General features: G+C 44.4%; 1 protein-coding gene across 1 annotated transcript; it reads left to right on the forward strand.

Annotated features, from left to right (window-relative positions):
* The first annotated feature begins 8638 nt into the window (after positions 1–8638).
* On the forward strand, positions 8639–51798 carry LOC129351767 (protein EFR3 homolog A-like). The gene is given in 28 exon segments (XM_055020670.1): positions 8639–8716; positions 8791–8861; positions 13104–13180; positions 14139–14178; positions 14181–14265; positions 14348–14498; positions 19949–20070; positions 22936–23085; positions 24476–24477; positions 29522–29660; positions 33273–33351; positions 34112–34247; positions 38295–38462; positions 38538–38652; positions 39574–39625; positions 40559–40740; positions 40802–40877; positions 42885–43046; positions 43488–43619; positions 43731–43798; positions 44222–44349; positions 44895–44945; positions 47224–47303; positions 47413–47464; positions 47809–47912; positions 48008–48032; positions 48035–48056; positions 48671–51798. Coding segments are annotated over 28 exon segments (2637 nt in total). The 5' UTR covers positions 8639–8654; the 3' UTR covers positions 48777–51798.
* Positions 51799–71666: the final 19868 nt, after the last annotated feature.

Below are 71666 nucleotides of genomic sequence, written 5' to 3' on the forward strand. Positions count from 1 at the left end.
ATAAAAACATTTTGCTGAAAAGTTATTTTGTTAGTTTTGTCTGATTTCAAGTCTACAGAAATATTTTCTCTAGAAACCAGACAATAAAAATACTTGGTAGTTTTTACAATGTAGCTAATCTTAATCTTTTCGATGATTGGATTATTTTCCTACTCAGTTACCTACCAACATGGCTGCCAGTTGTTAAAACCTGCCTTCAAAATAAAAGCACAGATTTCAAATGGTTGAAGTCAAAACATTACAATCAGTTTTGTGTAGTTCTGTGTGTAGCCTTCTGGTCCTGATTAATTTCCTGAGTCTTTCGTCTCATAATGAAGATTAAATCCCAACAGATTAATAATCTCTGGCTGCTCAGAAACACGCAGAGCTGAATTTAAACTTCATGAACATCTGCGTTGCGTCGCTCTGAGGCGAAGACGTGGAGACCTGCCGTGCCTCTCCTGAGGAACGGAGTGGGAGCTTTTACCTTTCAGATGGAGTCAGGAGGCCGGGTTTGTTCGGCCGGGTTTGTTCGGCCCGGTTTGTTCGGCCGGGTTTGTTCGGCCCGGTTTGTTCGGCCGGGTTTGTTCGGCCCGGTTTGTTCGGCCGGGTTTGTTCGGCCGGGTTTGTTCTGTCGGGTTTGTTCTGTCGGGTTTGTTCTGTCGGGTTTGTTCGGTCGGGTTTGTTCGGCCGGGTTTGTTCGGCTGGGTTTGTTCTGTCGGGTTTGTTCGGCCGGGTTTGTTCTGTCGGGTTTGTTCGGCCGGGTTTGTTCGGCTGGGTTTGTTCTGTCGGGTTTGTTCGGTCGGGTTTGTTAGGCCGGGTTTGTTCTGTCGGGTTTGTTCGGTCGGTTTGTTAGGCCCGGTTTGTTCGGCCCGGTTTGTTCTGTCGGGTTTGTTCGGCCGGGTTTGTTCTGTCGGGTTTGTTCGGCTGGGTTTGTTCTGCCGGGTTTGTTTGGCTCGGTTTGTTCGGCCCGGTTTGTTCGGCCGGGTTTGTTTGGCTCGGTTTGTTCGGCCGGGTTTGTTCGGGCCGGGTTTGTTCGGCCGGGTTTGTTCTGTCGGGTTTGTTCGGCCGGGTTTGTTCGGCCGGGTTTGTTCTGTCGGGTTTGTTCGGCCGGGTTTGTTCGGCCGGGTTTGTTCTGTCGGGTTTGTTCGTCGGGTTTGTTCGGCCGGGTTTGTTAGGCCGGGTTTGTTCTGTCGGGTTTGTTCGGTCGGGTTTGTTAGGCCCGGTTTGTTCGGCCCGGTTTGTTCTGTCGGGTTTGTTCGCCGGGTTTGTTCTGTCGGGTTTGTTCGGTCGGGTTTGTTAGGCCGGGTTTGTTAGGCCCGGTTTGTTCGGCCGGGTTTGTTCGGCCCGGTTTGTTCGGCCGGGTTTGTTCTGTCGGGTTTGTTCGGCCGGGTTTGTTCGGGGTTTGTTCTGTCGGGTTTGTTCGGCCGGGTTTGTTCTGTCGGGTTTGTTCGGCCGGGTTTGTTCGGCTGGGTTTGTTCTGTCGGGTTTGTTCGGTCGGGTTTGTTAGGCCGGGTTTGTTCTGTCGGGTTTGTTCGGTCGGGTTTGTTAGGCCCGGTTTGTTCTGTCGGGTTTGTTCGGCCGGGTTTGTTCTGTCGGGTTTGTTCGGTCGGGTTGTTAGGCCCGGTTTGTTCGGCTCGGTTTGTTCGGCCGGGTTTGTTAGGCCCGGTTTGTTCGGCCCGGTTTGTTCTGTCGGGTTTGTTCGGCTGGGTTTGTTCGGCCGGGTTTGTTCGGCCGGGTTTGTTCGGCCGGGTTTGTTCGGCTCGGTTTGTTCGGCCGGGTTTGTTCGGCTCGGTTTGTTCGGCTCGGTTTGTTCGGCCGGGTTTGTTCGGCTGGGTTTGTTCGGCTCGGTTTGTTCGGCCGGGTTTGTTCTGTCGGGTTTGTTCGGCTGGGTTTGTTTGGCTCGGTTTGTTCGGCTCGGTTTGTTCGGCCCGGTTTGTTCGGCCGGGTTTGTTTGGCTGCAGTGCGGCGCCATCATGTGAGGAGACGGCTGACATTTACACCCCCACGTTTCAGCTAAATGGCTGAGTTTCTGAAGCCTGTCGGTCTGACCTGTTGACATTTTCTCAGGGAAAATCCAAAGTTGTGCTTCGCCGCTCTGTGGTCAGGCTTTGCTTCCTGGTAAGGAGGCGTTTTCAGGACGGCTGTGATGAACATTTAACTGCATGTTCTGGATGTTTAGAGATGAAAAGCCTTCGCTGAGGATGAATCTCTTTTCCTTGTAGAGAACGGTTGACTCCATGTCAGCCGTCAGTTCTGCTGTTTGTCCTCTTAGGGCGTCGCTGGATGAAAGTATGAGACGCTGACCTCAAACACAGACCTGACCTCAAACACAGACCTGACCTCAAACACAGACCTGACCTCAAACACAGACCTGACCTCAAACACAGGCCTGACCTCAAACAGACCTGACCTCAAACACAGACCTGACCTCAAACACAGACCTGACCTCAAACACAGGCCTGACCTCTGTGCTCCGTCTCGGTTATTTGCAGCTGGGATCAAAACTCTTTAGCGATGCACATGATGTCACTGAAAGTCTGTGATTCTGCAGAGGAATCTGATACCGAAGACTAAAGAGAAATCCTCCAACCGCTAAAATCTGACGCCTCCATTTTAGTTTCCGTTTGGTGAAGACAGAAGTTGCTCTCAGTGTCTTCAGAGATTTTTGTGTCGTTTCCTTCAGTGGCTCCGGTGCAGCGCCCCCACAGGCCGGGAGGGGAACAGGCTGCTCAGAGGGTTTGGTTGGTTTTACTCGGTGTCGATGGAACAAATGTTACAACTTTGGTTTCTGCATGAAGTTCAAGACATTAGAAAAGTGGTGCCAAGTTTAGTTTTTTTGTTAAATCCTCCTGACTGACGCCTGAAGAAGGAAACATAAATCCTCTTTACTCCTCTTAGGATCAACAGACTGAACCTCCTGCAGCTCAGTGCTGCTTTCTGTGGTCATTCAGAAGAGACATTGGAGTTAAGGAAACCGTTGCTCCTGCGTTGGAGTCCCACAGGTCCAGATCTGGAGTCGATTCTCTTTACTATAAAAGTTGAAATCTTGGATTTGTGGTCGGGAAACTCTGGGGTGGTTCAGGACAAGTTGACTCTAAAGATGAGGCAAACGGATCCGATCAGTCAGGATTAGACCTCCATGTCGACCCTTTCTAACCTGATACAAGCTAACGGAGCTTTTTCTCTCCAGTGACTGATGTGTAAATTCACCATAAAGCAATCTTTGCTTTTTATTCTTCTTGCTTTGTAAAAAGCATTGGCTGCAAATCTGAGGGGCTGCTGGTCCAAAAGGTTTATGATAAATGACGAGTCTGGTTTACATTCTTGTTATGTGACATTGATTCAGTGAAATCAACTAAATGAAAGCGATATTGCCAACAGTCTGGTTTTGACCGGCTTACAGTAGTTGGTGCCCGCCTGGCGTCATGGCGGCGCTTCCTGGAGATGTCTCATGCTGAGGGTCAACATGTCGGAGTTTAGGAAGCTGAAATCTCCCTCAGTCTGCAGATTGAGCTACTTTATCTGGATTCCACAACCTCAAACCCAACAGAAACGCTTTGTAAAATATTCAAACTCTTCAGCTGCAGGTTGTGTCCAGTCAGGTGAACTGACAGGATCCCAGCAAACAAACCCTCCCTGCTCATCAGGGTTTGTTTCCTGTGTTTTCCTCTCAGAGGAATAATTAGAGCGTTTAGGAGCTTCGGCTGCACACGCCGGTCTCTGCAGAGCTGCCGCCGTCGGCGAGGGGAAACACAAACACCGCAAGGTCAGCGATGACTGCCGGTGTCTGAGGCAGGAGGGGGGAGAGAGAGGGAGAGAGGCTGGAGACGGAGGAGAGACGGAGGAGAGACGGAGGAGAGGAGGTCCGCCTGGGAGGCCGTTCGCTGCTTCACCTCCAACAAGATGGATTCACAGAGCTATGAGTCCGGTAGGAGGCCGCTTCTTAATTTCTGCCTCTGGTAGACAGAGATGGAGGCCGAAGGGTCAGTGGACGAGCCGCTCTGCCCGCCATCGATCTACTCCTCCACTGAGGCCCGTTAGCCAATCAGCAAGCTGGTTCCGCCTGACTGGCGCACCTTGAGACCAATCAGAGAGGCGCGGAGGCCAGGTAGCCGTAGCGAGGAGAGACGAGCCGCTGATTGATGGTGATGATGATGATGGTCTAACTGCTGTTTCATGGCCTCCCGTCTGACTGAGGATTAACTCTAAAGGTTAAGCAGGAGAAAAACATGGCGTCTCCGTTTTGTTGCTCTGAGAAAAGCAGTTTAAACTTTTAGAAAGGATCGATTTAGTCCCGTCTCTAAACCCAGTGGTTTACGTTTACAGTGAGATCATCCGAACTTATCCATGTCTGGATGTTTTCAGAGGAATAAATGTGGAAACGTTTGTCTGGTAAATGAGTTGGATCTGCTGACGTAACTCATTATTTATATTTCAGTCCCATTTGGCCTGTTGGTGCTTTAATGCCTTAATGGTTTGATTTTATGTTTTTCTTTAGCTGATGAGAATTTCAAGGCTTTCTGGTCTTAAAAACGTGACGAATCTGTTCTGATATTTTCCATTTATATGTGAGGAAAGTATTTCTCCCTACAGGTTCTTGAGTTTTTATGTGTAAAAGTTTCAGATCATGAACCAGAGGAATAAATACATTAGTCATTTCTATCCAGAGAGGAGTTATTCAACCAGCCAGGTTCCAATAGTAAGTCCCTTTGAGATCCTGTAGCGTTATAAAAACAAATTCTTCGGATCGGTTTCACAGAAATTTGTGTTCAGTTGAACTGGCACAAATCAGCCGTTTGGAACATGCCAAACCCACAGGGGGCAGTATAGTGCAGAGCCACACATCAACCAATCAGACTGCTTCAAAGCGGCTCCTGCTTCCTGCTGCAAAGTAAACATGGCGCCGGGAAGTTCAGATGGACGTTTGAGTTACGTTTAAATACCGAATATAAAGTTAGTAAAACAGCAGAAAGTGTTTGTTGGGAATCGGCAGGCGGATCGTTCAGCTTGTAAACAATAATTTCATTTATTATGAAATCACTCCACAGTTTTTTGTTTCCAATAGTGAATGTGATGTGGCAGAAGACGACGTCTGTAAGGGAGCAAGTGGTTTTTCCCAGGTGTGTTTGGAGCGCTGCTCCTCCTGGCGTTGATGTTTGCAGGCCAACCTGAGCATGAAGGACGGCGCCGCTGTTTGGACGCCGTCCTTCAGCTGCAGCCTGACAGATGTTTGATTGGCAGCGCGGCTGAAAACACAGGAGGTCATCTGATGCCTTTCACGCTTAATTAAGTCCCTCCCATCCGTCCCCTTAGCTCACCGAGAGTCAGACGGACAGATTTCCTTCTGTCTTTGGGAGACGGGCGTGTTATTCCCAAACCAAAGCTGGGTTACATGCCTGCAGAGGGAAGAACAAATAACTTATTTTTAGGATGGAAACAAAACTTGGATGTTATTTGTGCCAGAATCCTGGTTTAAAGTTAAATTGAAGAGAAGTTTGGTAGCTTTCCACATTAAATTGCTGTAAACTGAGACAACGCCGCTTCCCAGAATCCTCGGCTCCTGGAGTCGATTTTCCAGGATGAACTTTGCAATCACTCAGTGTGTCCCGCTCATTTCATGCAGTCTGGTCTGAATTCAGCAGCTTGACGCTTCCTCAGCAGTTTCCTCTGCAGGTTTATTATGGGATGGCTTTGTTTGACGGACCGATCCAGTCCGTCTTCCTCTGACCGTTTCTGCCTCACTGCGACTAGCAGACCCAGAAAGATGACTTGTGATTTAAACTCATTGATGTGATCAAAACTTAGAACAAAATTACAAACGGATGTGCCGTTGCCATGGAAGCAGAGATGTTTTTGTCCTGATTTTCTCCGTTTTGTCTTTACAAGACGGCAGGAGATGCATTTTTATTAGTTTGTAACAAAATGGGAAAATTCAGCCCCTCACATCAGATTCTGCTCAGAGGGAAACAGATTTTTCTCTGATTCTCAAAGGAGAAATCAGAAGAAAACATGTTTTATGTTATTTATCCAACATCGTTTTGTTTTGAATATTAGTTCAGATCTGCATTTAGGTACATTTTTATGTTTCACGGAAAATCCATAATGTAAGAGAGGAGTCTCCTTGAATAAGTTTTGATTTGATGTGTTGCATTCTGATTGGTTATAATTGAGTGGAAGGAAAAACTCCAGAAAGCACCAGAATGTTTCTGATGAATAAATATTTTTTTCTCTAAAGGCTGCAGCCGTGATTACGTTAGTTATCAGTTATTCTGATGTAACTGGAGGAAAAATGATCTTCCAGTGAAAAGTTGATCACAAATGATCTGCAGATGAAAAAGCTCAACCCTTTGATCTGTCAGTGGTTAATAATTGGATGCAAATGGAGATTATTGATTATTTTACAGAATCTGAAGCAGGTGAATCTGGAGCTGCTGCAGGAGGAGCTCAGATTACAGACTGAAGATTTTTTCACCTTAATTGTTTATTTTGTACCGTTTTGGCTTAATTAATGGTGTGAGTCCATGAATTTGCATCGTTAGCAAATTATAGATCAATATTCTCCAGTTTAATTTACTAAATTAGTCGACAGTTGTTTAATAATCAGTTTGATCATTTCAGACGTTTGTTGGTTCTGCACCAGAACATGAGGATCATTTTAAAGGTTTATGTCGCTTCATCTCGTCAGGTTAGCCGCCGTTCTCCCCCCTCCCCCACCAGTTTCTGGTTGTGCTTCGGTTTATCTCCTGTCGGTCTTCAGGGTTTGTTGACCAGATCTCATTATTTCGGCTGCAGAGACTCACTGGATGGAGGGATGGAGGAGGGAGAAGTGACTTTAAATTGGTCTCATTTGTCTCTCTGCAGCCAGCCGTCCTTCCCTCCGTCTCCTGGCTCCCCGTGGGCCTCTTTTCATCCTGCCCTCCTCCTCATCCCTCCATCCATCTCCTCCTCCCTTCACCAGTTGCTCTGCCCTCATGGTGGCTGTAATTTGCCGGTCGATGGATGGCCGCTGTCGCCCCGCCTGGCTCAGCGAACGGACCGCGGCGCCTGGCTTTAGAGCGTCTGAAGGGCCGGATATCGCCGGGATCGTTATGAACCCGACCTCCCTGATCCGGAGCAGCAGAACCTGCTGGTTCTGAAGCTTCTTTACTGACCTGAGCAATAGACATTATGAATCCAGGGAACCTGCAGAGAGGAGTTATGGTTAGAAAGTTTTTTGTTTTTCCTCTTTTTAAAGGGACAGTATCAGATATTATCCAGCCACACAGAGCCATTTTATAACATTATCAAGTTATTACATTAGCTTAAACTGTTACATAAAAAAATGTGACGTGATTCAATGCCTTGAAATTGGGTCTCTGTCCCTTTAAGAAGCTCTTTCTGAAGCTCCGCCTCCAGGAAGTGATCATTAATCTTTTAGCGATGTGTTTACCAGCGCTGCTCTGAGCGCTAGCTCCTGTTTGGAGCTCAGCAGCTCCACCAGAGGTTTGCTAATCGCTGCTAGCGAGTTTGGAGGAGCCGAGGGGAGGAGCTGCGCCTCGAAGGCGGGGCTAGGGCCACCCAGGCATCCATGGAGATTATAGGACTTCTCAAACATGCATTACTTGCTTCTTTCATCAACTTTTTGTTTTAGAAATGATCTGTTAGATTAGTGGGTGTTTTGTATTTCAGTTGGAGGAACTCGGTCGCGCTGTGTGATAACGGCACAAGTCAGTGAACAGCTTTCAGGTTGAAGTTGGTGAAAGTTTCAGAAGCGGTTGGTGTTTGCAGAAACGTGGGGTCAGGATGAGCAGCAGCAGATTTATGCTCCATCGTCTCCGTTTGCCTCAAGTGAAAACGGGAGCAGCCATTCCAGCCGAGCCGCCGGATCCATAACCGTTATTCATCCCTTCATTCGTTTGGCTTATTAACTCGCAGCTGTTTCAGATTTATTTGTGTGGACTGAATAATATAAACTCTCTCTGCCTATAAACGCTGTGACCTGTCACCTTCGTCTTAATAAAGCAGCGGGATGAGATGAGATGGTGGTGATGATGATGATGATGGTGATGATGATGGTGATGGACTGAGGCAGATTTTGGAGCCTGTTGTTTCTCTAAAGAAACGATCTCAGCTTTCATAATGTCACCAGTGGAACCAGCTGATCTCTTCCTGTTTGGATTTGTCCCACGGAAATCGTCGATCTTCATGGACGACCTGAAGTCTCCTCTCCGCCCACCGAGCCGAGCACAGAGAGGCTGTTTGGTTTCTCTGGTCCTGTTGGAGGTATTAACCAGCAGGAGGGGACCACGTTTTTAATCTTTTAGATTATGTGCCTCTGGTGGTTTGGGCTTAGATTAAAGCGCCTGGCTCCGCTGGGGGAGCTTTGCTCCAATGCTGTGCTCCAGTGTTTGTTTAAAACCGGTTTCTACCAGGAACAAGCAGCAAGTGGTTTTACTCTGGATGTGAGGAGGTTTCAGAGTTTTAGTCATTGTTTTGTTCTGGCGGTAAACCTGAAAAAATCCAAGTCAGACTCCAAAGGTTGGAGAATCAAAACCTGACAAAGAGAAATTCTATTTTTTCACATAGTTTGTTTGGCTGTAAACATCAAAAACTCCCAATTAACAAATTCCTCTCGACTGTTTAAGATGGAGACGTTTTTGTCCTGGTTGTTGCCAATCACCGCTAAGCTGGACATGATCCCAGATCCTGTCCTGAAGACAAACATAACTTCAGGATGTGGAAACGTCACCAGGAGGTGAGGAGCTCGTTTTAAAACATGGATGGTGCTGAGCAGAAATCCAACATCTCCTGAACATGACACGTCTACAGCAAAGGCACCAATCGCCACGATTCGATTCAAAGCCAGGCTTCTTGCATCTACTGGACATTTGGATTAAAAGGTGACGTTTTGCTGTGGAGATTTGGCTACATGTTTTAATTTTGGATGTAAAAGTTAATAAACTCTACAGGTTGAGACCAGGTGCGTTTCCAGCACTGATTAAATAAAATTAACCTTCAGTAATTATTATTTACATACATAAAGGAAAAACATCTCAGTTGCTTAAAACTACTTTAAAACTTCGGTTCTAAGTAGTTCAGTCTGGTTAATTTTTTGCAGATTTTTCAGAGGTCAGGAATTAAAACTGAAGCTTTGTTACAGTCAAAACTCAAAAAGTTTGGACCCTGATCAGTCAGATATGAACGTTTGTCATCATTTGTTTATGGTTTGCATCTGATTTGCGTGGAAATCGGCCGCACTGCGTTGAGCCGAAGCCTCTCCGGTTCCAGAGTTTCCCTTCACCTCGTGTTGGATCACATTTTCCTGTGAACAACGCGGCCGGTAACCCGAGCCGCCGCGGCCGGGCCGGCACCACCGAGCAGAGGCTCGTCTTCCGCCTCGCCCAGCGAGGTAACTCCAGGTGATCCGAGTCACACGGGCCACGGCTCGAGCCGATTGGCTGAGCCTGCCGTCCGTCACGCAGGTGAAGCCGGACCGGCAGCAAAGTCTGAAGGTGTGGCAGATAGACACATGGTCTCACCTGGGGAGGTAGAAACCAGGATCTGCATGGTTTTAGATGTTTACCGTCTTCTGAAGATCTGCAGCAGAGTTACTGTCACCGTCTGCCTGAGGAGTGAAACCTTTTCCCATCATGTCGTCTCTCTGCGACGTTTTGAGGAGATACAGGCAGGTTCCTCAAACCGAGGCGGACGGAGCGTTCAACTACAACCGGGCCTCAAACAGGCGAGGATTCCTGAACGCCGGTAGGTCCATTAACCTTCAGGCAACGCACAAATTTCACTGAGGTCCTGGAAGGTTGGCGTCGTGTCGGGCGTCGTGTCGGGCGTTTCTCGGCGTCGCCTGCATCAGATGATTAAGTCATGAAGGAGGAGCTGGTTCATGTGTTCAGGGTCCTGAAGGTCACTTGGTTGAACCCAGAGTTAAAGCTTCAGATCAAGATACTTCTGCTCAACAGAAATGCTTTAAACAAAACTATGAAGAGTTCAAAATGTTCTGAATTGTCTTTGTTCAGTCAGTGAACACAACCTGCTGCCTTCAGCATCGCCTTCGTTTCACCTCAGAAAGATTCACGGTTCGTGAATGAAAAGTCTCAACATTCAGCCCATCTGGTCTCCGGCTGGTGACCGGATGAATGACGAAGAGGTCGTCTGGGTTTCAGCATGTTGGAACTTACTTTACATTTTGCAGCGCTGCAGGTATTGCATCTCCGTCCTGCTGCGTTGACTGATGACAGATTCGATCGGCTGTAATCGTTTCCCTCGGCCGGCTGGATGAATCTGGTCGCTGTAATCCATCAGTCTTCTGCTGCGCGTCGGGATTATGCCGTCCTCTCCTCGCAGATTCGTCAGCGGACACTAAACCTGATGCATTGCCTCGGTTACCGTATCGAAGGCATGAAGCTCGTTTTCTGCTGCTGGCGAAACAAACAACCGAATCCAGTCGTTGTTGTCATTCAGCTCCCAGTTACAGTCGAAGGTCAGATTTTCATCATAAACGCCGAACGATTCAGATTACTGACGGTAATGTTGGCCTGAAAAATGTGATGTACTTTTTAAAAATCCTTGTAAATTTTCCACTAACATTTTCCAGTAGATACAAGCTCCTAACTCTTGTATCTAGTAAATTATATTAATCACACAACTAAAGATTCTTGAATAATTAGACCAATTTTACTCTTGTCTTGTTTCATGTACTCGATCAAAATACATAAAATCGACAAACGTTTTTCTCAAAAGATTAATAACATTCAAGTATTAAGTAAATGTTTTACCGTGTTTTGTTTTTCAGATGATTTATTTAAAAATGTTTTAAATCCAACTGAATTGTTTTTAATTTTACCAGATAATGTAATTAACATACCACTTTCCAAATAAATTGGAATAAATTTTTACACATAAAATAACAAAATGGTAGAAGTCAAACGTTTGTACCAGAAACAAAGTTTCTCTTAATTATCCTTTACAAAAAAATCCTTCAGACTGGAAGGACTGGATTCTTTAAACCAACCAGTTCAAATAAATTTTACCAGTTCAAATGGACTCGACCAGTGTTGCCAGGGAAACGGATCAGATATAAAATAAATGATCCCAGAATCTCGTTGATCAATGAAAACGTTGACTTTTAGAGCTGCATCTTGACGGTGCTTTAGGCCAGCTTGACGGTGCTTTAGGCTAGCTTGACGGTGCGCTAGGCTAGCTTGACGGTGCGCTAGGCCAGCTTGACGGTGCGCTAGGCCAGCTTGACGGTGCGCTAGGCCAGCTTGACGGTGCGCTAGGCCAGCTTGACGGTGCGCTAGGCCAGCTTGACGGTGCGCTAGGCCAGCTTGACGGTGCGCTAGGCCAGCTTGACGGTGCGCTAGGCCAGCTTGACGGTGCGCTAGGCTAGCTTGACGGTGCGCTAGGCCAGCTTGAAGCTGCGCTAGGCCAGCTTGACGGTGCGCTAGGCTAGCTTGACGCTGCGCTAGGCTAGCTTGACGGTGCGCTAGGCCAGCTTGACGCTGCGCTAGGCCAGCTTGACGCTGCGCTAGGCCAGCTTGACGGTGCGCTAGGCCAGCTTGACGGTGCGCTAGGCTAGCTTGACGGTGCGCTAGGCTAGCTTGACGGTGCGCTAGGCTAGCTTGACGGTGCGCTAGGCCAGCTTGACGGTGCGCTAGGCCAGCTTGACGGTGCGCTAGGCCAGCTTGACGGTGCGCTAGGCCAGCTTGACGGTGCGCTAGGCCAGCTTGAAGCTGCGCTAGGCCAGCTTGACGGTGCGCTAGGCTAGCTTGACGCTGCGCTAGGCTAGCTTGACGGTGCGCTAGGCTAGCTTGACGGTGCGCTAGGCCAGCTTGACGGTGCGCTAGGCCAGCTTGACGGTGCGCTAGGCCAGCTTGACGGTGCGCTAGGCTAGCTTGACGCTGCGCTAGGCCGGCTTGAAGCTGCGCTAGGCCAGCTTGACGGTGCGCTAGGCCAGCTTGAAGCTGCGCTAGGCCAGCTTGACGGTGCGCTAGGCCAGCTTGACGGTGCGCTAGGCCAGCTTGCCATTAGCGCCTGCAGAGCAGTAAAACCTCCCAGATTTTCCGATTTCCTCTGCTGGAGCCTCATCATGTCTGACAGAAATTCTCTGTTTCAGGTCAAACACAATAAATAAACTTCATGAATGTTCAACATTTCTTTCTGCTTCAGCCTTTTGAAGTCCAGACTTTTACTTCCTGCTGAAATCCCGTCGGTGTTGATGTGGCATTGCCGCCGGCTGCTGCCAGTCATGACCAAGCTCTGCTCTGGCGGTTCTGCCTGAACGGTGTTTTATGAAGTCGTCTTTAACGAAGCGTTTCTGGAGCAGTAAGTCGCTGAGTGCCTGCTGGGAAGCGAAGCAGAGGGATTCTTTTCTCCCGCCTGGCAGCAGAAATCCGTTTCTTCCTTTTTGGTATTCGCGTCGCGACTTCAGCCGTCTCGGGTTCAATCGATTCATCTGTTGAGCTGAGCTCACCTCATCGAGCCGCTGTTGACCTTTGACACTTTGAAGAGAGGAGGAATCGCTGCACAAATTTATTTTGTTTTAAAAGTTTCTGGATCTTTGATTTGAGAAAACATTTTCAGGAATGAAAATCTTTAAAACATCCATGGAAATATTTAAATTTTTTCCCCATTCCTTTTTCTGCTCAACCATCTTTATTTATTCCATTTTTCTCTTTTAATTTACGTCATTTATTTTGCCTTATTGTTCCCTTAAAGCCCAATAATTTACATTTATTTTACAATTGCAAAATGTGTTTCCTTATTGATTTATTTATTGATTTACTGAATTTAATCAGTAACCTTGTGGTAATTATGATCCATCTGATCTGCAGATGGATCATAATAAGCTATATTATGGCAGAACGTCTGTGGGTTCTGCCTCGGCCTCCGGTCGACCCGCCGTCGACCCGATCCTCGCCGTGACTCTGACTCATCGCTGCTTTTTGACTCACTGAACTCGTTCGTGTTGGGAGTCGGGTGGCGGCCGCTGCAGACGAAGTCGGGCTGATGTGTGGATGAGTCATGATGGGCTGGCGGATCCAGAACCGGTTTTGGTTCTGCAGGTTTTTAAACTGCAGCAGGTTCTGTTGGTTCTGATCCAGCATGTCTGTTTGTCTCGTTTCCAGGAGTGTGTGGCTGCTGCGGGCCCCTGAGGCCCCGCTACAAGCGTCTGGTGGACAACATCTTCCCAGAGGATCCCAAAGTGAGTCCAACAAGGTTCTGCACTGGGTGTCCAACTGAGGCCCGCGGGCCGGCTGAGGCCCTTAAAGTGATTCTGTTAGGGCCCCGACCACAAGTTAAATCTGGTGAAAATGTTTGGCCAACAAAATGGAAAACCGTTGGATTTTTAATAATTTGCAGATTTTATAAAAATTTGCAGCTAAAAAAGAAAAAAAAATCACAGTTAACAAATGTTTGCTTTGTAATGAATTTTGTCAGTAGTTTTATTTTTCAGCTTTTGTCCATCAGGGCAAAAAGTTTGGACATTTCTGTTTTGAAGCTGCAGTGTAACTTTTATCAAACATATTTTTAAAAATATTTTTGTTGAAACTGTCGTCATGTTAAGAGACTGATAATCTGAGAAAAGATCGAGCTTCTCTGCCTATGCCAATTAGAGAGAACCAATCAGAGCCAGGAGGCGGTTCTTAGTGCTGTCAATCATTCCCCAAGCTAGCAGTCTGTCATTAATGCTAAGGCTAGTTAGCATAGCCACCGATGACATTTGATGAACAACTTTCCTGAATTGTTGTTTCTGCTCCACTAGCGCGTTTAGCAGGGTGTTGATTGACAGCGCTCAGCCCCTCCTCCTGGCTCTGATTGGTTGTTTCTGGTGCAGATGGGAAGATCAGCTCAGGAAGCAGGAGGTCGATGTTTTCACAGATTATCCTCATACTGTCTGCACATGGCCACAGATTTAACAAATATGTAAAGAACATGTGGTTTTATAAGTCAGGTACTGCAGCTTTAAGGTTTTAATCTGTTTTATTCTGAATTACAGGTAAAGTTTAGGTTTAATTATCACATTTAAAAGCTAATGAAATATCAAGCGGTAGATCTGAGCGTCGTCGGCGTATAAATGAGCAGGAAGTTAAACTCTGAGGCTCTGGGAGGAATGTTTTGCCGTCTGGACCGACCGTTTTCTCCGCTCTGCTTCCTGCCAGGATGGCCTCAGTAAGTCGGACATGGAGAAGCTGACGTTCTACGCGTGTCGGCGCCGGAGAAGCTGGACCGGATCGGGGCGTACCTCGCCGACCGGCTGAGCAGAGACGTGGTGCGGCATCGCTACGGGTGAGGAGTCGGTCCAAACGAGCCAGGCCAGAACCTGCGGTCTGGGTCTGATGGCAGCCATCTTGCCTGTTGCGGGTTGCAGGTACGTGGTGATCGCCATGGAGGCGCTGGACCAGCTGCTGATGGCGTGCCACTCCCAGAGCATCAAGCCCTTCGTGGAGAGTTTTCTGCACATGGTGGCCAAGCTGCTGGAGTCCAGAGAACCGGACCTGCAGGTTCTGGGAACAAACTCGGTAAGCAGCGCCACCATCGGGTCACACACAGGTTGTCACTGCTCTGGAGTGACGGAAACTCAATTTCTTTCTCCTTTAAATCTCCTGTAGAAACCAGTGAAGCTTCAATACAATAAATGGCTTTATGGAAAATTAATGTGCCAAATGTTGCATCCAAAAATAAAAAAATAAGAATTTTCAAGTTATTGTTTTAATTTTCCATTTTGTTTTCAATTTATTGCTTTTATTTTTTCATTAATTGAGAAAAAGAAATTATAAATAAGACAAAACTGGATGAATCAAAGTAAAAAGTAGAAATATTAGAGGCAAAATTCAAAGTAGGATTTAAGAGTGACAGTAAAATACGGCATGCAGAATATTGAAAACCTAATAAAATGTGACAGTAAATACTATTTTTTATGAAATGCATGAAATAAGAATGAGAAACATTAATAATTAAATAAAAAGGGAAAATTAAATTTGAAGAAAAATGGAAAAATCCAATAGAGTCAATGTTAAATTAATACTATTGAAAATGATCTGATTTTTTACTTTTTAGGTGAAATATTAGCCATTTATTTCTCTCTTGCCAGTTTTGGCAGGATTAGTCCTCCATATCCTGACCAGGAGCAGCAGAGACTAAAACATGGAGGACGGTTTATAGATCAGAACCACCTGATGATGATCCATCAATCTGGAGGTTTTTAGGAGAGGCAGCGATGCCGCAGCAGCAGCAGCGATGCCGCAGCAGCAGCAGCGATGCCGCAGCAGCAGCAGCGATGCCGCAGCAGCATCTGGAATGACCTTACAGACGTTCCTGCTCTTCATGCTGCAGAAATCGAACTGCTGCTGGCGGTAAAAAAAACAAGCAGGCTGTGAAGTGAAGCTTCATTTTTAACTGTTTGTTAGCAGATATTAAAATCTCCTGAGTTTTTTTTTTCGTCCCTGGATCAGGAGAAGCGAGGCTGCTTTTGCTATAATTGCACTTTAATGTTTGCCTCCATGTGCTGCGCAATAAATCCCAGAAAATATGAGCTCATAATCCACAAAGTTAGCTATTAAACTGAAACTTATTACCGTATTTTTACGAAATGGGCTGAATCTGTCAGTGGGCTGCAGCCCAGACGCTGGTGGAGGTTTAAGAGCTGATTCTGCTCTCGTTGTGGCCCAATAACACACAGAGGAAATCGTCCTAACGCTGCTTCCAGATCTGTTTCCTCCAAGTCCTCTGAAGGTGAAACAGAAGTAGTTTCCTCGGTTCTGTCATCCTGGCTATTGTTGGCGCTCCATCTGAGCCGCGGGTTCAGATGGACCTGCATTATTTATGTGTGGTATTTATTCTGTGACAGAGGAGAACCGATGCAGAACCGCGGCAGTTAGATTTTCCCATGGTGGTCGCAACACATCTGCTTCACTTTGCTCTGGTGGTTCAGGAAGGCTGCGCTGCTTCCAGTCCATCATCACCAGTTTAGTTGATTTAGTTTTTCTAAACATTGTTTTTGTTGCTGCGATCTCAGATTTGTCAAAGAAGAACCAAAAACACAGAAACAGAAAAAAACTGAAACGACGCCATCCTAACAGAAATATCTTATCAGCTGCGTTTCCATTACAAATATCTGCTGATGATTAAAAAAACCAATTTCCCATTTGCTATGTTTCCATTAAATAAGAAATTAAATTATCTCTTGTGAATAAACTTGTTTGGAGAATAAGTCATTAAAAATGACAGACATAAACAATTACATGAGATGCATTCTTGATTCAGCCATAGCACTCATCATCCATCAGCCAATCACAGGAGACCGTCAGGCGTTGGAGCATCAAGCCCCGCCTACTTTGAGCGGCTACATAAAATCTGGTCGGTGATTTTCCAGGAAAGCTTTGGATTCATCACGTTGGAATAAAACGAACTTTTTTTGAGCTGAGATTTCATGAGAGCTCTGAAAAAAACTAAACAAAACCATCGTCCTCTGACCACTTCCTGTCGTCGTCTTCGATGTTTCCAGCAGTAGTAACATCCGGCTGTTGATCATGTGACTCATATGATGCGAAAAGTGTCTCCATTGCAGTTTTGTGAAATAAATTTTGATGCAGCTGAAAAACCGTCCTTATGCGAACCCAAAAGCGTTTCATCAAGAAAACGTGTTTTTTTAAAATGCTGCGTTTCCGTTGAGCAAATTTATTATTTTGACTCCAATTTGCACAATTCCATAGTTAATGGAAACGCAGCTACAGTTGGGTTTGCTGCTAAGTGGATGAAGGTTCAGGTTTACCTTCAAGCTTCAGAAATCAGAAATGTTCCTGTCGATGTTGCGGCACCCACACTGCGTGTGGGCGCCGTGCAAAAAGGGCGCCAGATCCATTTGTGTAAATGATGTGATGCATCATTCACATGCAAGATGATGATGTTTAACTTTTCTTTGGATGCAATTTGATCACATTTGTTTATTCTTTTATTCTCTTTACACATTTTGGCTTCTTTAAAAGGTAAAATGAGAGAAAGATCCGGATCTGTTCTGCACGTCTGCTGCTGTTTCACTGCTTTATATAGAAAACATTTTATGACCAGTTGAACTGTTTCGAACAAGGCTCCTTACATTTCAATCTGTGCTGCAAATCTGTTGTTTTTAAAGTTTTTCTATGAGAAGGTGACCCAGGAGAGGGAAAACAAGTCGTGGTGGGAGGAGGTGATAAATCACTCCACAGGCAGCAGAACAATGATTCTTATTAAAACCCAAACATCTATCTTTGCTGTACTCCTACCAGCTTATGTCCAGGGCTCTTATGTCCAGCTTCACATGCATTTTGTCGTTTCCTGCATCTTCTGTCATCTGTCTCTGTTAATGAGTCCAATGTTCAGCGAGTTAATAACCTGGACGTGATGTTTCATACCTAATTTATCAACGTTGGTTGACAAATTAGGTATAAAACATTTGATCTTTAAGATTTTGCTCCAAAAATTCCCACAATAAAATCAGAGTTCTGGTTTTCTGTCCATAATTAATCCCTAAATTACAGAAATTCAGATTTTAAGCACCGCAGTGACTCTGTAACATGAACTCCTGACTAAAGTCCATTTGTTTCCTTCTGTTGGCTCCGTCCTCCTGCGGTTTCACACGTTTCCACTCAGATGGTCAGCAAAGTGTCGGCTCCATCATCGCAGCTATTATTAAACCACAGAAATCACTTTGTTTCTGATGTTTCAGAACTAAACTCTGTTAAACTGTTATTAATGTACGAAAAAATTGATTCCTAATTTTTTAGTATGTAAAGAATCACTTTAGCATCACTGCAATTTACAAATGTATACATAAAAGCAGTAACACAACTATAAATCAGGATCATTGTTAAAAACATAATTTTACTTTATTTGGTAAAATTAACTTCTACAGTAACGCCTTGAACATTAAAATATGAAAATCGCTTCACTTATGGAAAAATTAATAATTAGATTGAAAGTGTTGAAATGCCTGAACGTTACTGCAACTTGCAGCATTTTTACTGGAATATTACCTGAACCGGGTGGGTAATTATACAGGAGCTCCTCCCCCCAAGACAGTCAGGCTCCTCCCCCCAAACGGTCGGGCTCCTCCCCGCAAACGGTCGGGCTCCTCCCCCAAGACAGTCAGGCTCCTCCCCCAAAACGGTCGGGCTCCTCCCCCAAAACGGTCGGGCTCCTCCCCCCAAACGGTCGGGCTCCTCCCCGCAAACGGTCGGGCTCCTCCCCCAAAACAGTCAGGCTCCTCCCCCAAGACGGTCGGGCTCCTCCCCTCAAACGGTCGGGCTCCTCCCCGCAAACGGTCGGGCTCCTCCCCCAAAACAGTCAGGCTCCTCCCCCAAGACGGTCGGGCTCCTCCCCCAAAACGGTCAGGCTCCTTCCCCCAAGACAGTCAGGCTCCTCCCGCAAACGGTCGGGCTCCTCCCCCCAAAGCGGTCGGGCTCCTCCCCCCAAAACGGTCGGGCTCCTCCCCCCAAAACGGCCAGGCTTCTCCCCCAAAGCGGTCAGGCTTCTCCCCCAAAACGGTCGGGCTCCTCCCCCCAAAACAGTCAGGCTCCTCCCCCAAGACGGTCGGGCTCCTCCCCCCAAAGCGGTCGGGCTCCTCCCCCAAAACAGTCAGGCTCCTCCCCCAAGACGGTCGGGCTCCTTCCCCCAAGACGGTCGGGCTCCTTCCCCCAAGACGGTCGGGTTCCTCCCCGCAAACGGTCAGGCTCCTCCCCCAAAACAGTCAGGCTCCTCCCCCAAGACGGTCGGGCTCCTCCCCGCAAACGGTCGGGCTCCTCCCCGCAAACGGTCGGGCTCCTCCCCCAAAACAGTCAGGCTCCTCCCCAAGACGGTCGGGCTCCTCCCCCCAAAACGGCGAGGCTTCTCCCCCAAAACGGCCAGGCTTCTCCCCCAAAACGGTCGGGCTCCTCCCCCCAAAACGGTCGGGCTCCTCCCCCCAAAGCGGTCGGGCTCCTCCCCTGAAATGCTCAGGCGTCTTGCATCAGAACTTGCAGGTCCACGTGCCAGATAGATGGCGGAGGGGTTGTTTCAGGTCCTGATGTGATGAAAATGGGTAAACTTTTATCGTTTGCTTGTTTGAAAGCTCGATTTTCTCTGCCTGAGAACACGACCAGATTAAAGCGTCCCTGTTGCTGATAGTCGGCGCCGCGGATCGAGGAAAGCTGATTTCCTGCGGAGATAATTCTGAGTTTGAGTGAAAATGTCAAGAGACTCGTTTTAAAATCCTCCATAATTGGCAACTAATCTTTTTCTCAAATATTTTTCATGTTTTTCACAACTAAAATCCATATTAATGTCTGAGATGAAGAGGACAAACTCCCCCTGTAGGACATAAAAAGCCTCACATAATTAGTTCCTGTTTCATCTTTTCATCATTTCTTTCATTTTCAGGTTTTTTGAAGCAATTTTAGGAGTAAAAAAATTCAGATGTCTTTATTTATGTCTCCTGCCTGCGAGTCGACTGTCAGACCAGCTGATGGGAACATCGCAGGCTGATAATGGTTGGTTTCTCTGTCATGGCTAAAATGGATGCTGCTTCATTATACCAATTAACTTGCATAATAAAGTTAAAACCAGCCCATTTCACTCGACGGCCTTAATGCCTTCTCATTTCAGCCGGGAGGAAACAGAATCAGAGGTTAAACTGCTCTGCCATCCAGCAGCCTGAATTATCCTCACTGCTGCTGTTCAGCCACAATCACCTCTTAGCAGAAGAATCATTAGCGAGAGGACGCCTTTTGCTCTGACTGTAACGTTTTCACTGCTGGTGGAGCGTCAGCGAGTCGCTGCTTCCACCAGCCGTTATGGTTTGAGGAGCTGGAGCTGCTGCCGGGTCGTAGCGCCACAAAACGGGTCTGAAAACGAAACGCGCAGGTTGCGGTCTCAGTATTTTTACAATGAATGGACCTGGTTCTGCTGCGGTCGGACCTGGTTCTGATTCTCTTTCCCTGCTGTTTGGCTGTTGCAGTTTGTGAAGTTTGCCAACATCGAGGAGGACACGCCTTCCTACCATCGCCGCTACGACTTCTTCGTCTCCCAGTTCAGCGCCATGTGCCACTCGACTCACGAAGACCCGGAGACCAGAACCAGGTGAGTCCAGAACCAGACCAGAACCAGGTGAGTCCAGAACCAGACCAGAACCAGTTGAGTCAAGAACCAGACCAGAACCAGGTGAGACCAGAACCAGTTGAGTCCAGAACCAGACCAGAACCAGGAGAGTCCAAAACCAGATCAGAACCAGGTGAGTCCAAAACCAGGTGAGTCCAGAACCAGGTGAGTCCAGAACCAGGTGAGTCCAGAACCAGACCAGAACCAGGTGAGTCCAGAACCAGGTGAGACAAGAACCAGGTGAGTCCAGAACCAGGTGAGCTGAACTTTGGCTCCAACTGACTCGACTTCAGAGGGATTCACCTTGTTTTTATTTTTCTTACTGTGTAAAAATTAAAGCCTAACAAAATAACTTGTGTTGTTCCACATGGTTGATTATTAGGCCTTCTGATGTTTATTATTCAATAATTCAGTTATTTACTAACAGTATAATGTGAGTTTGTCAGACTGGTGGACGCTGGACCCCCCTGGGTTGGGTTCATGTTTCTGAGTCAGTCAGGGTTCAGTTTGAGTCGAAGCTTCATGTTCAGGGATGAAGGAGCGACAGATTAAAACCTTGTGATCCGTATTTCACCTGCCGCTGTGTAAACAGCGTTATAGTGAGAATCAGACCAGACAAGAGCTAAAGTCACATGGCGTCACATCCTCTGAAAACTGCCATAAAGAAATAAATTCACTGTGATCTCAGTGTTTAAGCATAAATAAGACACAAATTGTCTCTTCTTCTGTTTTGAGCTTCGTTCTCTCCGTCGGTAATCAGCTGATTCTCGGCTGCAAGGCTGAGCTGAACATCCAGACGTGTTGAAACCGGATTTCTGACGGAGGAAACGGGTCGCGCTGCCGCTAATCTGAATCCAGCACGGGAGAATAATTAGTCATCTTCAGAGGCGAGGGAAGGTTATTTAGAGAAGTGAGGATTAAAACCCGAGGAAAAACATTCAAAGAAACCAAACATGCCTTTTAGAGAAACGTTAATCCTCAAATAAAAGAGCCAGGCAGAGTCTGCATGCAGACCCAACATTTGGACATTTGGACGGTTTGGTTCCCCAGGGAAACTGAACACGGGATTCTTATCGCTGCTGAACAGAAACAAAAACTGGGCAAAAACCTTTCATCTCAGAAAAGACGAAATCAAGTTGAAGATTCTTTGAGTAACATTCGTTTACTGGTTCTGATCCGGACGAGTCCAGACAGTCAGAGAATCGACTAATCAACTGATTAATACGACTAATAATCATAAACCTGCTAAGGAAACAGTTTGATCGTCACACGAGTCACACGAACAGCAACCGGATGTTACTGCAGGCAGAAACTGTGAAGAAGACGACAGGAAGTGGCAGCATCATGCAAGACATGATGTTTAATGAGTCAGAGTGAAAAAACTTTTAATTGCATTTCTTATTTAATGTAAGTGTTTTTGGCATCAGGAGAATATTAACAGCCTGTGAGATGACTAAACGCTTAGTTTTAGTCTTGAACAATAAAGAACTTTATGTCTATATTGATCATTTATATCAGTATCACCTTTACAGAGAGATTAGAAGAAAACTGAACTTGTTCACTAGTGAATTGTAACTGCAGAAGGTTTGAAGCACCAGTTCAAACCTTCACCTTCCTGTTTCCTGTTTTGGGTAAATATTCCTGCAGCTTCTCTCTGTTTCCCTCATTGAGCAAAGAACAGGAAACAGAAACGTTTCAGGGAAGTGTTGGGCTTCCAGACTAAATATTATTTTATCATCATGTGTTTATATCAACCTAAAGTGACACCATGAACCTGCTTTCTTCAGTGTGACTGAATTAAATCAAATGGAGGTTTTGTTGCTCCTGATCACAGGGAGCTAAAATGGCGGCTGCGCCGGGCGGCTGCTGGCCTCCGCAGAGAGACGCCGTCTGGCGCTAATAAAGATGAGCAGTGGTTGAAAACAATACCTGAAGCCTCTTCTGTCTCATTTACTGAGCGAGAAGCCTGCCGCCTTCAGAGCTGCTCGCTTTATTCGCGCCAGCTGGGACCCAGAGTGGAGGAAACGCTCGGGCGTAAAAATGGACTTTTGTTTCCATGTGTCTGGATGAGGAGGCGGCTGCTGCTTGGGTTTGACTCCATGAGCAGCAGGTTTTGTCCTCCTGCTGCCGACCTCGTCTTCGGTTTAATTGCTCTGAGAGTTTTGTGTCCAGAGCTGAAAGCTAACCTGGTTTCATGGGGTTTTGACTAGGCCAGACTTCTGAGAAACTGTGGGAAAGAGTCTCACTTTGTGTTGGAGCCAATTTGATGCAGCAAATCATTTTAGAAGTTTTTAAACTCATAAGTATTTATATCAAAGGTTATCTGGAGCCACTTTCCTGCATATTCCAGTTTAAATCAAGTTCAGAGGCAATTCAATAAAAACGATTCAGGGAACAAATATCAACTGAAACCAAGTTAAAGGAAAGCTTGCATTAATGCACAGCAGGTTAAGAAAAACCTCATTTATCCTGAAGTGGAAGTTTAAATAAATATCAGAGCATCTTGACTTGAATAAAACAAAGAAGCTGCAGATCAAAACACAATAAAATGAAAAATGTGAAGCTGTTTAAAATGTTCAGTGTCATTAGTGGGAACCTTCCTGCTGATCTATCAGCTCTTCTGCTAACTGCTAAACTTAGAGCTTCTTTAAATTCCACTTTAATTCAGTTCAAATTTAACTTCCAGTTTATTTAGATTCCTCTCAATATTTCCAGTAAATTCCAGTTAAATGGAAAATGTTCATTCTCTGTCAAACTGAATGTGTTTGAAATCATTTTAGTGAAAATAAATGTGGTGTCAGTTTAGTGGCGTTTATCCGATGTGAGCGGCGTCTGCGTGTGTTTCAGGATCCGAGTCGCTGGGATCAGAGGTCTTCAGGGAGTCGTGAGGAAAACTGTGAACGACGAGCTGCAGGCCATCATCTGGGAGCCTCAGCACATGGACAAACTGATTCCCTCCATGCTGTTCAACATGCAGGACGCCGAGGACCTGGACAGGTACGCCGCGCCGCAGCAGCCAGCGCCAGGCTGCCGCCAGGCTGCACTGATGTGCTGCAGCATTGCGCTGCCGCCGCCAGGCTGCACTGATGTGCTGCAGCATTGCGCTGCCGCCGCCAGGCTGCACTGATGTGCTGCAGCACTAATGTGCTGCAGCACATCAGTGCATTATAGACCAACATAACAGAAACTAATCGGCCAAAGAAGTGAAATGATTGTAATTATTGATGAAAATTTAATATTACAAGTTTAATTTATTGTGCAGGAATAATTTTATATTTGTGTTTTTAATTGGAGAGAAAAACTCAGGACTTTCAGTTTGGGGATTTGGATCCATTTAACTGTTTACTTTTACATTTTACTTTAAAAAGTTACAACTTCTCAAAAATAACAGCAAAACTTTTTAACTCAAACATCAAATCCTTCTGATTTCTGTCCATATTGTTGATATTTTTCTGCAGTTACATAGAAAATGTATTTTTATTCCATTTCTTTCATGGAAAGTTTCCAAGGTGGAGAAATTCCCAGAATGTTTCAGGCTTTTGTCTCAGACAGAATTCAGATTAAACAGTTTCTGTTTGTCTTTAGAAATAATGAGAATCGTTAAATAATAACCACTTTATTCCTTGTTTCTGTGGATTCTGAGATAATAAAGGCAGATTCAGTAAATTTGCAGATCGGCGCCGTCTGTTTAGGTTCTTTTCTCCTCCTGGATCTCGTCGCCTCACCTTCCCGTCTTCTCGCTGTCGTTTCATCCGTACGGTTTCCATGTGAACAAAAAGCTATTTTTGGATCCACTCCTGCTGCCGTTTTCTTTCTTCTGCTGACTTTCCTTTCTGAAGAGGCTCAGCTGTGGCGCCGGCGCCCCGACTGGAGCGGCTCGGCACTAGGGTTCTGCTCTGCAGGTGGAGAATACCGAGCCTTCGCGTGTCGTCAGTATCTTCACCCGCTGAAGATAAACGACCATAAACGTTTAGATCAGCTCATGGTTAGAGGAACCCTCAGGGTGTGTGTGTGTGTGTGTGTGTGTGTGTGTGTGTGTGTGTGTGTGTGTCTGTGTGTGTGTGTGTCTGTGTGTGTGTGTGTGTGTGTGTGTGTGTGTGTGTGTGTGTGTGTGTGTGCGCTGCTGCAGGAGGCAGTCACTGGTTCTGTTCTGGTTCTGTTCAGCTCCGTCTGTCCTGTCCGTGTTTCTAACCGTTTTCCTGCAGAAACTCTGGACTCTAAATCCGTCCATTCAAATATATGAATATGTATTTTGGGTGTGAATGACTTGACCTTTGACCTGAACAGTGTTTCCAAGTTTAATAATCTGAATCTCTTAAATTAATTTGAGTCTTGCTGCAGTTTTTTCCTCTCTGGTTCATTTGCTGCTGCAGAAATGATGCTGAAGCCGTTCTGTACTTTTTCCTCCTTGAACAAACGACTTCCTGGTTTCTGTTGGTTTCCCCTCCGACCGGCGGCGAGTCTCTGATGGACGGCGCCGCTCAAGGCCGCTGTGTTTCTCTTAATTGCCTCTCGGTGAGGCGGACGTGTCCGGCCTGCAGAGGGAGGGAGGCCGAGGCTCCGCCGGTGTTCACGGTTCCACCCTGACAGAAATGGAGGCGATAAAATGCCTCCGACCTCCAGCTGCTCAGACGGTTCATATCTGATGAAACCCAAACAGCCGCTGAATACAAACCGGACAAAAGGAGTCAGGAGGGTCATGGAGTCATTTAGAGCCGCCGTCTTTCAGAGATGACTGGACATGAAAAATAACTTTATTTGCTGTGACATGTTGGAGCAGCTCGGTTTCTGATTGGTTCTGCTCTTGGTTCTGATCGGTTCTGATTAGTTCTGATCGGTTCTGATTGGTTCTGCTCTTGGTTCTGCTCTTGGTTCTGCTCTTGGTTCTGCTCTTGGTTCTCATCGGTTCTGATTGGTTCTGATCGGTTCTGATTGGTTCTGCTCTTGGTTCTGATCGGTTCTGATCGGTTCTGCTCTTGGTTCTGCTCTTGGTTCTGATCGGTTCTGCTCTTGGTTCTGCTCTTGGTTCTGATCGGTTCTGCTCTTGGTTCTGATCGGTTCTGATTGGTTCTGATTGGTTCTGATCGGTTCTGATTGGTTCTGATCGGTTCTGATTGGTTCTGCTCTTGGTTCTGCTCTTGGTTCTGATCGGTTCTGCTCTTGGTTCTGCTCTTGGTTCTGATCGGTTCTGCTCTTGGTTCTGCTCTTGGTTCTGATCGGTTCTGCTCTTGGTTCTGATCGGTTCTGATTGGTTCTGATCGGTTCTGATTAGTTCTGCTCTTGGTTCTGATTGGTTCTGCTCTTGGTTCTGATTGGTTCTGCTCTTTTTCCTCAATATGAACCATATTTTTTTAATTTGGACACAAATTCTGACTACAAAGTCTTTTTTTTTTTTTTTAATCCGGCAACAGAAAACCTCATTTTATTCCGTCTGTTCTGCCCAATTTATTAAACCACAACAATCCACCTCCAATTACAGCAGGAGGTTTCATTTTTGTCTATCATTTCCCCACTTCTAACAAGCAATAAGCATTTAATTTCCCCTGAACTGCTGCCGTGTGCTGACAGTAATTGCATCGTTTCCCTCCGGAGACGCGGCCGCCTGGAGTCCACCTCGCTCCCGGCGACGTGATTTACGATTTATCCCCTCAACAAGTGGCTGCGGCTGCTTCAAGGCGCAGGATTTCTGTTCTGAGGGAAATGGAAGAACTCTGAGGGTTTCGCTCCCAACAGAGCAATGGTTGGACGGAAAGGAGAGATTTACACACGAATCAGGATTTCAGCTGAAATAATGACATGAAAATCGAAGTTTGATGCCTCAGTTATGGAGCGGAGGCGAGAATATCGAGAGAAAAACCGAGATCCAGGATGCAAGCAGCAGAAATTGGTTTCCTTCACTGGCACAGAGAGTGAAGCTAAAAAGCTAGCTGCGCTAACCCCAGAGCATTAACCACACAGTTCAGCTGATGTTATGTTGCTATGCTAACATTATAGTTAGCATAAACTAACTCTTAAGTACTTTACTAATACAGTATTTAGCAGAAGCCAATGCTAAAGTCAACACAGTATTTAGCAGAAGCTAATGCTAAAGTCAACACAGTATTTAGCAGTACCTAAAGCTAAAGTCAACACAGTATTTAGCAGAAGCTAATGCTAAAGTGACCACAGGATTTAGCAGAAGGTAATGCTAAAGTCAACACAGTATTTAGCAGAACCTAATGCTAAAGTCAACACAGTATTTAGCAGAACCTAATGCTAAAGTCAACACAGTATTTAGCAGAAGCTAATGCTAAAGTCAACACAGTATTTTGCAGAAGCTAATGCTAAAGTCAATACAGTATTTAGCAGAAGCTAATGCTAAAGTCAACACAGTATTTTGCAGAAGCTAATGCTAAAATCAACACAGTATTTCGCAGAAGCTAATGCTAAAGTCAACACAGTATTTTGCAGAAACTAATGCTAAAGTCAACACAGTATTTTGCAGAAACTAATGCTAAAGTCAACACAGTATTTAGCAGAAGCTAATGCTAAAGTCAACACAGTATTTAGCAGAAGCTAATGCTAAAGTCAACACAGTATTTAGCCGAAGCTAATGCTAAAGTCAACACAGTATTTAGCAGAAGCTAATGCTAAAGTGACCACAGTATTTAGCAGAAGGTAATGCTAAAGTCAACACAGTATTTAGCAGAACCTAATGCTAAAGTCAACACAGTATTTAGCAGAAGCTAATGCTAAAGTCAACACAGTATTTAGCAGAAGCTAATGCTAAAGTCAACACAGTATTTAGCAGAAGCTAATGCTAAAGTCAACACAGTATTTAGCAGAAGCTAATGCTAAAGTCAACACAGTATTTTGCAGAAACTAATGCTAAAGTGACCACAGTATTTTGCAGAAACTAATGCTAAAGTCAACACAGTATTTAGCAGAAGCTAATGCTAAAGTGACCACAGTATTTAGCAGAAGCTAATGCTAAAGTCAACACAGTATTTAGCAGAACCTAATGCTAAAGTCAACACAGTATTTAGCAGAAGCTAATGCTAAAGTCCACACAGTATTTAGCAGAAGCTATTGCTAAAGTGACCACAGTATTTAGCAGAAGCTAATGCTAAAGTGACCACAGTATTTAGCAGAAGCTAATGCTAAAGTGACCACAGTATTTAGCAGAAGCTAATGCTAAAGTGACCACAGTATTTAGCAGAAGCTAATGCTAAAGTGACCACAGTATTTAGCAGAAGCTAATGCTAAAGTCAACACAGTATTTAGCAGAAGCTAATGCTAAAGTCAACACAGTATTTAGCAGAAGCTAATGCTAAAGTCAACACAGTATTTAGCAGAAGCTAATGCTAAAGTCAACACAGTATTTAGCAGAAGCTAATGCTAAAGTCAACACAGTATTTAGCAGAAGCTAATGCTAAAGTCAACACAGTATTTAGCAGAAGCTAATGCTAAAGTCAACACAGTATTTAGCAGAAGCTAATGCTAAAGTCAACACAGTATTTAGCAGAACCTAATGCTAAAGTCAACACAGTATTTAGCAGAACCTAATGCTAAAGTCAACACAGTATTTAGCAGAAGCTAATGCTAAAGTCAACACAGTATTTAGCAGAAGCTAATGCTAAAGTCAACACAGTATTTTGCAGAAGCTAATGCTAAAGTCAACACAGTATTTCGCAGAAGCTAATGCTAAAGTCAACACAGTATTTCGCAGAAACTAATGCTAAAGTCAACACAGTATTTTGCAGAAACTAATGCTAAAGTCAACACAGTATTTAGCAGAAGCTAAAGCTAAAGTCAACACAGTATTTAGCAGAAGCTAATGCTAAAGTCAACACAGTATTTAGCAGAAGCTAATGCTAAAGTCAACACAGTATTTAGCAGAAGCTAATGCTAAAGTGACCACAGTATTTAGCAGAAGGTAATGCTAAAGTCAACACAGTATTTAGCAGAACCTAATGCTAAAGTCAACACAGTATTTAGCAGAAGCTAATGCTAAAGTGACCACAGTATTTAGCAGAAGGTAATGCTAAAGTCAACACAGTATTTTGCAGAAACTAATGCTAAAGTCAACACAGTATTTAGCAGAAGCTAATGCTAAAGTCAACACAGTATTTAGCAGAAGCTAATGCTAAAGTCAACACAGTATTTAGCAGAAGCTAATGCTAAAGTCAACACAGTATTTTGCAGAAGCTAATGCTAAAGTGACCACAGTATTTAGCAGAAGGTAATGCTAAAGTCAACACAGTATTTAGCAGAACCTAATGCTAAAGTCAACACAGTATTTAGCAGAAGCTAATGCTAAAGTCAACACAGTATTTAGCAGAAGCTAATGCTAAAGTCAACACAGTATTTAGCAGAAGCTAATGCTAAAGTCAACACAGTATTTTGCAGAAGCTAATGCTAAAGTCAACACAGTATTTCGCAGAAGCTAATGCTAAAGTCAACACAGTATTTAGCAGAAGCTAATGCTAAAGTGACCACAGTATTTAGCAGAAGGTAATGCTAAAGTCAACACAGTATTTAGCAGAACCTAATGCTAATGTCAACACAGTATTTAGCAGAAGCTAATGCTAAAGTCCACACAGTATTTAGCAGAAGCTATTGCTAAAGTGACCACAGTATTTAGCAGAAGCTAATGCTAAAGTGACCACAGTATTTAGCAGAAGCTAATGCTAAAGTCAACACAGTATTTAGCAGAAGCTAATGCTAAAGTCAACACAGTATTTAGCAGAAGCTAATGCTAAAGTCAACACAGTATTTAGCAGAAGCTAATGCTAAAGTCAACACAGTATTTAGCAGAAGCTAATGCTAAAGTCAACACAGTATTTAGCAGAAGCTAATGCTAAAGTCAACACAGTATTTAGCAGAAGCTAATGCTAAAGTCAACACAGTATTTAGCAGAAGCTAATGTGTGCAGCAGCATCATCCTCAGTTTGACGTCTCTGATGATGAAGGGCCTGTGTGAACTCCGACAGCTCAGATTTCACACTTCAGCTCTGAATGTCACCTTGCAGTGAACTGACCTTTGACCTTCCCGTCAGACTTCTCGGTGCCATTACGGAGATGTGAACTGTGACCTTGACGGTGCTGGCTCCTGATTGGCTGTTGGTCGTCAGCTTCTCTATTATTCATCCCGGTTGTTTCCTTCTGATGAAACTTTCATTTAATCTCAGCTTCTCTCTTTCCATCCCTCCTCTTCTTACTTCCTGGAAGTTTGTCTTCTCAGCCTCTGTGTTGTTATGAAATATTGATTGTTGCGCGGCGCGGCTTGTTGCGTTGCGCGGCTCGTTGCGCGGCGCGGCTTGTTTCTACGTGATGTTGCCGTTTCCAGACGTGTTGCCTGTTTTTCCAGCTGCTCTGCTGAGCCGACAGCTCCTGTTGCTCCTGGCGAGGCCTTTCCGTTTCCCACGTTCGTCTGCTCTGCTTCCCTCCGCAGGTCGGGGCATCCCAGCACGCCGTCCGTCGGGTCAGGAGGGCGAGGAGAACCCGGCGGTTCTGGCCGAGAACTGCTTCAGGGAGCTGCTGGGCCGAGCCGCGTACGGAAACATGAAGAACGCCGTCCGGCCCGTGTTGGTGTGAGTACAACCTGTAGATCTTTCCTTCTTAAAGCAGCATTTCAATGAGGCTGAGCTCCGAACTTTGACTAGGCCACCTCGATTCTTTTCGTATTGAGCCGTTCTGTTGTAGATTAGCATGGCTGGTAGATTTACAAAATATTGGAGGCTAAGAAAAAGCCGTCACTGCAGGGAGTGAGTCTTAATGTGATGAGAATAAAATCTTACAGGTGTGAATTTATCCTCATGTTATTATTACTCTTTGTAATTTACAGCTTCTGTTATTACGGCTTTTTTTTCACATTATTTTGACTTAATTTTTAAATTATAACTATATTCATGTTATGACTTTATTCTGGTGATATTACAAGTTTATTCTCGCATTATGTCTTTATTCCTGAATTATTAAGATTATTTTCCATTTCTGAACTGCAATCGACTGCAGACCGCTCCAAAAGCAGGAAGGTTTACAGCGCAGGGCATTCTGGGTAAATGCTACCAAAACAAACATGCTAGCCTAGCGCTAGCAGGAGAAATGAAAAACACTGAAGTGTTTTTCCTCCAATCGCTAAAATCTGACGCCTCCATTTTTGTTTCTACACCATGAAGGAAGCTGCGCTCAGCGTCTTTAGAGGTTTGTGTGTCGTTTCCTTCAGTGGTTTCTGGTGCAGCGCCCCCTCGGGCCAGGAGGGGAACAGGTTGGTTTGACTCAGAGCCACAGCAGCTGGAGGTGGAGCAGATGATGGAGTTCTGGTTCCTTATTGATCGGAGTTTACTGGACTGTCAGCTGTGAAATGACCACCATGTTGTATTCTTGTGGAGCGCTGTGCGGTCAGAGATCTTCTCTCCTGCTCCAGTAAATGTCTCCTTCCTCCCTGGAGAACATCAGAACCAGATCCGCATCGTGTGAACCTGCCGTTATACTGCTGAGCATCAAGTGTCAGACTGAAGGTGATCAGTTATTAAGTGGATCTGACCGGCTGCTGCTTCCACAAAAAACTGGAAAAACCCAAATCTTTCGCAAAAAAGGCTCCATGTTGCTCCTTAGTGGCTTTATTGAATATTTCCATGCTCATGCAGCCTGGAGTGACACGTTTTCCCTAAATATGTAACTCATGCTTGCAAATTAATTCAAGAACCTTTTACTGCTGCTATTACAGTTTTATAAGACTCTGACGCCTCAGAAACACCGGCGTCAGTTTAAAGTTTAAAAGCTTTTCTTCTTCCTGTCTGCTTTTCTGACCTGGGAGGCTTATCGTTTATTTATCACTGGTAAAAGATCTACATTTCTTAAAGACAGGCAAGGAAACAGAGGAACAGCTTAAACGTCAGGATGTCTTCTTCATGGTTCTGTAGATTATTGGGTCAGGAGGTTGAACAACAGCGGACCGGACACACCCCTGAGGAACTCCTCTACCTGTCGATACAAACTCTATCCTTTTCCATCCACTCATATTTATCTTCAGTTTGAGTGGAAAGAATGAAATATTCACTGAAGTTCATCATTTAAAGGATGTAGCAAAAACAGTGGAGGAACAAAAAGTTTAGTCATCCATCCTAAATACTTTCTTTCCCTTCTGCCTCCTAATTAGAGCAATTTTTATTTATCCTTCTCTTGTTTTGATATTCAAGTTTTTTCTCAGTTCAAGCAAAGAAAAATTAAACGATTTTCTGTTAAGATGAGCAGGTTTGGAACAGAAATTATGTTTTAAACCATTTTCTCTGAATCACAAAACATTTGAAGATTTAAAGAAAACTACAAGCTAAAAATGAACCTTTATGGCTTTAAATGGGAAAAGAAAGATCAGTTACACCATAAATTGTAAATAAAGTAAATTTGTGCGTGCGTGTGTGTGTGTGTCGGGGTCTTTAGTTCATAATCTGTCAGATAATCCAGCGGATGAAGCTACAAATTGGTCATTAATTCGGTTCCTGCAGGCCTTTGTTTCACCTCCTGACGTTTCCCATCCATTCTGTTGACACTCAGTCACTTTTATGACACTTGATGCAGGAGGTCTGCACACACACACACACACACAGGCACACAGGCACATGCAGACACACACACACACACACACAGTGACAGAGAGCAGCAGTGTGTCTTTCTCACACTGACACTTTATTACTGTAAGTGTTTCTGAGTCCAGGCCAGAGGTTCAGTTTCACATCTGGCTCCAGGTCAGGTTGGTGCGCTGCGCCCCCTGCAGGCGGGCCAGAGCGTTGCAACCTGTTAGTGTAGTGCAGGCTGAGGATGAATCTGATCTCAGACAAAAACTCTGATTTTTTTTTTAAAGCGCGGTGCAGTTTTGGGAGCTACGGGAGCCTGTAGGGGAAGGAGCTGCTGGTACAGACTCTCTCTCTCTCCCACCCACCGTCACTCTCTCTCTTGCTCTCTTTCTCTCCGTTTCTCTCTCTCGCTCCGTTTCTCTCTCTCTCCCCCCTCAGATTAAACGTTGACGTGTTGCTGCGGCGGAGACGCTGCGTGAATATTAAACGCCTTTGTGAGCGTTGCGGCGTGGCGAATACTCGTGTATTAAGGCGCCTCCGTGTCTCAGACCCGTTTGTCCTCCTGCAGAACTCTGCAGGCAGCAACAGGGGGGGGAGGGGCGAGCATCTTCAGACTATAAATAGCAGGATTGGGGTTAACGGGGAGGAGGGGTTCGGGGTTTGGATTGACGTCATGAACTGTTCTCCTCCAAGCTGCTTCCTCTCCTCCATCTTTTGTTGCCTTTTCTCTTCTTGGTGCTTCGTCTTTTCTCTCTTTCTTTATCCCTTCTTTTCTTCTTCTTCCTCTTCTTCTTTTTCACTCCAACACCTGATTCCTTCTCTCCCTGTTTGTAGCATTTTTATCGTTTTTGGGTTCAAACTGATTCAGTGATTTTATTTTTCTCAAAAGCAACGCAGCCTGGTTTCCTTCATATCTTCCTATTGTTAATAAGGAATCTGGTTCTGGTTCTGATCCGGTTAGAGACCATGAACCTGCAGTGGATCAGCCACCAGCAGAGCCGACCCTCAAACCTCTGAACACGTTGGTCTAATTGCTAGTGAAAAAAATCTGAAAATGTTTGAAATGAGACAAAAGCTTTTCAAAAAGACGTCAGATTTTGTTTTGACTCCTTAATTCCCAAAGTTTGAAAGATTGTTTCACTTTTTGTTTTTGTAAATCAGTCGTTACTGACATAGTTTAGCTTTTTTTCCCACAAAAAACCTCTAAGGTGAAAACTGACGATAAATAATTAAAAATATTTAAATTCCTGCTGCTAACTTCTTGTTGTGTCTATTCTCTGTGGGATTGACTTTGACTAGGCCTCACCTTGTCTTCAGTCCATTTCTGTGGATTCGTTGGGTTGTTTTACATTCATTTCACCTTTGACCCCCACAGCATAATGCTGCCATCACCATGCTTCACAGCAGTGGCGTCTTCATCATACAGCATCTTGTTAAATTGACAAAAAAATAAATGAAATGTTACCAAAAAGGTAACAATTCTTCTTCTGCACTTTTGATTTTAACCAATAAGGACGTGAATAATTGACTAAATATGAAGAACCTTCATATGATTTTCTTTTATTGTTTCATTTTTGTGCAGGAAATTTGATTCAAATCGGTTTTGTTTCTGCTTTTGGTTCTCAGTCACCTGGACAATCATCACCTGTGGGACCCGAATGAGTTCGCCGTGTCCTGCTTCAGGATCATCATGTTCTCCATCCAGGTAACATTTACTTCAATATTTAACCTTTCAATTATTGATGCAGGATCCAGAAAGACTTTTTTTCTTTTTATGATATTTTTTGAAAATCTTTTCATGCAGAAGAAACAAACGAAGTTTTCAGTCCGGCTGTGTGAGCGTAGCGTTAGCCGCCCGCCGCTAGCCGGTTCACGTCAGGTTGAAGTTGGTCTGCCTGACACACAGGGGGAGCTGCTGAGCAGTCGTGGAGCTTTGATTTTATTTTGTAGCTGTTCAGACTCTGAGGAGGAATCTGCTTGTTTGGAAATAAAATCTGTCCTGAACCGTCGCCACCTTCATGTTTCCTCATTCTGGGATAAAACTCAGCTTATTGGACTTCAGAGGAGATTGAGCCTGAATAAAAATCACTTTCTCCGGTTCTGCAATGTTTACAGGACGCAGCAAGAGAAACTCAAATTATCAATCATTTAATATTTAAAATTTACATAATGCCAAAAATATCAATTTGAGTGAAAGATTTTATATTTTAAAGATCAAAATGAAAAATTCACATAACAAAAAACAAAATCAGGCAAAAGGAGAACATTAGAAATCAGTCTGTTTCAATAAAACTGCAGGTATGTGTCTGGTTTTCATTCAGTCAGTAGAAAATCCAGAAATTTTACTGAAGAGTAGAAACTGCAGCACTGTGAAAGTTTCCTCCACTAACGCTGCAGAAAACTGCTCTCTCTATTTCAGTTCTTCATTCATTTTGATATTTTTTGTTTTTCTCGGACCGATCCAGGCTCAGCACTCGCACCACGTGATCCAGCAGGTTCTGACCCACCTGGACGGGAACAACAGGAGCACTCCGCGGGTCAGAGCCGGCATCGTCCAGGTTCTGCTGGAGACGGTGGCCATTGCTGCAAAAGGATCTGTGGGTGAGTCTGAAAGGCGTCACGGTTCACATCCGGTGTTAATAGAACTGCCAGTTCTGCAGAGAAAAGGTCCGATAAGCCTCTTCGCTGCAGTCCGCTGGAGAAGAAAATGGAAAATTAGTCGGGTTTCTTAAAGAACATTTCTTATTGTTAGGTCTCTAAATAAATGGTTGGTTGATCAAGAGTGAAACTCAAATGAAGCATTTACTTTCTTCAAAAAGACTATTATAGATAATAAAGATAAAGCTAAAAACAAAACATTTGCTTTTATGCTAATTTTGTACAAAAGGAAAAAATCAAAAATTTAATTTTTGTTCCCCTCAGAATCGAACTGCTCCCCTTTTTTCTGTTAAATTATGTTATAATTAAATTGTTTTCTGAAGCATGAAGGTTAGACCTTGAGAACAGCAGCAGAAACGAATTAGGATTTTAGTTCACCATGAAAAAATGTTTCTGTTGTTAAATGAAGGTGAAAATCTCCCACCAGAGGAAATAATTAAAAACGTTCATTAATTCAGAAAAAACCTGTAACTTGTTTCTTCTTCCATGTTTTGGGAAAATAAAAACGAAACTCCTTGTGGACAGGAATGATCCAAGAGTGCAAAGGAAGCGATGTGTTCAACTTTGAAAGCGAAAGCCCGACTCCTCACAATCTGTGGCTCGGTACAGTAAACGCACTGCAGTTAAAATGTCTGCAGCTTTTCCCCTCGACTCGCCGACATCAACAAGCATCGTGGGAAAATGAGCTTCAGCAACACATCCACAGCTGTTGGAGACAAAACTGAAGACACAAAGAGGTTTTTCCATTTTAGCAGATCCAGTCAGAACTGTCTGTGTGCAAAAACAGAAGCTCAGCTAACTAGCAAGCTAACATGTTACATAACAGGCAAACTGGGAATTCAGCTGATTGTTGGGCTAACATGCAAGCTAAAACCCAGTTAGCAGCCGAGCTACGCACAAAACTAAAGACCCAAGTGAAAATATGCGCTAACAAGCTAGGACTTAAGCTAACAGTTGAGCTTAAAGCTAAATTAGAGATAAAAACTGAGTGAAGAATGAAACCAACAACCAAACTAATAGATCATTTTTATCTGAGCTAAGGAGCAAGAAAACATCTCAGCTGCACTGCAAAATAACAGTGAAGCTTTTAGCTAAACTAAACTTTGCTAACATTTTATCTAAACTAAAATGTAGCTAACAGCTGACCTAACATGTGAGCTTGGAGGTGAGCTAGCAGCTTAATGCTCAGCTAACAACAAGTCAAACCACAGTTGGAGCTAGCAACTTAGCAGAAAATCAAAACAGGAGCTAAACGCTAACCTTACAGATGAACAATGACGCAAGCTAGATCAGCTAAGAAATGAGCTAACTGCTAATAATGTAGCTAACAGTCAAGCTAGCGTCTAAATGCAGACATCAGTGACTGATAAATATTCCTCAGTAATTAATTTTCTGCTAAACATTTAGATATGAGGCAGAAACAGTAACATTACCTGTGCAACATGTCAAAGTTTTAGTTCTTTATTTAGTTTATTTCCAACGCCACTAATTAGCATGATTAGCTTCATGTTTGCTCCATTTCTTTCTGACTAATTTTTTCTAAACTGACTTAATGAATCAAAGACTGTTTTGTTCCTATTTCTCAAGTTTCTTGTCTTCAGTTTTGTTCAGTTATTTTACTTCAGACATAAATTCAAGCAACAGTGGATATTTTTAAATATTTCATATGAATGAAGCCTAAATGTGCGTTTTGGATGCATGTTGATGCCGGGTTCATGTAAAAAAGCTCCAGTAATCCCAGAGTAGTTTTAGGAAAACGGAGAGTGACCAGAAGATGCGACGCTCTAATCAAACACGGCGTCTCATTTTTATATTTCAGATTGAAATACTGTTAGAAAATACCAAAAATACCAAAGCAGGACCATGAATTGTGTTCATCTGATGTTCTCAAAGTGAACGTTGTTCTGTTGGATTCTTCTGGTCGCTCCTCGTTGTGAAACGGAGCCGGAGTGTCGGGAAGCTGCAGGTTAGCCGTGTTGTGATGGTGTAGCTCATAGTGGTGCGTAGAGCAGAAAGATGATGTGTTAAAGTAGATTAAACTCTGATTTCACAAAACCAGGTTAATGTCACATCTTCTCCCCTCAGGTCAGAAGTTTTATTTGCTGAGGAAGAATCCGTCTGTCCATTTTAAATTCTGCAGGCTTTGTAAATAATGTTTTTTAGAGGTTTGGGGCCCCAGGGGGCCACAGGCAGCCGGGTGGACCAGTCAGCACTGACCGATAATCTGAGGTGTTGCTTTCTGTGACAGAATAAATTAGGCCTGCCGTCACTTTGAGCTGCACTTTTCTGCAGGTGTCTGCTCATCCTGGAGCTAATTTTAGTTTCAGAAAAAACTGAATCACCTTTCAATCCCAGAACCAAAAAACTGCTGCTGCTCATCTGAACCAAACATTTTCTAATTAATCTGGGATGAAGCTGGATTATTTTAACAGAATCACATTCATTTATTATACATTTTCTGCCATAGTTGGTTATCACAGTGTTAGAAAATCCCAGAGAATCATCCAAATGGATGATGGATGCTTTATTTTTATACAATTTTAAAAGAAAACTCCTTCATAATTTGGATTTTGGATCAGAAACATCATTCAGAGCTTAAATGTGTCACTGAAAATGGGATTTTATGTGACTGAATCTCTTGTCAGTTAATATTGCTGCTTTTGTTTGGCTGGACAAATTGTGGCAGGTTGTTAAAACTTTGCCTGATTTTCACAACATTCAGCTGGTTTTTAGAAAGAGGAAATTAATTATTTATTTATTTTGCCATTTTATGTCAAAAGCACAAAGTTTTAATAGAAATGTTGAGTTATTCTACTTTTATTATTAATTTATTTATTTTGAATTAAACTGGACTCTGTCGAGCCCGGCGTCATCATTGGTTGATCACTGATTGATCACTTATTGATTACTGATTGGTCATTGGTTGATCACTGGTTGATCAAGTGATTATTGTAAAACAGAAATCCAAGACCTGGTCTGGTTTTTGCAGTTTGGTGATTTTTTGTTGTTTTCGTTCTCGTTCATAACCTGTTGGGTTTGTAACCTGCTGGGTTTCTAACTTGTTGGGTTTCTAACCTGCTGGGTTTCTAACCTGCTGGGTTTGTAACCTGCTGGGTTTCTAACTTGTTGGGTTTCTAACTTGTTGGGTTTCTAACCTGCTGGGTTTCTAACCTGCTGGGTTTGTAACCTGCTGGGTTTGTAACCTGCTGGGTTTGTAACCTGTTGGGTTTGTAACCTGCTGGGTTCGTAACCTGCTGGGTTCGTAACCTGCTGGGTTCGTAACCTGCTGGGTTCGTAACCTGCTGGGTTCGTAACCTGCTGGGTTTGTAACCTGCTGGGTTTGTAACCTGCTGGGTTTCTAACTTGTTGGGTTTCTAACCTGCTGGGTTTATAACCTGCTGGGTTTCTAACCTGTTGGGTTTATAACCTGCTGGGTTTATAACCTGCTGGGTTTATAACCTGCTGGGTTTATAACCTGCTGGGTTTGTAACCTGCTGGGTTTCTAATTTGTTGGGTTTGTAACCTGCTGGGTTCGTAACCTGCTGGGTTCATAACCTGCTGGGTTTATAACCTGCTGGGTTTGTAACCTGCTGGGTTTATAACCTGCTGGGTTTGTAACCTGCTGGGTTTGTAACCTGCTGGGTTTGTAACCTGCTGGGTTTGTAACTTGTTGGGTTTCTAATTTGTTGGGTTTGTAACCTGCTGGGTTCGTAACCTGCTGGGTTTGTAACCTGCTGGGTTTGTAACCTGCTGGGTTTTCTAATTTGTTGGGTTTGTAACCTGCTGGGTTCGTAACCTGCTGGGTTTGTAACCTGCTGGGTTTATAACCTGCTGGGTTTATAACCTGCTGGGTTTGTAACCTGCTGGGTTTATAACCTGCTGGGTTTATAACCTGCTGGGTTTGTAACCTGCTGGGTTTGTAACCTGCTGGGTTTGTAACCTGCTGGGTTTGTAACCTGCTGGGTTTGTAACCTGCTGGTGTGACGGCAGGTCCGACGGTCCTGGAGGTCTTCAACACGCTGCTCAAACACCTGCGGATGAGCGTGGACTTCGAGCTGGGCGACGGCTCCAGGAGGAACTCCGGCAGCAGCATGTCGTCATTGCACGGCCGGGAGAGCGACGAGCGCATCGTGCAGAACGCCATCATCCAGACCATCGGTGCGGCAGAGCGCTCCTCGCCGGTTATCCAGCGGCTCTGACCCGGCTCTGACCCGGCTCTGCTGCCCCCTGCAGGGTTCTTTGGTGGAAACCTGCCAGATTACCAGCGAGCCGAAGTCATGATGTTCATCATGGGGAAGGTGCCGGTGTACGGGACGCCGTGCCACACCTTGGACACGGTGAAGATCGGGTGAGTCGGCCGTGATGTGGCGGCGCCCCGGGTTTCCGTGGCGGCGTCGCAGAGTCCTGCTCTTCATCATCACCTTCGTCATCCTCAGCAGAAACTTTAACAGAAACGGAGAAGAAAATAATTTTAGTTGAGCATCTGCAGACATGTAGAGACGAAACATTTTACTGCTGCAAAAACAACAGAACAACAGACTCAGAGCTGTAATTAAACCAAAACTGTACAAAAATATAAATGTTTTGCATTTAAGACACACAAAAAAAAAACTTGGTCTGTAAATTTCTCCAAACGTTTTAGCTTCACCTGATTCAAAAAAAGAGAAATATCATGTTAAGCACCTTTTCCTATCTGATTATTAATTGGTTTATGGATAAACATAAATCATATCACTGAATAATAAAATATTTTCTTATTTAAAGAAATTCGGTTATTTTTTTATGTCCTAATATTGTGTAAAAAAGTGTTCAGTGCTTAAAGGAAAAATCTGCAGAATGATTTATAAAATAATTGATTAATCTTCATACCAATTGATTATTAGTGTCTGTTGCTCTGGACCTCAGCTGATCTTTTCCACGTCGTTCAGAAAGTAAAACTCTCCTGAACGCCTCGCCGTGCCTTCAGCTTCCGGTCGCCGAGCTGGAAAAACGAACATCAAGTAAATCCATCAGAGTTTAGAGAAAGATAATCCCAAATCTAATGAACGCCGTTGGCACTCCTTCCTCCTCTTCCTCCTGATCCAGACAGGCTTCCTTCCTTTAGCGCTGAGGTTGAAATCTGCAGCATGTCAACGATTCAATGCAGAATCACCTTTACATCCTCCCAGTCCACCTTTACTATTCCACCTTAATGTAGTCCAATCCAGTGAATTATCAGCATTAAAGGACCAGATGTTCTGAGTTACTGACTGGTTCTGTTTGGTTTCAGGCCTCAGGGAACCAAGAGGATCCAGACGATGCTGCTCAGTTCCCTCATCATGGTGAGAAACTGACTGAGCTCTGCGGAGCCTGCGACCACTTCCTGTCGTCTTCTTCTTCGTTTCCACCAGTAGCAACATTTGGCTGCTGATCATGTGACTCACTAGAAAAAAATACTGCTGAAAAAACATCCACCTGATCCTAATGCAAAAACTTACCAAAACATGTTTTTCTAAATTGACGTGTTTCTGTTGAGTTTGAGTTTTTCTATGGAGACGCAGGATGCAGCATGCAGGATGCAGCATGCAGGATGCAGCATGCAGGATGCAGCATGCAGGATGCAGCATGCAGGATGCAGCATGCAGGATGCAGCATGCAGGATGCAGCATGCACACTGAAATGCAAACACAAACTGGGGAAAGCTTCATCAATGCCGACAAGCAGAAACAAAGAGAAAGCAGACATGCAGTCTCCAAAAGCTGCGACACCTAATGCATCGCTGTGCATGCAGAAAACCCTTAACTCTGAGGGTCTCGGCTGCAGCCGCATTCAGCTGGACGCAGCCGCATTCAGCTGGACGCAGCCGCATTCAGCTGGACGCAGCCGCATTCAGCTGGACGCAGCCGGATGCAGCTGGACGCAGCCGGATGCAGGCGGACGCAGCCGGATGCAGCTGGATGCAGCTGGATGCAGCTGGATGCAGCCGGACGCAGCTGGATGCAGCCGGATGCAGCTGCATGATGCAAATCGTTTCTGCAGACAGAAACGATTTGCTCCAGCCTGTGGTGACCCAGCAGGCTGACATGGCATGACTCAGGTGGCTAAGGGCTGCTCTCCGGGTCAAAGGTTAAAGCGGGTTCATCTGTGAGGCTCCTGGAGTTGCAGAGTTCAGCTGAAAACCTGATCATGTTTAGTGAAATGTTTGGTGTTTCAGTTGATCCTGCCGTTGCTCGGTGGCGCCCCCTGCAGTAACGACTCGTCTTTTCCCTCCTCAGGTGACCTCTGGGTTCAAGTCCAAGTCCATGTCGGCGGCGCTGCCTCCTCCCTTCCTGGACCCGCTCTTCTCCATCTCGCTGATGGAGGACAGCGAGTTGAGGCAGCTGGTCCTCGAGATCCTCCACAACATCATTGATCGCCATGACAACCGCGCCAAGCTGCGGCATCAGGTAGCGGCGCAGTCGGACGATCGTCCTCCTGCTCTGAGCGCCGCGTCTCACAGGTTCGTTTTCCTCCCGCAGGATCATTCCCAACGTTGCAGCTCTGAAGATCAAAAGGGAGAAAATATCCAAACAAGATATTGCGTTCATGAAAAAGGTAAAAAGTAGAAAATTTCTGCTTCACTTCAAACTATTGTCCACAGATGATTTGTAGGCTTGTTCTGAGAGAGCAGACTCTGTATCCTCTGAACTGGATTCCAGCCTGGAGGGAAAATCCCCCCTGATCTGAGATGTGCGGCTGGTTTCCGTTTAGGAATCCTGCGATTCGCTGACCCCGACAGGAAGTTCAGCCATTTCCCTCGAAACGCTGCAGCTTGATCATGTTGACCTGTGATTCTCACACCAGCTGCAGCCTGCAGAACCGGAACCAGAACCGGTTCTGCTTTAATGGAACCCAAATGTGACTCCTCCCACAGCGCCTGAACGCCCCGGCAGCCTTCCATCCAGAAATAACTGGATTCACGTTTTTCTCTCTGAATCTTTGAGCAGAAATGAGAATCTGTCAAACAGCAGCTCAAGAATTTGGCATTAAAGTTTCAAAGTGAAAAATAAGCTGTTTAAAGAATCTAAAAGAAAAATATTCTGCAGGAGGAGATCTCAGACTCGTTTGTTGATCAAACTGTTGAGGGTTTGAAATGTGAAATAACAAACAAACGACTATAAAACAATGTTTGATGATAGTGAGGAGAGACGAACTTAAAGAGTTCCTTTTAACTCCAGAATATTGTAAAGTATGTCGTATTTGGGCTGATAAGTGACAACAGTCTTCAATATTCAACAACGCTGCGAGAATCACTGTTAAACCCTTTATTAGGAGAAATAAAAGCGCCGCGTTTCCTCGGCTGCTGCCCCCTGCTGTCACCAGCAGACATTAATGTTCGCCATCCTTCACTGTCATGGAGTCGTTTCTGTCCAGCAGCCATTAAGATGCTATTAATGAGACACCAGGAGACGCGACGCTTCATTAACACCGACGCAAACAACCCAAACAGCAGGAATTAGTCTGATCCCTGATGTGTGTCGAGTCCAGAGGAGAACGGAGCAGAACCAAGATCCGTTAACGTGACCCGGATCGGATTCTTTGGGTTTTTCACCAGATCAGCGACTGAATCGTTTCTCAGGTTCTGTTCGCTTCTGGTAATATGGACCGAACAAAATGTTTCCAAAAAGCAGCCGAGGAAAACCTTTCAGAGACCGTCAGGCTTCAGGACGGTTCTGTGCGTCTGCCTTTGGGTCGATACCGGGTCCATTGGGTCGATACCGGGTCCGTTGGGTCGATACCGGGTCCGTTGGGTCGATACCGGGGTCCGTTGGGGTCCGGGTCGCCTCCACTCTTTGCATTTAGCAGGTTCCATGTTTGAAGCCTGTTTTGGTTAATGTTGCTACCGTGGATCCAGAGTTAAGTTTCTTATTAATAGAAATGATTATCGATTGGTTGATTGATTGATTGATTGATTGATTGATTGGTTGATTGGTTGATTGATTGATTGATGGATTGATTGAACAGACTCTTGGTCTGCAGAGACATGATGCACAGCAACACGTATCGAAGCGTTTCCACAGAGCCCACTGGTATCTTAGGAACAGAATAACCTGCAGTGGCTTCATGACGGCAGCAACGTCTCTGAACATCCAGGAGGAAATAAAGGATCACAGAGTGATCACTTGGCCGGTGATCACTTGGCCGGTGATCACTCGGTCGGTGATCACTCTGTGATCACTAGGTCGATTATCACTCGGCGGGTGATCACTCGGTGGGTGATCACTCGGTCGGTGATCACTCGGTCAGTGATCACTCGGTGGGTGATCACTCGGCGGGTGATCACTCGGTCGGTGATCACTCGGTCGGTGATCACTCGGTCGGTGATCACTTGGCCGGTGATCACTCGGCGGGTGATCACTCGGTCGGTGATCACTCGGTCAGTGATCACTCTGTGATCCAGAGTGATCACTCGGTCGGTGATCACTTGGCCGGTGATCACTCGGCGGGTGATCACTCGGCGGGTGATCACTCGGTCGGTGATCACTCTGTGATCCAGAGTGAACGAATCGTTGAACTTGGATCTTTGGGCCTTTAATGTTCTGGTCTCGGTTTCCCTCGCAGCATGGCCAGCAGCTCTACCGCCACGTCTACCTGGGCTGCAAAGAGGAAGACAACGTTCACAAGAACTTCGAGCTGCTCTTCACCACCCTGGCCGTCCTGACCATCGAACTGGCCAACGAGGAAGTGGTGATCGACCTGATCCGCCTCGCCATCGCGCTGCAGGTGACCCAGGATGTTCTCTGGTCCCAGATCTGCTGACGGATGTTTTCCTGCAAACGGTTTTTCATTTAAAAGGTTCTGATGATGTTGCGGGTTTATGATGGAGTGACTTGATACTCCTGACATGGTGAACCAGGAAGTCCAGTAGATATAATCCACTCCTATATAACTCCTCAGGATGTTGGAAAGCAGCAGACATCCTTAGTACCTGCTGGTTTTTCTGTACATGCAGGTCTATATTGTGTAGCACATTTATCTAAACACTTGACAGCCTGCGATGAAGGTGTTAATGTCTGGCGTGTCATCAGATCCGCCACGTCATGCATTATGTAATGCTGCGTCACCCTGCAGAGAAACGTTGCACAGCTTCGTGTTGGCCTCTTGAAGCTGAAGTTGTTGCCTGGACAACAACCTGGTCTGTAAGCGTCTTCCTGCTTCCTGCAGGAAATGGCTCTGAACAACGAGGAGAACATGTCCATGTTCATCCGCTGCGGCATCATGGCGCTGGTGGCGGCGTACCTCAACTTCCTGAGTCAGATGATCGCCAACCCGCCGTTCTGTCAACACGTCAGCAAGGTGCTGGTTGCATGCAGCGTGTTTGTTTTGCTAGCGTAGCTTCCTGCTTCCTGCTGCAGCTTCACTCCCAGGCGCCTTGAGTCATAATTCTGGTGATTTGTGCCTCTTCAGGTGATCGAGCTGAGAAACATGGACGCTCCGTACCTCCTGCCTGAACACATCTTCAGAGACAAGTGTCCGTAAGTTTTCACTCTGCAGCAGATCTAAACCTAAAGGTCAGGATTCGTTGTTTCCTGACCTGAGGAGTCTGACACACGATGGAGCCGCCATGTTTGTACAGCAACTCGCCTCAGACTAAAGAAACATGAAACATGATGTCGAGTGAATCTGCTGTTAGAATTACTTTATATCATGACTCCAAACATTACAGTGAGTTTGGTTATTTTATTAAAAACAGCAGCAGTCCTCCACCTTTCCACCAGAGGGCACTAAATGGTGATCAGTTGACCTTTAATTCTGACTAAGAGGAATATAATTAACTTCTTCTCAGTGAGGAAATGAACCAGAATCTGCTGATGAGACCAGATTTAGGTTTTCGACCTTCACATCCACCTTAGCATGGCCGTCACATTCTGATGTAACGTCTTCCTGTCGTCCTCCAGCCTTCCTGAGGCTTTGAACAAAGACGACAAGCCGCTGTATTTCCAAACGGCGGGCATGGCAGAGTCCCTGGCAGGTCCAGGATACAACGTGGAGAGGTTGTCCATCCCTTACATTCCACAGGTCACAGGTACGACGCCGCCGGCTTTAGCGCTCACAGGAAGGTTCCTGTTGGGATTGATCAGGAAAAGTATTTAAAGCCATTCAAGATGGCAAATGTCTGACATTTTAAAATGACAGAAGTAGCGATGTGTAATTACCTGTCCATATAGCAGCTGTATGGTGTGGCTGCAGAAACCCCATCCAGTGTCAACGACCGGCTGAACTTTCCTCGTCTTTCCGCTGGAATCACCCAACCTGTCACATGATTTATGACATTGAAAATGTCTACAGAGGAGGATGTTTCCAGATCAACGTGTGTCTTATAACTTCTGCTTTTTTAAATATTGCTGGCAGTTTTTCAGAGGTTTATAAAGAATGTGGAACTGACATAATTAAAAACAAATAAAACCCTAAATATCGTCATGAACTGCAGCAGTGTCTAAAAATGATGCACAAGACATAAACATGTTACATTAAAGTATGAAGAGTAAAACCTGAAGTGTTGGGATGAGGTGAAGCTGTATTTCTGCTCTAACTGAACCTTTCGCTCTGTTCTTGCTGCCTCGTGTTCAGTTCTTTACACGGTAGGAAAAATCATCCACAGGTGCAAGCAGACGTCCAGAGGTAAACGCTACACTAGATTATCTAGATTTAGTTTAGCTACAAAACCTTGAGACTTCCTGGTTTAGTCCCTGTAGAGACTTCCTTCCTGCCGAGGATTCGAGCGCTCTGATTGGTCCGCTGGTCAGGCTCCGCCCACATCCTTTACTATACAAAAAATTACCAGAATAAGAGTAAATAAATATTTATATAAAAAACGGACTCAGACAAAAATAATGATCTTTTTATAACCGATCAGGACAAACTATTAAAAACTAAACCAAAACATGAGAATGAATCTGATTATGTTGTCTAATTATTTTACCTGCTTTGCGTCTGGACTCGTTGTGGTGAGTATTTCAGGATGTAGTTCATGTAAGTAGTTTGGTAGTTGGATTGTGTTTGGCACTAATCTGTTTTTATTTTAGAGTGAAATAAATCAGCCGTTTCTTTTTGGTTTAGCTACGCGACTTTCACATCACCATCTATTGAAACTGATGTACTTTATTACGTCAGGATAATAAAGTAGTTCCATCTCCGCGATGTTCACTGCGTTCAGTTTCACCCAGATGTGAGTAGAAGAGGCTGCTGCTGTCGCTGGGCGCAGATCTGAGTCTGGGCCCGAGGAGATGAAATCAAGATGAAAATACAGAAAATCACACCATCCAAATCCACTGGGACATTTTCACGGCTTAAACTTGAATGCAGGAAAACAAACAGAAAAATTCAAAGCTATTTGGGTCAAATCTGGTTTACAGTGATTTTCTTTACCATCAGGGGGAGTTAAGTTTGCCAAATGTGGTCAAAGTTACCAAAAGCACAAAACAGAAACTGATTTCCTCCATTAGCAGACTAGCTGAAGTTTTATGTTCCTGCTGTGAAGTTTCACTGAGTTTCAGGCGAGTTTTTAGTTTTGCTTCCTGGTGTAAAATAAATGTTTCTGTTTTTAGCTTCATGTGCATTTTTATTTCCATCTGCTTTGCTTGTAGCGATATTTTCAAACTCAATACTAAGAAAGTGACCAAAACCGTTTTCAACACTGCAGTGAGATTTTCTGATGATGTTCAGAAGTGACCTGCAGTAAACGATGTTCTTCCTGTTGGAGTTTCATCCTGAGGCTTTACTCTGCTTTCCTCTAAATGTTTAAGAGTTTAGGAAACATAAAGAGTAAATGTCAGTGAAGTAAGAGCCCGGCTTTCTTTTGGGACGACGTTCCTCGTTAGTGGCGACTGCTGAGTCATTCCTGCTCCGTTCGCAGCAAAGGTCGCCGTGACTCATCGAGGAAGTTAATTAAAACGCGCCGCGTTTCTCTCCTGTTTTCACACCTCGGCTGACCTGCTCAGTCAAACTCTGCTGCACTTAATCTCCTCCTGCAGAACAAACAGCGGCGCTCCGGGGCAGCTTTCAGAACCTCACCGGACTCGGTTCGGCCCGGATGAATCCCATTTGTTCCCCTGTGGAAAACCGGAGCGCTCCGGCTGAACCTGAGGCTGGTTTCTAAAACAGCGTCTATAAAACCACAGCTATGAGAAAAGTTCTGGATAAACTTCTCCAGAAAGATTAGTCTGTTGCTTTCTACAAATATTTGATCATTTCAACCGATTATAAATAATTTTATCTTCAAAAATAGTTTTAACCAACAAGACAATTTTAGATACTAAAAGTCAGTTGAACTTAATTTTTATACTTTTCTAGTTTATTTTATGTAAAAGTTGCCTTCACCTGTTTACACAGAACTCAAAGGAAGCAATAGTTTGGAGACCCAACAGACCAGCACTCTACTGAGAAATTTAAAAGCTCGATGGTGTGGCTGGTCTGTTAGAGACGAGGAATCTGTCATTTCTGCTCCAGTTCTGACCAGCATTTTTGTTCTGAGAGGAGTTTGAATCAACAGAGCAGCTGTGAATGGAAGCAGCTAAAAGTCTAAGTTTTTAGTCTCCAGGGTTTCACTGCTTCAGTCAAAATGTTCTGGGAAGAGATCATCACTGACATTTGCTCTGCAATCATTAAATCATTCATTTGGCTCAGACACTGAGGAACAACTTGCTGCTGCAGCGAATGATCAACATGCAGAAAAAACGTTTAGAGAAACCACTTTGTTTGCTAACGGCGTCCATTTTGTTCAGACTGACTTTTTCCAATTTAAAATGTTGGTTCAGTTCATCCAAACGATTCATCACCTCCATATATGGACTGTTTTAGAAATGCTCTCTCAGTGTTGAGTCATTATGGCAGAAGATGTTTTAAAAATATTGCCGACGCAGCGGTTTGCTGATGCGACTGTCTGTTGTTGCAGATGAAGACCGTATGAACCGCAGGAAGAGTTTTGTGGACGCCATCTCCCTCCAGGTGGACATCATTTCCAACAGCCTGCCAGACAAGGTCTGACTCATTTCACAAAGTCTCTCATGAAAAGATTAAAAACGACTTTTAAAGCTGATTCATGTGAAAAGTTCCCACTGAATCACATTGTCTGGGTTTCTCCCTTCAGCAGTCGGAGCTGGCTGAGGAGATTACGTTCGAGACTCTGAAGAAGGCCATCGGTGAGATCATCCAGCTCCTCCGTCATCACAGAAACTAATTCTGTTCATTTATACGTTGTGACAAACTCATATCACAACCCTTCTGTTTGGACTCATGTCTCCACTTCCACTGATGTTCCTGAGGTTTTGTGAGCATTTATTTCCAAACAACCTGCTGCTTCACAGTTTCTCTGACCTTCGATAAATGTGGGTTCATTAGTTTCAGGTTAGCTAACAGAACCTGATGGCTGCTTTTCCCCATGAATGTTACGGTTGAACTCATTACTCAGTCGATGTTTCTGCTGTTTCTATTTCACCAAATTGTGTTGAGTCAGAACCCGACGTCGTTTTCTGGTCTCACGCAGATACGACCGGCTTGGAGGAGCAGGAGAGGGAGAAGAGGCGTCAGGTGATGGAGAAGTTCCAGAAAGCTCCGTTTGAGGAGATCGCTGCTCACTGCGAGTCCAAGGTGGAAACCGGGACGGTTAACAGAACCTGAACATGTGGTTTGGTGATGGAGAACCGGGTCCGAAAGCGTCTCCTGACTCTCCTTCCTTCCTGCAGGCCAACTTGCTCCAGGACCGCCTGGCTAGATCTTTGAGCTCACCATCCGGTAAGTCTTGGTTGAGATCAGGATCTGCAGCATGAAGCCACATTTCAGGATCCCAGAGATCATTTTGATCATTCAGCACCAAATATTAGTGAATACGCCAAAGATATGTTGGTCAACGTAAACTAACGAGAACGATGAAGAATTTAGATATTCTTCATGTTCATATTTATTAACCTTTGAACTGAAGTTATTTATGATGAACTTCATGTTCCTCCCATTTAAACCTGTCAGCAAAACAGCAAAAGTTTTGACTAAAGGCCAAAGTCGGTTCAGTGATTAACGTTTAAATGTCTCCTTCTGTTGATTCTCCATTACCCATCAATGTAAACATAACACAATGTTATTTATTTGGCACCTAAAAATTAACCACAGTATTAAAAGCTGAAACTATTATTATAACTAATTAAAACTAAACAGCATTTAAATAAAAACAACAAATAAAGATCACCAATCGCACTTTAAAAACCAATTAAACCTAATTTTTATGACAAAAGTCATTAAAAAATGAAAGTAAGAGTCAGAAACTGATTCCCTGGTGATAAACCAGTGAAACCAGTTTGGATGTTTTCTCCTGATGATGATGATGATGATGATGATGCGTGTTTCCCCGGCAGGCCGCCGCCCAGCCCGTCCGGCGTGGTTTCCATCTCGGCGGGTCACACCCAGCATCCGTCCATTCCCGTCTACGAGATGAAGTTCCCGGATCTGTGCGTCTACTGAGCCGCTCGGACGTCAACGAGGGCAACCTCAGCTTTTCCTCCAATCAGCACGCCGCCAGGCGGCAGGGAGCCAATCAGAGACTCGGACATGCGGCGGGCTGAACCGGCCGCACGTCGTTTCTCCGATTCACGTCCCTGAACCCAAACGGTCGAATACAACAAAACCAGAACAATGCAAACCGCTTTACGCTCCTCGTTGATGTCGATGCTTAAGCTTCACGCTGTGTAGAAAAACTAAACGATCCTGTTGGATCCAAACCGCCTGCAGGTTTTACCAGCTGATCGATCGTCTGTATTGACTCAGAAAAACACGAAAAGCAATCAGTTCAAACGGCTCATGGTTGGTGAAACGGATCCAGCTTTTATTCCTGAAGCTTTTCAAGGATTTGAAGATGAACAAAATCAGAACTTTTACAATGATTCTTGGATTAAAATTTGGCCAAATTTGAAATGTTAGTATTGTCAAATCCAGGAAGTCGGTGAAATGGGATTTTGTCTGGCAGATTTTCCAGGAATAACTTAGAAATAAACTCAATTAGTTCATTTTTCTGAAGCAAAGTCGAGAACAAAATGATAAAAATGTTCAGTTTTAAAATGACATGCAAGTATAATGAATGTTAAAATGAATGTAATTCCAGTTTAAATCTGCCCTCTGTGTTCAGACACAAAACAGCCACTAGAAGTGTTGGTGTGAAATTACTTCATATTTAGGTTTTTAAGGATAAAATAAAACCTTTACATATTTCACTGTCTGGTGAAATATGATGAAATATTTTAGGTCTGATGGAAGAAATATGTCTTTGGATTTTAATGTTTGACCAAAATAAGCAGAAAAGCTTCAACATTCTGCATCATTAAGCAGAATTATCAAGAATTACAGACTTTATTAACCTGGAAATAAAAATCCAATATGGCTGCCACGTATTTAACCAAGTGGAAGCCATCATTCATTTTTTTCCACCCATCGCCATCATGCAGTTCAGCACAGGAACCACAGGGGGCAGCGCATCACTATTTACGGACTTAAAGCTTTAGCTTGGTGGCTACTGCCTGACCAGCTAACTGGCTAATGATGCTACGGCTCTACCGAAGCGTTTACTTCTAGTTCTCGGTTCACCAGGCGAGTTGGGATTAAAACATCTGGATTATTTCCAGATTATAAAATGTGATCAACCCTTTAAATCAAAGATGCATCGATATTCCTGGATCTTCTTACAGCTGGTTTAAAACGCTGGAAAATCTTAGAGGTTGTTGTCATGGCTGCTAAACCCAAGAGTGTAAAGTTTTTCGAAGTGGGTCGGTTCTGAGTGTGGAGGTTCCTGAGGTTCTGGTCGGGCTGCAGCTGGTTCTGGTTACCAGAACATTCCTCTGGTCTGATCAGACATGAGCAATCGATCCGGGGCGCATCCAGCTGGATCAGAACCGAATCGTTTCTGGTGGTTCTGTACGTTGAGCTCGGATTCCTGAACAGTGAAATTTGATGGTTTTTATTCACCAACCTGAGCCTGTTAAAGCATTGGATTCATTACTTTAACTAGACCCATACCAGCAGAACATCTGTGGGAACGTATTCAGAACGAACCGCTGAGTTCGGGTCCAAAAGATGGAAACGGATTAACATGGGAGTTCCTGAAGGTGCAATACCAACCATGACCACTAGGGGTGGGAGCCCTTATTGACTAAAGTTAAAGCAAATGAACTGACAGGTTAATTAATATTAAAGTTAATCCAGTTTAGTTTCTGAATTAAATCTATAGTGAATATTTTTCAGTGTTTCTCGACGTTCAGCCTGGTTCTTCTCCACCAGAGGATTTCCAGAATCTAAAGTTCTGGGCGGTTTTTACCTGAGATCCCCAGAACTTCAGGTTCAGTTTGTAATCTGAGGTTCTGGTCGAGGACGGGCTGCTGTCCGGCTGCCAAGAGTTTGATCACAAAGCATCGACATCAGTCTAGTAATAATTAATTAGTAATAATTGATCTGTGCAGGTTCGGATCGTCCACCAGCTTCTGTACAGAAACCTGATCCAAAGCATTCAGATCCAACTGGAGCAAACTGAGCCGTTTGTGAAACCCGATCCGTCCAGAACCCGACGGTTTACCGCCTGGCCGGGTCCGGCCCGGTGACTGGCTGGTTTGAGACGTGGCTGGAAAACGTGATGAATGTTGCTGACTCAGCAGATGGTATATTTTTGTACATTTCATGCTTCAGTTGCTGCCTGGTAGATTTCAGACATATCATTGAAAAAATGCTGAATCATTGAAAAAATGCTGAATCATTGAAAAAATGCTGAATCATTGAAAAAATGCTGAATCACCGTTTCTTGTTGTTTGTCGTCGCTTAGCAACTGAATCCAATCACGAGTCTGTCTCTAATCGTAGCGATTATTTTGATGAAAATTAGCTCTTATAGATTTTTAATTTCGGTCTAAACATTTTATTTAATTGGTGTTTTGGTCAGAAATCACCAGCAGACCCCCCCGGTCCCCCACCGGGGTTCAGATCACTCTTTGCTTTTTGCACATAAAGTTTGTCAGTATTAGTTGCTGAGTGGAGGAGAGATCAGCTCTGTCAAACCCAAATGGATCGCGGTTCCCCTTGTTTGCACTTAAAACGGTTCTGAGGCACAAAAACGGTACGAATGGAAAAGTTTTTACTCTGAATGTTCAGCTGGTCGACCTCGAGGCCCGATTGGACCGGCCTCACTGCGGGACGCCGCCGGGATGGCGCCGCCTCGTTTCATGGTCTGGTGCAGCCGTCTGTGTCTTGTTGTAGAGAAACGTCTCGTCTCTGTTCACCTTCAGAGTTGTTAATCAGTGAGTTATGACCACTAGGTGGCGCCGAGGCTCAGCTCTTCCTGCAGGTTCAGGAAATGATGTCGTTTTGGTTCAGGGCTCTCTAAGCTGACGGTGGATGTTTGGGTTTTCTCTTCTCGTTTCCTGAGCTGCAGCAGAGCCTCGGCGTTTCCATCACGTCTCACAATGTGTTGAAATTTAAGATTCAAATTAAAAGTTTCTATTGAAGCATTTCATTCGCAGTGTTTTCTGTGGTTGGTTTAGTTTTCTTCCTCCTCCTCCTCTTCCTCCCCCGGTCTGTCCGCCGGGACTCGGTCTTGGTTCTGAATCCCACCGACCGTCTGCAGCTCTCTGGTCTCGGCTCCAGATGGTCCAGCAGGAGTCGGAGTCTCTTCATTCATTACGTCAGAACTTTCATCACTGCAAACAATAAAACAGTAAAAAATAATTCCAGCATAAAGGAGATTTTAATAAAGGAGATTTTATCTCCCAGTGCAGGTGAAGCTCAAGCTGCTTGTCAGTTCTTCACTAATGGAACATCAGAAACTGGACCGAAGAGGTTTGCTGCCCTGAACCCGAGCAGTCGGCCCTGAGCTGCTCCACTCTCACCTGTCTGAATCCTGAGCAGAACTCGTCTCGGACCGGCTGGGTTTGCTCTCCTCACCGGACCGGGCCGGTTCCGTCGGGGGCCTGCCGGCTGGGCGGCGCCGAGCCGCTGCAGCGCTGCGACGGCAGGATGTGGTTGAAGTGCGCTGCAGCCATGCACCGCGCTGTGGTTTTGTCACACACAGTGACCCCCTGACCTGCAGGCGGAAACGGCGACGATTCAGATTCTGGACGACGTCGGATGGAACTCAAAATGTCCTGATGGACAAAATGTTTTCACAGCAAACATCCTGTGAAATATTAAAGTTCACCAGAAATAAAGTTTTTCCTGTAAGAGAATCCTCTGAACTCCTGAGGTTCTGGTTCTGGTTCTGGTTCTGGGTTCATAGCAGGAAAGAACCTGCACTTCTTATAACAGCATTAAACTGAAAGGATTCTTTAGGTCCAGTTTAATGATGTCTGACTTTGCAGAAAGGAACCGGTTGGTCCTGGGTTGAACTCACTAAACGCAGCCTGTGGGGTCAAAGGTCACACGTTACAGAAAGCAGGTTCCAGGCTCAAAACTGCAACGATGCAGAAAAGAAAAACAGTTTAAAGGCATTTTATAAACCTGAAAGAAACCTGGGAGTTTCTGCAAACAGAGAAAAAATGCAATAGAAACCTGTCAAAGCAGCGATGCATTCTGGGAAAAAAAACTTTACTGAAGCTGACCTGTTGCTTCCCAACAAGCTTCATAAAAGTGACCTCTAAATACTTTTATTTTGAAACAGGTCTGCCTCCCTGTGTTGTAAGCAAGCAGCTGCATTACAACGTTTCATCAGCAGCTTCTGATTTATGCTGAATATGAAAAACTTGGACGGTAAACTGACTCACATCGCGGTTTGTTGCGGCTCTTGCAGGAAATGTGAGCGTTGAGCTTCCTGTCGGCGCGGCAGCCCAGGGATCCGACCTGCTTCAGGCAGCAGCGATGGAAGAAGCAACATCAGATGAGGGAAACAGAAAAATGATGAAAAATGTTAACCTGAGAACATATGTGCTTCCAAAAAACATCAGAAATACAGAAAAAACCAGGAACAAGAAATGGGTTAAAAGACACCAACTAGATTTGATTTTTAATTTAATGTTTCTGCATTTAAGAATCAATTTTTCAACTTTTAAAAACATTGAGCAATTTCAAAAAAGGCAAAAATCAAAATCAGTAAAATATTGAATAAATGAATTTAATTTTATCTATTTTTGAAGGCACTCTGAGGTGGGATTTATTAAATAAATTCCCATGAGGCCGTGCGGACCTGTCCAGCTGGTCCAGAGGAAGTCCCGCCCCTTCCTGTCCGCAGTAGCAGCCGTACATCTGCTCCCTGCGGCTCCGCCCACCGCCACTGCTGTACACGCTGAAGGAGGAGGAGCTGCATTCTGATTGGACGAGACATTCAGCAGCTCATGTGTTAAACGCCTCACCGCCGGCGTCCTGAGGTCGGAGCTGCGGCTCACCTCGGCTGCTGGATGTCGGTCAGACTGACGGCCTCCAGCAGAGACCAGGCGAAGAACAGCACCGCCCTCTTTGGACCTGGCTCCGCCCTCTTTGGACCTGGCTCCGCCCCTAATGACTCTGTACTTCTAACTTTGTAGCTGGCAGCCATCTTGGTAGGCATATGGAACTGTCATGGCAGTTGGAATAGAATTATGGTTCATCTAAGTCTTGTGCTGCGCTGCCTACCAAGATGGCGGTTCAGTGACTTCAGGTTCACTTCTGGTTTTATGTATGAAACCCTGAGCTGCGTCCTGTTTGACAGCCGTACCGTCTTCGTCCTCCTCTTCTTCCTCCTCCTCCTTTTCCTCCTCCTGTGTTGTGTTTCATGTCATAAAAACAAATCAAGCTCATTGAAAATAGAAGGAAAAATAGGAGCAAACTTCTACCCAAAAATTCTTCTAGGGTTTTTTTGGAAGATTTTCAACTTGAAACTCAGAAATTTCAGCTTTTTCAAATTGTAAAGATTTTTTAAAGACTTTGGAAAATCTGGAAAAAAAAGTTTTCAAGCAAATTTTAAACATTCTAAATTTCTGAGATTAATCTCAGATGTTTTTGGTGATAATTTACTCCTTTGTTTTTCTATCTACATTTTCCTTATTATGCCGTTTGCAATATTATAGAACAGCAGTGCGTCTGTGTAGGTGAAATTACCCTCCAGGCCACTAGGGGAGTCTAGTGTGGCTAAAATCACATCTGTCAACATGCTGCAGCTCAGTACAGTGACAGACTGAGTCCTGTTAAATCAGGCATGCTGTCATTAATTAGGTCAAATCCTGTAATATTTGGTTGCTGACTCCCCCTAGTGGTCTGGAGGACTGAAGGAAGTTTGCAGAATTTTCCCCTTTTTCTTCCATTTCCTGCAGTATTATTTGTTTTGGAGTTTTTATCCTTCATGTGTTTTGCAGCCGTTGACAGATTTATCTTCCTGAACAATCGAACATCATGATCTGATCCTCAGCGCGTCTACAGAAGAAACAGGAAGTACTAGTGACCCTGAGATGACCTCTGAGATGACCTCTGCCCTGCTTCCTCCTCTGAAGGTGCAGCTGGAGCAAATGTTAAGCTCATTCACTGCTGGCAGCATATTAAAGTTTCTCCTGATGAGTGCCAGGATTCCCGGAGCCTCAGGGCGTCGTTACAGACGCAGTGGAGAGGAAAACCGTTTCTCCACCTGCTGCAGGTTTTCATCAGGGAAACGGCGCCGATGACCCGGCAGTCAGAACCTGATTTTATGAAGCTGCAGTCAGAACCTGCAGATTGTGCTGGACATGATGGGAAAAGTAAATCTCAGCTCACTTTATTCCATATCCAGACTGAGTTTCAGTGATGAACCAAGTCGGACATTACATCAAATGTTTATCATCAAATGTTTATCATCAGATGTTTATCATCAAATGTTTATCATCAGATGTTTATCATCAGATGTTTATCATCAAATGTTTATCATCAGATGTTTATCATCAGATGTTTATCATCAAATGTTTATCATCAGATGTTTATCATCAGATGTTTATCATCAAATGTTTATCATCAGATGTTTATCATCAGATGTTTATCATCAAATGTTTATCATCAGATGTTTATCATCAAATGTTTATCATCAGATGTTTATCATCAAATGTTTATCATCAGATGTTTATTATCAAATGTTTATCATCAGATGTTTATCATCAGATGTTTATCATCAAATGTTTATCATCAAATGTTTATCATCAAATGTTTATCATCAGATGTTTATCATCAAATGTTTATCATCAAATGTTTATCATCAGATGTTTATCATCAAATGTTTATCATCAAATGTTTATCATCAGATGTTTATCATCAAATGTTTATCATCAGATGTTTATTATCAAATGTTTATCATCAAATGTTTATCATCAGATGTTTATCATCAGATGTTTATCATCAAATGTTTATCATCAGATGTTTATCATCAGATGTTTATCATCAAATGTTTATCATCAAATGTTTATCATCAAATGTTTATCATCAGATGTTTATCATCAAATGTTTATGTAACTGAAGCAACTGTATTTTTATTTGCATGGGTTTTCAGTGGTTTGAGCATTTCTTGTTTACCGGCTCCATCCAGCAGCGAGTTCCTCTGAGATGCTGTGCTGAGACCCGACGGCGCGGCGCCAGCAGCATTATGGGATGTCTGATCCATCCCATAATAAACACCAGCAGGGCTCCATGGAGACGGCGGCCCGTTGGGGGTCGCTCTTTCATGGACCCACTGGACCTGATCTGCAGCAGATCCAGAACATTTCAGTTTTAAACAGTGGGAAACGTTTCATCATCCTGAGCAGGGGAGCTCCTCTGGGCTGTGTGCTTAGCCCCGCCCCTTTCACACTTCAGACCAATCACCGCTCAAACGAGGCGACGATCCGGTTCTGAACACCAACACAACAAAGACTATTGTTGTTTGACCAGCCTCCTAAAAATGGTGAGGAAATGGAGGCTGTTGACGGCAACAGAAAACCTGAGATCAGCTGTTAGCGCCTCCTGGAGAGGAAAAGAATCACTGCAGCTTTTCATTCAAACTCAGAAACAAACATTTCACTTTTACTTCTGAGCATTTCTGACCCAATCAGGAGGATTTAGAAAAACTTTAACGAACATCTGTAACAAACACACGTTAGCATGAGCCTCATAAAAACATGTAACATGAAAACGCTGCAGGAATCAGTAACAATGGATCCATCTAATGAAGACAGACTGGTTTCCATGTTTTATCTGGCTCACCAGGACCCGATGGACCCGATGGACCCGATGGACCCGATGGACCCGATGGACTGACTTTTGCAGGACTCTGGGTCGTCAGGTCTTCAGCTCGGTCCTCCCAGTCCATTTCTCTTCTTCTGCCTCTTCAAGGCCTGGAGATGCAGAGATTGGAAACGTCTGAGGCAAGTGAGTCACTGAGTGGGAAGAGAAATGAGTTCTGGTGCCAGGAAATCTGTGGGACCATCAGGTCCAAATGGAAAAAGACCCAGAAAATAAAACCAGGAGCTTTAAACCATCAGAGATCAAACTGTGGAGTTTCTGCTGCCGTTTCCTCCGACTCTGCAGGAAAAGATTCACATGCAGCGAAACTTCAGTATTAAAACAGATTCGGTTCAGAGAAGCAGGAAAAACGTTTTCAGTTCAAATCCGGTTCTGTTGCACGGCGCCGTTCCTCTGATCCTACCAGGACGGGTCCGGAGGACGGGTGGTTCTGGTGGTTCTGTTGGTTCTGATGGTTCTGTTCTGGTGGTTCTGATGGTTCTGGTGGTTCTGTTGGTTCTGGTGGTTCTGTTCTGGTGGTTCTGTTGGTTCTTGTGGTTCTGTTCTGGTGGTTCTGTTGGTTCTGGTGGTTCTGATGGTTCTGGTGGTTCTGTTGGTTGTTCTGATGGTTCTGGTGGTTCTGTTCTGGTAGTTCTGTTGGTTCTGGTGGTTCTGTTCTGGTGGTTCTGTTCTGGTGGTTCTGATGGTTCTGGTGGTTCTGATGGTTCTGGTGGTTCTGTTGGTTCTGTTCTGATGGTTCTGGTGGTTCTGTTGGTTCTGGTGGTTCTGTTGGTTCTGGTGGTTCTGATGGTTCTGGTGGTTCTGATGGTTCTGGTGGTTCTGTTCTGGTGGTTCTGATGGTTCTGGTGGTTCTGATGGTTCTGGTGGTTCTGTTCTGGTGGTTCTGATGGTTCTGGTGGTTCTGATGGTTCTGGTGGTTCTGATGGTTCTGGTGGTTCTGTTGGTTCTGGTGGTTCTGATGGTTCTGGTGGTTCTGATGGTTCTGGTGGTTCTGATGGTTCTGGTGGTTCTGTTGGTTCTGGTGGTTCTGGTGGTTCTGTTGGTTCTGATGGTTCTGGTGGTTCTGTTGGTTCTGGTGGTTCTGATGGTTCTGATGGTTCTGATGGTTCTGGTGGTTCTGTTGGTTCTGTTGGTTCTGGTGGTTCTGGTGGTTCTGGTGGTCCAGTGATGAATTCTCCGTCCAACCCAGCCGGATTCCTTTGGGTTTCCACAGTACCGATCATGGCCCGGTCCGGTTCTGACGGTAATATTTGATACAGAACCAAAAAATCAACATAAATGATCAGATCTGTGCTGCAGTCCAGTTGCCATAGAAACCTGTAGCTCAGCTCAATCAATAATCTAAAATTTGTTTAATATTAATATTTAATATTTAATATTTAATATGTTTGTTCAATACTTTGGTCAGTTTTGTCGTTTAATGAAGCTGGTTTGGTTATTTTTGTCATTTCATTTCATTAATACATTCCATCATGTTTTCCTACAACAATAATAATTTATTATGTAAATATACATAAATACACAAATAATGAGACGCTAAACTCAAGTTAAAACAACTGATTTCCTCTCAAACAGAATGAAAGTTTATTATTATGGCTGTTCACCTGCAGGCGGGCCGGCGCCGGACGGCCGCTCTGCTGCTGGGAGGACATCTGGACAGGAGGAGGACGGTTAGAGTCCAGCAGGATTTAACTGAGTTCGTCCTTCAGAGGTGGAAGAATCGTCGTGTTCTGGTCGGTTCCGGTCAGTTCTGGTCGGTTCTGGTCAGTCTGGTCGGCTCCGGTCAGTTCTGGTCGGTTCTGGTCAGTTCTGGTCGGTTCCGGTCAGTTCTGGTCGGTTCCGGTCAGTTCTGGTCGGTTCCGGTCGGTTCTGGTCAGTTCCGGTCGGTTCTGGTCGGTTCCGGTCGGTTCTGGTCGGTTCCGGTCAGTTCTGGTCGGTTCTGGTCGGTTCCGGTCAGTTCTGGTCGGTTCCGGTCAGTTCTGGTCAGTTCCGGTCGGTTCCGGTCAGTTCTGGTCGGTTCCGGTCAGTTCTGGTCGGTTCCGGTCAGTTCTGGTCGGTTCTGGTCAGTTCTGGTCGGTTCCGGTCGGTTCTGGTCAGTTCCGGTCGGTTCTGGTCGGTTCCGGTCAGTTCTGGTCGGTTCTGGTCGGTTCCGGTCGGCTCCTGCAGGACGCCTGCCTCGGTTTTCAAAGAGAAAAACCTCCTGCTGCTTGTCTAACTTTTCTCTGTGACGTTGACTTGTCCACTTTAATGACCTCCACTTCAGCTCAGCCTCTCGCTGCTGCTGCTATTTTTAGACTCTCTGCTCTGAATCAGGATTTTCTCCTCCCAGATGAACGCGGGCAGGAAGCTGCAGGATGAGACGTCAGGAGGTCACTGTTGAACTGGCTGAGGTGTGAATCAGCCGCTTCCTGCGGTCTGACCCGGTCCAGACGTGACGCAGCGTCCAGAGCCGAGCGGAGGCTCCGTCCTCTCAGGCTCACCTGTTCACCTGTTCACCTGTTCACCCTGCGCCGTGACGCCACCAGCCAATCTGAAACCAGAACCACACTAATGACGGATCCCGGCCGCTGACCGGACTCCGACCCGGATCAGAAACATGTGAGTCAAGCTGCTGCAGAAACACGGCCCAATTAACAGAACCAGAATTTAACTGGACGATGCGTCTTTTATTGAAAGAGCAGCATCAAACCCAGAAGGACAATTTCAGAAACTTAAACCATTCAGGAACGTCTGGAGCACCAGTGAAACCAGTCAAACACCAGCATACAGTGACCAGGAATCTGGAGTAGAGGTCAAGGGTCAGGTGAACCTTTTCTAGCCTCAGAGCCCTCCCAGCTAAAGCACGGCAACAGCACCATCATGCTGTGGGTTGGTTCACTTCTGCATTTATTGTGTTTTCTTCTCAAACAGCCAAAGAGGCGAATTATGTTCACAGATGCCAAGTGATGCATATTTTACACACACTGAGGATCAAATTGTAGCAATTTGCTGCCATCTAGTGGCTGGAACCTAATCTGACAACTTGCAATCTAAATACATAAATCAATATTTGTAGTTTGTAAAATGAAACAGTAAAAATGAACTGCAGTAGTTTGAGTTAGTTTGTCTGTCAGAAAAAAATGGTTCATTTTTCAAAGTTATTAATTTATAAATGTTTGACGCTAAATATTTATATCTAATATAAATGTTTATTATGAAGAGATTTAGTGAACTAAATACTTTGGAGCCAAATAGTTGGTCAGCAAGTTAATATTTAGTTCAAAGTTACATATTTATCCTGCTAACTAAATGTTTAGTTTGTCTCCAAACTAAAACTAAACTTACGGTCACATTCACAAAACCTCTGCTGACAGGAGTCACCTGCGTCTGCAGGGAAGAGGAACCATGAACCCAAACCCTCAGGAAGAACCTCCAGGTTCTGTTCGGTTCTGTTCGGCTCTGTTCGGTTCTGTTCGGTTCTGTTCGGTTCTGTTCGGCTCTGTTCGGTTCTGTTCGGTTCTGTTCGGCTCTGTTCGGTTCTGTTCGGTTCTGTTCGGCTCTGTTCGGTTCTGTTCGGCTCTGTTCGGTTCTGTTCGGTTCTGTTCGGTTCTGTTCGGTTCTGTTCGGTTCTGTTCGGTTCTGTTCGGTGTCTCACCGCAGCAGCTGCTTTCTGCGCGGCAGGACAAGTTATACGGAGGCAGAGGCAGCGGCTGCCTGCAGGGGGCAGCACTCTGGTAGCACAGCCTGTGATCCGCGCAGCAGCTGCAGCAGAAGAAACAACAAACAGCAACTTGAGCAGAAAACCCAAAACTCCAGAAGAGAAGCAACAATTTGATGTGTTGATACTAAAATAACAGAAAAACATTCCAGAGGAAACAGGAAGACGGAAACATTCCCAGTGTGAAACAAGACATGACAACTGCTGCGTACAGTGGAGGAGGGGTGATGCTGTGGGGCCGTTGCTCTGCCTCATCAGGCTGCATAAGAATCACCTCTGACAGAAAAACTGACAACGAATCATTAATCAGCAGAAAAATACTCCAGACGAGAAAACAGAACATTTTCTGGAACATTAGTTTGATTTGATGGTTATTATCCGTCACCAATATTTGCTGAGTTTGTTTTTAAATGAAAGATTCTCCAAAAGAGAAAAAGTTTCTGAATCATTTTTGTAAAGAAAACATGAACTACGATCAAACCAGAACGTTAAAGAATTTAATGTTCTGACATTTTAGATCTGATTTTCATCTAAAATGTGCTTCTCTCAGTTTAAAATAGTTTTTTCTTTTTTGCTTTCAGTAAATATCCGCTAATTAAAGTAAAGATGAAAGTCCTGCAGGCTGTGATCCGGTTCGGCTCGTTGAACCTTCAGCTCCAGTCCTTCATTAGGATTAATTCAAGCAGCTTGTGTGGTGACCGTTAACATGCCTGAAGTTTATTGTTCCAAATACAAATAAAACTATAATAATAAAGGAAGATTCTCACCAATTAGACGACCTGCGTCTGGGCTGCTGCCCTCCGGGTCCGGACAGAACGCGGCGCTGCCGGAGAGCGCTGCAGGAAAAAAGAGGAGATTTAATTCATGCAACATTTAACACATCAGCAGTTAATTGATTAATCATTGTGTGATTAGTGTAATTACAGAAATAAAGGAAAGCATGAGCACAGAGAGGCAGCAGCCAGCCTGCAGCTCAGTGATTGGGTGAAACTCACTGCAGGAAGCCGCCGGCAGCATGAAGATCCACAGCAGAAACATGATGAGATCCTGCAGGGAAAATCTGATTGGAAGAACATTAGAACCACAATAAAACACGAACAAAACGAAAACTAAAAAAGCTTTTATTGGGGAAAAACGGCAGCTTCAGAGCAGCGATCACACCGAACCGGCTCCTCAGATATGAGACGGTGACCCCACAGTCACCATCTGTGACCCCAAACGGCGTCGCCTCCGACTCCCTCCAGAGATAAAAGGCAACAAAATGGACATAAAAATCAGCTCCACTGGAGCCAGACCGACATGTCGACATGCTACCAACACAGCTTTTAGCATAAGCTAATGATAAAACGCTCCTGAAAACACGAAAGCATTAATTCCACTGTGTGTCAATGACTCCAATGGTTTTGCACTGAATCCAGGACGGCTTCTGTTTCAGGAAGTGACTCAGATTTACCTAAATTCCTGCTCCAGTTTGTTCAGGTGACGTTTCCTGTAATGTTTTTATTTGGTGCAGAGAGAACAGGAAGCCAGCAGATCATCACAGCCATCAGGGAGGAGGAGGGAAATATCGCAGCTGCTTTCTGCCGGGCTGTAACAGAGACCTGCATTTACTCCAGCATCTCACACCAGCTCCATAAATCACCCCCATCACCGTAATGATCACTGCTGCCGCGCCAGACTAGACCTTCAGCGCCTACTGCATCAGCGGATAATGGCTGCAAACCGCTCAGCCCACCTGTGGCTCTGCTCCACGACACCAACAAGTGGCTTGTTGATGCTTCACAGAGCCGTCTGGGTTTCACCTGGAGCGGGAAGCGATGCGACTGCCTCTGAGGGGGGGCTAACGCTAACACTGCTACACTTTACCTTTATTGTCAGCTGAAGAGTCTGAGCCTCCCTGTTAATGGAGGAGCGGCTGCTGAGGCACACAGGAGCTCCAGCCCTGTGTGCCTCAGCCACACTTTACATCAAATATGATTCATATGACAGCCTGAGGCAGCGTGCTGAAACCATCCGACAGGTTTGTATTTTGGACATTTCGGCACAAACGTTTGATACCAACAGCCAAGCACGGTGGTGGAGGAATGATGACTGAGGGGGCTGAGCTGTCCCTGCATACTGTGAGTAATTTAATCCAGATTTTACACCTAAACCAGAGAAAATACATCTGATTTAAGGAAAAATGGCAAAAATCAAGCATAAACTAAAACTAAAGATGTATTTTAGAAGGAATGAAAGAAATTCATGTTTGGACTTTGAGAAATTTTCCTCATTTTCATGTAGCAAACATCAAACTCCAATAAAATCATGTTGCCACCAGTGCAGAGCTTCCTCAACAATGGCAGCAGGTGAAGAAAGGGTAATAAAGAAACCACTTCTGTCCAAGGAAACCCTGACTGACTGGAACAGAAATACTTGGATGGAGGGCGGAGGCCTCGGGGAGGCCTGGCCGATGCCTCGGGGAGGCCTGGCCGTTGACTTAGGGAGGCCTGGCCGATGCCTCGGGGAGGCCTGGCCGATGCCTCGGGGAGGCCTGGCTGATGCCTTGGGGTTGTTTCTCCTGACTGTTTCCAACATGTGGAGAAAAAAACCAAGAGTTTCCAGCAGCAAAGGTTCAAAAATGTTACCAAAGAGCAACTTTTCTGGCATTCCAGGAGCAATTTGGTGAGAAACTGAAGCAGTTCTACTGAAAACCCAGAGAAAAGTTCTGAAAAATGAACAAACTGATCGACTCTAAGCACTAAAAATGGGTCGACCTGCCAGGATTTGGTCCCAGGAAGAATAAACTCTAGACTTCTGGAGAATCTTCTGTCTTAACCTGAAGGTTTCCTGCAGATTTTGTTCATTGGTTTGTTTTCTTAAAGTGACTCGACCTCGTCTGCCTGATCTGCTACTCAGTCGACCTCCAAACGAATCCAAGGACAGAAACATCCAGAGGATCTGCGGGAACTTCCTTCAGCTAAAACTCAACTTATTGTTAAACATCAGCTTAAATGTTCACAGAACATGTTTAAAGAAAAAAAAACAATATTAACATCCATTTCATGCATTAGTCACACAAACTGTAAGGTCTTACCTGACTTGTCTTCCAGCTGCAGACGTTTGTTCCTTGGCTCTTGTCCCTCCAGTCAGACACGTCCAGCTGAAGTGGGTCAGCCTCCCAGCAGAACCAGTCCTCAGCTGCTTTAGCTGTTTGTCTCTCCGACCCAAAGAGGAGGGAGCCTCCAGCTCCTATTGGCTATCGGGTGACACCTGAGCAGAAGCTGATCCCGGTCCGGTTCCTGCGCAGGTACGTTGGGTTTTTTATAAAAGTGGGCGGGGTCTGGCAGGGGGATCCACAGAGCCGCCTTTGTCCAGCAGGGGTCCGGATCTGCGACCCGGGAGGATCAAACGGGTCTCATCTGATCCTCCCAGGAGTTCAGATCAATGAGTGCATCAGGAGGGGAGGTGCTGGGGCAGCAGGGTGGGGCAGCAGGCGGGGGCAGCAAGTTGGGGCAGCAGGCGGGGGCAGCAGGTTGGGAAGCAGGCTGGGGCAGCGAAGCTTTGAGTCGGGGAGGCCTCAAAGCCAGATCCAGGAGTAACAGATCTGAAGGCTGTTCATGAAAATCTGACTCGTTTTTAAGATCCAAAGTAAAAAAGTGTCCAACGTGAAAAGATCTATAGCTTTTCAAAGAGCTGCTTTATTTACATTTGTTTAATTCAATCTATGAAAAAGAAATGTTAGTTTGGATGAAAGAAATAGTGAAGCGATTCCCTCAGAACTGCTGGATGAAAACCAAAGAAAATCAAGGAAGACGCAGTTTGGACCCGTCATGAGATTTAATGGACGTTTTTTATTCTAATAAGACTAATATCCTGCTGCTGCAGCAATCCTGCTGCTGCTGCAGCCACCCTGCTGCTGCAGCTATTATCCTGCTGCTGCTGCAGCTATTATCCTGCTGCTGCAGCCATTATCCTGCTGCTGCAGCTATTATCCTGCTGCTGCAGCCATTATCCTGCTGCTGCAGCTATTATCCTGCTGCAGCCATTATCCTGCTGCTGCAGCCATTATCCTGCTGCTGCAGCCACCCTGCTGCTGCAGCCATTATCCTGCTGCTGCAGCCACCCTGCTGCTGCAGCCATCATCCTGCTGCTGCAGCCATCATCCTGCTGCTGCTGCAGCCACCATTTGTTGTAATGAATAGAGGCTCACACTCCAAATTCTTAACAAAAACCTCATTTTCTTCTAAAATGTTTATTTTCCAGCTGAATTATGCAGGATGTTCATCAGCAACAGACTGAGATTATTCATCATTTCTCTCATTCATGACGTCATAACAGCCATTTAAACATGAATACAAACATTTCAAAGTGGATTAAAGTTTACATTCATCAACCTGATTAAAACAAACTGTAAACAGGGAAACTGATAAAGACTAGTGTTTTAAAACAAGCTCTTTAAATAAAGGTTTATATCTAATGTGTGGCAGATTAGGATTAATATCCAGATAAAAGCTTCAAACTGAACATGTTTCCTGAATCAGCAGCAGCTTCCAGCTGTTGTTGGGAAGACCAACGGCTCTTTGTTTCCGCCGCTTCCTGCCGGGTCACAGTTTGTTGCACATCTTCGACAAGCATCTCTGCTTCAGATCTGGAGGGAGGAGAAGCGAGAAGGTCACCGCCGGTTCCCGACGCCGGAGGAAGAACCGGCGCTTCCTGTCGGGAACCGGAACCGGACCGGTCAGCGCCAGCCTGGGAAAGCAAAGCTCCTTCTGCCGCGACCGTCAGACAAAGTTCAAGAGAAACTTTGATCCTGAACAACGAAACGTTTAATGAAGATCCAGGCTGCTATAGTAACACCTCATTAGCGCTTAATGAGAAAAACCCTGAGAGGTTTTCACTGTTCGCTTTACATCTCTGGAGATGTAACTATTTATTTCACACATCGTTTAAAATATTAACAAAAAACTCCACTAACCAACTATCATCTTCTGTTTTGATGTCATGAAATATTAAATAATTAGCAATAATAATTTAATATGAACAAACCTGGTGCAGCTTCAAAAACATTTTGCACAAACAGATCAAAAGCTTTAAAACCTGCAGAAACTGATCGGCCATTTTAATGGATCATTTCAGCTCTGGGTTAAAGTGTGAAAAGTTAAATAAATATTCTGGATCTAATTGAAAGTCAAAAACAGAATCTATTTTATCACAGAATCAAAAATCAGCTGAAGCAGCAACAGCTGGTCCTCAATGTTCCTCAAGCTGCAGATTCTTCTCATGTTAAGCTGCCAAACGTTTTAAATGCTGCATTAACTCCATGTTTGTCTGATCTGTCAGTGCAGACGGACGGCGAAGCGTCTTCAGTTTATCGCCTCGGCTGCATCCAGTCACTCACTTCTGGAGAAGGAAAGTCTCTTGACTCTGCGACACACCAGGAACGTCTGGGCCTCGTACCACAGGAAGCTGTCATCGCAGAATCTGCAAACAAAACGTTCAGAAACTAAACGTTCAGAAACTAAACGTTCAGAAACTAAACGTTCAGAAACTGAACATTCAGAAACCAAACGTTCATAAACTAAACGTTCAGAAACTAAACGTTCAGAAAAAAACATTCAGAAACCAAACGTTCATAAACAAAACATTCAGAAACTAAACGTTCAGAAACTAAACGTTCAGAAACTAAACATTCAGAAACCAAACGTTCATAAACAAAACGTTCAGAAACTAAACGTTCATAAACTAAACGTTCATAAACAAAACGTTCAGAAACTAAACGTTCATAAACTAAACGTTCAGAAACTAAACGTTCAGAAACCAAACGTTCAGAAACAAAACGTTCAGAAACCAAACGTTCAGAAACTAAACGTTCAGAAACCAAACGTTCAGAAACTAAACGTTCAGAAACTAAACGTTCATAAACCAAACGTTCAGAAACTAAACGTTCAGAAACCAAACGTTCAGAAACTAAACGTTCAGAAACTAAACGTTCAGAAACTAAACATTCAGAAACCAAAACGTTCATAAACAAAACGTTCAGAAACTAAACGTTCATAAACTAAACGTTCAGAAACTAAACGTTCAGAAACTAAACGTTCAGAAACTAAACGTTCAGAAACTAAACGTTCAGAAACTAAACGTTCAGAAACTAAACATTCAGAAACCAAACGTTCATAAACAAAACGTTCAGAAACTAAACATTCAGAAACTAAACGTTCAGAAACTAAACGTTCAGAAACTAAACGTTCAGAAACCAAACGTTCATAAACAAAACGTTCAAAACTAAACGTTCAGAAACTAAACATTCAGAAACTAAACGTTCAGAAACTAAACGTTCAGAAACTAAACGTTCAGAAACTAAACGTTCATAAACCAAACATTCAGAAACTAAACGTTCAGAAACTAAACGTTCAGAAACTAAACGTTCGTAAACCAAACATTCAGAAACTAAACGTTCAGAAACTAAACGTTCAGAAACTAAACGTTCAGAAACTAAACGTTCATAAACCAAACGTTCATAAACAAAACATTCAGAAACTAAACGTTCAGAAACTAAACGTTCAGAAACTAAACGTTCATAAACCAAACATTCAGAAACTAAACGTTCAGAAACTAAACGTTCAGAAACTAAACGTTCATAAACCAAACGTTCAGAAACTAAACATTCAGAAACCAAACGTTCAGAAACTAAACATTCAGAAACCAAACGTTCAGAAACTAAACGTTCAGAAACAAAACATTCAGAAACTAAACGTTCAGAAACTAAACGTTCAGAAACTAAACGTTCAGAAACTAAACGTTCAGAAACTAAACGTTCAGAAACTAAACGTTCAGAAACTAAACGTTCAGAAACTAAACCTTCAGAAACCAAACGTTCAGAAACCAAACGTTCAGAAACTAAACGTTCATAAACTAAACGTTCAGAAACTAAACGTTCAGAAACTAAACGTTCAGAAACTAAACGTTCAGAAACTAAACGTTCAGAAACAAAACATTCAGAAACTAAACATTCAGAAACTAAACGTTCAGAAACTAAACGTTCAGAAACTAAATGTTCATAAACTAAACGTTCAGAAACTAAACGTTCAGAAACTAAACGTTCAGAAACTAAACGTTCATAAACCAAACGTTCAGAAACTAAACGTTCAGAAACTAAACGTTCATAAACCAAACGTTCAGAAACTAAACGTTCAGAAACAAAACGTTCAAAACTAAACGTTCAGAAACTAAACGTTCAGAAACTAAACGTTCAGAAACAAAACGTTCAGAAACTAAACATTCAGAAACCAAACGTTCAGAAACTAAACATTCAGAAACCAAACGTTCAAAACTAAACGTTCAGAAACAAAACATTCAGAAACTAAACGTTCAGAAACTAAACGTTCAGAAACTAAACGTTCAGAAACAAAACGTTCAGAAACTAAACGTTCAGAAACTAAACGTTCAGAAACTAAACGTTCAGAAACCAAACGTTCAGAAACCAAACGTTCAGAAACTAAATGTTCATAAACTAAACGTTCAGAAACAAAACGTTCAGAAACTAAACGTTCAGAAACTAAACGTTCAGAAACCAAACGTTCAGAAACCAAACGTTCAGAAACTAAATGTTCATAAACTAAACGTTCAGAAACTAAACGTTCAGAAACTAAACGTTCAGAAACAAAACGTTCAGAAACTAAACGTTCAGAAACAAAACGTTCAGAAACTAAACGTTCAGAAACTAAACGTTCAGAAACTAAACGTTCATAAACCAAACGTTCAGAAACTAAACGTTCAGAAACTAAACGTTCAGAAACAAAACATTCAGAAACAAACTGAGGTCAACCTGAGGTCAAACTGTGACCTCCAGGTGGTTGCCAGAGTTCTCCTAAACCAGTGAATCCCGTTCAGATTGGGTCGCCACAGTGACAGGATTATTATTCCTGTAGCTCAACCAGCTGCAGCGACTCCATAATATCTGTAAAAACTCATTTCAGTCACAAACCAAAGAGTTTTTGACCTCCAGCCCGCATGTTTCTGTGCTTCCCCTCAGTGTCTGAGTTTCAGCAGCTCTCTGATTGTCTAACAGCCGGCCAGCAGGGGGCGGCGGTGTGACGCGGGAACCTTTTGGTGCGCGTCGTCCGGCTCGGCGGCCCGCAGAGGCACTGGGAGAAGAACCGGCAGAGCTCCAGGACGCAGGGCTGCAGCTTGAGCTCGCCGAGCGTCTCCGCGTCGCCGCCCGGCGCCGGCCTCCTCCAGGGACAGCCTCTCAAGAGACAGGGTCAAAGGTCACTCCAGTCAGAGACTCAGCACATCCACCGTCCCTGAGGGCTGCTTCTCTATGTGATTACAGATCAGAAACTGACAAGCAAACGGTGAAAAACACTAAAGATAATTAATGTGGGAGGAAAACGTTTGCTGCATCGACGTTTAAATTCAGATCAGGAGATTCTTCGTTACAAACGTAGTTAATCTGTTAGAGGAGCAACTAATTAACATAAAATAGATTTAAATAAAACTAATGACAGAAACTCACCCTGCAGAAAATCACAGGGTTCAGATCAAACACACCAGGTTCCAAATTATTATGCAAATTGGATTTAAATGCCATAAAGATGAATGTTTTTGTTGTGGTATTAAAGTTATAGATGTTGTTGTGTCTTTGAATCTCTATCATTAATGTCAGAGAGTTGATCAGTTTGGCTCAATTAGAGGAAATCTACTTCAGAAGGATGTTCCACTTTACTGAGCGGGCCGCAGGTTTCCAGCAAGACGCAAAAGAAAAAGTTTAGAGCCGTGTGACAAGATGAAAACATGACATTTAATAAAACTGAAGCGTTATCGTCGTATCGGAGATTTACTGATTCAGAACAAAGATGGTTTACAGAAAAAGGCTAAAGAGGAAGATTTCTGTTAGAAAACAATTTTTTTTACATTTTTTGAGAAATTTTGACATATTTCTAGAAAATTTGCAAGTTTTCGAACTCATGAATGTCTTTGTTTTTATTCCTGAAAAATTCTGAGATTCATCTTAAAATTTCAGATTTTTTTTCAAACTCAAATTCCTTTTCTTCCTAGAAAATGTCAGAGATTATTGGGTGGAAATAAATTCCTCCATCCATCAGTCCTCCGGTCCTCCAGCAGGTTCTGGAGGTCCAACACACCTGAACTGAAGAACTGAATCACCTGCCGGTGAATCAGTTCATGTGATTCAGGTAAAGATTCCTCTGAACGTTCTGTGTGTTTCTGTCATTTTGTTCCTCCATCATCCGCCTGCAAACCTTTGACAAAATATAAACCTGATCAGATCAACCCTCTCCGTTTTCACTCTCAGCTGATCGGAGCCGATCGATCTGCTGATCAATCTGCTGATCGATCTGATGATCGATCATCAGATCGTGGTTCGCGTTTCTTTCCCGCAGCAACTTGCGCAGCTAAAGGCTCATTTTCCTGCGAACTGAGCCAAACTGCGCAGGTTTCTGTTGCCAGGCAGAAATCGGAGTGAGGCTGAAGGTTTTCTTTCTTCTTCTGCAGTGCGATGTTACCGCCATCTAGTGGTTCTGATGAGAAATGCGGACAAATCAAAACGCCCTGAAACTCCAGATTCACTAAAACATTTGAAAGTTTTTGTCTTTTAAACACATTAAAAACAACCAAGATAACTTTAGAGTGAATTCTTGAAATAAATGATCTTGATAAGTAAAACCAGAAACAGATTTAAAAGAATAAAACCCTTAAAATTAAAGAAACTATTGGTATTTATGTAAAGCTAATAAAAATGGCAGATATTTAGTAATAATTCCTCTTTAAGAGTTGATGCTGTTCGGTATTAAATCTCCTTCATAAAGAAGGGCTGCACCTCCTGTTGCCATGGTGACCGTCTCCAGCTCTCCATCTGCAGCACATCCCCCCCCCACCCCCCCCGGTGCTCCCCCCTCCCCACTCTGCCCCCCCCAGCCTCAGATTGAATCAGTCGCCGTCGATGAGCCCAGAAATGACGGCGGACGGTTCTGATGCTGCTCTGTTCTGATGCTGCTCTGTTCTGATGCTGCTCTGTTCTGATGCTGCTCTGTTCTGATGCTGCTCTGTTCTGATGCTGCTCTGTTCGGGTCCATCGGGTCGAGCGGCACCGGCTGCTGGAGGACAGCAGGACGGCGACGCCTCCGAGCGTACTAAAGGGTTTCCTGTTTCCTCTCAATGCCACAAATAAAAACACGTTTAATTTGTGCTTTAATGTCAGGGAGACGCGGCGCTGCAGGAAGTCTCTGCAGAATAAGTTCCTCACTGTTCCAGCAGATGAAACGAGTCGTTGCTCTGATTCAGAGAAAATCGATTTAGAAATAAATCAGGAAACATTTTCAGGTTCTGACTGTCAAAATGAAAATCAATATTTGTTTATTTTATCTGTTAGAATGAAAAATCTGGGTTTCATTTTCCATTCATTTCATCATGTCAGAATTTAATTCACCAATTAAATATTTAGTCAGAAAGCTAAATATTTAGTTTGAAAAATAAACATTTGGCATGAAAACTAAACATTTAGTTCCTAATTCAATGAGTTTTGACCTTTAAATGTTTGACCTCTAAAACCTGCTCATTGTTTACCTGCTCATTGTTTACCTGCTCATTGTTTACCTGCTCATTGTTTACCTGCTCATTGTTTACCTGCTCATTGTTTACCTGGTCTCTCTGTTTCTCTGGGCCGGTCCGGTCCGGTATCTCTGCTGCTCGCCGTCGTCTCTGCAGGTCGTCCTGTTGGACGGAGGGTTGAAGGTCTAATGAAGGTCGTTTGTAGAGATGTTGGAGGAATGTTTGTTTCCACCAGACTGTCGGGTGATTTCAGGACGGCTGCAGTTTCAGTTGCAGCTGCAGCTTCGGCTGAAGTTTCGGTTGCAGTTTTGGTTGCAGTTGCAGTTTCGGTTGTGGTTTTGGTTGCAGTTGCGATTGCGGCTGCAGTTTCGGTTGCGGTTTTGGTTGCAGTTGCAGCTTCGGTTGCAGTTTTGGTTGCAGTTGCGATTGCAGTTTCGGTTGCAGTTTCGGCTGCAGTTTCGTTTGCGGCTGCAGTTTCGGTTGCAGTTTTGGTTGCAGTTGCAGCTTCGGTTTTGGTTGCAGTTGCAGCTTCGGTTGCAGTTTTGGTTGCAGTTGCGATTGCAGTTTCGGTTGCAGTTTCGGCTGCAGTTTCGGCTGCAGTTTCGGTTGCGGTTTTGGTTGCAGTTGCAGGTTCGGTTGCAGTTTTTTGGTTGCAGTTGCAGCTTCGGTTTTGGTTGCAGTTGCAGCTTCGGTTGCAGTTTTGGTTGCAGTTGCGATTGCAGTTTCGGTTGCAGTTTCGGCTGCAGTTTCGTTTGCGGCTGCAGTTTCGGTTGCAGTTTTGGTTGCAGTTGCAGCTTCGGTTTTGGTTGCAGTTGCAGCTTCGGTTGCAGTTTTGGTTGCAGTTGCGATTGCAGTTTCGGTTGCAGTTTCGGCTGCAGTTTCGGGCTGCAGTTTCGGTTGCGGTTTTGGTTGCAGTTGCAGGTTCGG

The sequence above is a fragment of the Poeciliopsis prolifica genome, unplaced genomic scaffold (genome assembly GCF_027474105.1).
Source record: "Poeciliopsis prolifica strain line A6 unplaced genomic scaffold, Auburn_PproV2 SCAFFOLD069, whole genome shotgun sequence".
In the NCBI taxonomy this organism is placed as follows: Eukaryota; Metazoa; Chordata; class Actinopteri; order Cyprinodontiformes; family Poeciliidae; genus Poeciliopsis; species Poeciliopsis prolifica.